This window comes from Myodes glareolus, chromosome 9, assembly GCF_982192425.1.
Source record: "Myodes glareolus chromosome 9, mMyoGla1.1, whole genome shotgun sequence".
NCBI classification, from domain to species: Eukaryota; Metazoa; Chordata; class Mammalia; order Rodentia; family Cricetidae; genus Myodes; species Myodes glareolus.
In genome coordinates, this window is record NC_142034.1 from 75,890,231 (window position 1) to 75,957,656 (window position 67,426).

At 46.9% G+C, this 67,426-nt stretch overlaps 3 protein-coding genes and 6 non-coding genes across 13 annotated transcripts; 5 read left to right on the forward strand and 4 right to left on the reverse strand.

The window, feature by feature from the left end:
- The first annotated feature begins 1,011 nt into the window (after positions 1–1,011).
- Positions 1,012–12,279, forward strand: LOC125401500 (uncharacterized). Its single transcript, XM_085694374.2, has 3 exons — positions 1,012–1,350; positions 4,193–5,425; positions 10,271–12,279. Exons 2-3 carry the CDS (start codon positions 4,214–4,216, stop codon positions 11,573–11,575), a joined length of 2,517 nt encoding a protein of 838 aa, XP_085550500.2. The 5' UTR covers positions 1,012–1,350; positions 4,193–4,213; the 3' UTR covers positions 11,576–12,279.
- Positions 12,280–17,004: 4,725 nt separating this feature from the next.
- Positions 17,005–32,307, forward strand: LOC125401611 (immunity-related GTPase family M protein 1-like). 3 transcript variants are annotated; one of them, XM_087910693.1, is made up of 3 exons: positions 17,005–17,298; positions 20,959–21,352; positions 30,406–32,307. In XM_087910693.1, exon 3 carries the CDS (start codon positions 30,427–30,429, stop codon positions 31,615–31,617), a length of 1,191 nt encoding a protein of 396 aa, XP_087766819.1. In that variant the 5' UTR covers positions 17,005–17,298; positions 20,959–21,352; positions 30,406–30,426; the 3' UTR covers positions 31,618–32,307. The 3 variants fall into 3 exon arrangements, with proteins under 3 accessions (XP_087766819.1, XP_048291874.2, XP_048291875.2); XM_048435917.3 differs by lacking the exons at positions 17,005–17,298; positions 20,959–21,352 and adding exons at positions 23,894–25,511; positions 28,596–28,821; XM_048435918.3 differs by lacking the exons at positions 17,005–17,298; positions 20,959–21,352 and adding an exon at positions 25,264–25,511.
- Positions 32,308–36,972: 4,665 nt separating this feature from the next.
- Trnal-aag (transfer RNA leucine (anticodon AAG)) lies at positions 36,973–37,054 on the forward strand. The gene has a single exon. It is a non-coding gene; the product is annotated as a tRNA-Leu (tRNA).
- Positions 37,055–37,332: 278 nt separating this feature from the next.
- Trnav-aac (transfer RNA valine (anticodon AAC)) lies at positions 37,333–37,405 on the reverse strand. The gene has a single exon. It is a non-coding gene; the product is annotated as a tRNA-Val (tRNA).
- Positions 37,406–37,684: 279 nt separating this feature from the next.
- Trnap-ugg (transfer RNA proline (anticodon UGG)) lies at positions 37,685–37,756 on the reverse strand. Its single transcript has one exon. It is a non-coding gene; the product is annotated as a tRNA-Pro (tRNA).
- Positions 37,757–40,166: 2,410 nt separating this feature from the next.
- On the reverse strand, positions 40,167–40,239 carry Trnat-ugu (transfer RNA threonine (anticodon UGU)). The gene has a single exon. It is a non-coding gene; the product is annotated as a tRNA-Thr (tRNA).
- A 2,855-nt stretch (positions 40,240–43,094) lies between these two features.
- Trim7 (tripartite motif containing 7) lies at positions 43,095–55,684 on the reverse strand. Of its 3 annotated transcripts, none has more exons than XM_048435919.3 (7): positions 54,729–55,672; positions 53,829–53,924; positions 48,892–49,122; positions 47,472–47,494; positions 46,865–46,980; positions 46,350–46,385; positions 43,095–44,629 (listed from the first exon to the last, which is right to left on the reverse strand). In XM_048435919.3, the coding sequence occupies exons 1-7, from the start codon at positions 55,245–55,247 to the stop codon at positions 44,118–44,120; spliced, it is 1,533 nt and encodes a 510-aa protein (XP_048291876.2). In that variant the 5' UTR covers positions 55,248–55,672; the 3' UTR covers positions 43,095–44,117. The 3 variants fall into 3 exon arrangements, with proteins under 3 accessions (XP_048291876.2, XP_085551007.2, XP_085551006.2); XM_085694881.2 differs by lacking the exon at positions 54,729–55,672 and adding an exon at positions 54,279–54,416; XM_085694880.2 differs by lacking the exon at positions 48,892–49,122 and having other exon boundaries at positions 54,729–55,684.
- A 2,266-nt stretch (positions 55,685–57,950) lies between these two features.
- Trnaa-ugc (transfer RNA alanine (anticodon UGC)) lies at positions 57,951–58,022 on the forward strand. The gene has a single exon. It is a non-coding gene; the product is annotated as a tRNA-Ala (tRNA).
- Positions 58,023–58,431: 409 nt separating this feature from the next.
- Trnak-cuu (transfer RNA lysine (anticodon CUU)) lies at positions 58,432–58,504 on the forward strand. Its single transcript has one exon. It is a non-coding gene; the product is annotated as a tRNA-Lys (tRNA).
- Positions 58,505–67,426: the final 8,922 nt, after the last annotated feature.

The window sequence follows — 67,426 nt, forward strand, 5'->3', positions numbered from 1 at the left end:
GGAAGTATAGGAAGGACAACCAGACAGGAAGTAGAGGAGGGGCAATGAGAACAGAAGAATTCTGGGAAGAAGGAAGCACATTCCTCCCCAGTCCTGTCCAGACACTGAAGAAGGATGTGACTTACCCTGCTGAAAAAGGTACTGAGCCATGTGGCTAACATATACTAGAATAACGGGCTAATATAAGTTATAAGAGCTAATAAGAAGCCTGAGCTAATGGGCCAGCCAGTTTATAACCTAATGTAGACCTCTGTGTGATTTTCTTTGGGGGCTTACCAGCTGTGGGAACTGGGCAGGCCATAAACCCCAACAAGCTCACTCCTCATGTTACAAACAGCAGACCTTACAGTTACCCTGTTTAATCTTGTGACCCATTGCCTTGCAGGAATAGCTGAAGCAGTAAAATATTTTACAGCAATTAGCAATTTTTTAAGAATAGCCCAACTGTATCAGGAAATGGTCCATCTCGGGCCAGCTGACAGGGCACATTCAAAGTAGAAACAACTTCCTCGTGGCTTCTACAAGCTGAATACAATGTTATTTTTACAGCCACAGTAAGTGTATCCTCTAAACACAGTGTTTGTCATCACAGGGGGAATCTCCATAAATGGCTAGGGAGACCATTCATTTCTCCCGGGAGCTCACATGCCAGGCAGCCTTGTCTGATTGGTGAAGTCTGAGACAGGGAGAGTGTCTGTCTCATAGTAAGGAGAATGGTCCTGAGTGAGAAACAATCAACAGGACAGCAGCACAGGGTGCAGGGTTACAGCAAGAGTCTGCAAAGGCTGAACCCTGGGATCCCTGGGTGTGAAAGTCAATAGATGCCATCATCTGAACAGAGGGTGTTGAGGTGGTGGAGTAAAATGGTCAGTGCCAGGGAGCACAGGATGACACTGGAGTCGGCTACCAAGGTCCCAAGCACTCAGGAAACCCTGGATTTGGGCTAGGGCCACTTCAGCAGAGCTCCGCCTCCCTCTCAGAAGGAGGATGTGAAACCTATTCCGCTGACTTGTGCAAGCCAACACCCTAGTTCAAAGAACAGAAACCAAACCCTACCCTCACTGCAGCCCCTCCCTTTAGGGGCCAAGGAGGCAGGATTGGGATCTAGGAAATGCAGAGCAGAGAGCAGAGACTGTGAGGAGCAGGATCTAGAAAGAAATCTAGGCAGATCAGCCTTTGCTTCCCAGCTGTTCTGCTCTCTGAAAACACCAGAAACCCAGCGCTCTACATTCGGTCTGGTTGCTGGACATCCCAGCTAAGAAGATTCCATAGACAGCTACCCCAGCGACCTTGTTTCCAGGGAAGAGGGGACATCACAGGAGGGTCACCCACTTCATCGCTGGGGAGCAGGTATGTGAAGGAATCTAAGTGCAGCCTGACCAGAAATCCTCCTTACTTATGACATGGCAGGCGAATTCCTGGTACCAGGGCAGAGGAGCTTGTATTCCGGTTTATTTCACTCAAGGATTTTTTACAGTTGGGCCCTTCTCTGTCTTCTGCACCACAGAGGACCCCAACCCCCAGGGAGGCAGCAACAACCTTTTCTATCTCCTGCACATTCCTGGGCCTGTTGCTCTTCTGATGAGAGCTTCAGCCTGAAGAAGGGGGCAGCTGTGTGAGCAGATTCCTCAGAGTCACTGCTGTAAGCTATTTTGGGCGGGTTTTGTTCTTGGGGCTGTTTGTTGTTTTCATTGTTTTGGTTTCTGTCTGAAACTGGATCCCTCTGTGTGCCTCTGGCTGGTCTAGGACATGAAATCAGGCTGGGCTCAAACTCAAGATCTATCTACCTCTTCCTGCTAGTGCTGAGATTAAAGGTGTGTCCCACCACACCCTGCTATACTATAACTATTTTATTTACCCCATGGGGATAAAATCCTATAATTAGAACACCCACTGGTATTTCCTGGTGAACATTGAATCTATGAAAAACCATGAACTTGATCTTGACCACCTGTAGAGTAGCAAGGTCTTTGGATTGGGTTTTGAAGAGGAAGCCTCTAAGTGGTCTTTTTCTCTGACTCGGATCAACTATTTTCTCTGCATTGAGGAAACTGAGGCAGGGAATAAACTCCTTCAGTGATTACTTTACTGAAGTTTGACCTTTTCCTACCCTTCAAAGAGTATGCCACGCTCAGTACTGATCTGAGGATCATGCAGGCATATATAGTTGGATGTAGCCGGGCGGTGGTGGCGCACGCCTTTAATCCCAGCACTCGGGAGGCAGAGGCAGGCGAATCCCTGTGAGTTCTAGGCCAGCCTGGTCTACAAGAGCTAGTTCTAGGACAGGCACCAAAAACTACAGAGAAACCCTGTCTCGAAAAGTCAAAAAAAAAAAGTATAGTTGGATGTAATAAGATAGCACATTAATTATTCTCTCAAATTTTCCATATTGTAGTCAAATATTATCAGGAAATTTTCTCTTTTTATTCAGATGTCAAATTTTTTTGTCATTTAATATATTTTTTGAGAGCATCGTGCATGAACACTGCATCTACCTCACTCCGGGTTCCCTCTCTTCTCACTCCAAATCTTCCCTCAGTTACTGATCTATTCTTTAATTGTTATCATGATATGTATGTACATATGCAATGGCAGCTACTTTGCCCACTTTCAAGAATTCTCATTGTTTCATACATATATTATCAGAATATATATATCAGGGCTAGGCTAGGTTTGTTTTTGTTTGTTTGTTTGTTTGTTTTGTCTTTCAGTCCTTTAATGGAAGTTCAGATTAGTTACATGAAACAAGAACTACATAGAGCACAGCATAGAAAATCTATTCGTGAATAGCCTTTATTTTGTATTAACTCGTTTGTTTATTTGGTAAGGTATGAGCACATTTAAAGTTAAAGTTGACCAAATGAGCCAGGCGGTGATGGTGCATGCCTTTAATCCCAGCACTCGGGAGGCAGAGGCAGGCGGATGTCTGTGAGTTCGAGGCCAGCCTGGGCTATAAGAGCTAGTTCCAGGACAGGCTCTAAAACTACAGAGAAACCTTGTCTCGGAAAAAAAAAGTTGACCAAATGGAAGATAATATAATTTTTTTAATTCAGGGAACACCAACAGAGTAGACCCGGCTGCACAACTGAGTAGTAAATTCTTTCTTATACCATGGTGCTATGAGTGTACACGCATTGGGTGCTGTGTCAAAAGGATTCCCTGCTGTGGGTGTCAGTCGGAACCTGAAAAAATGCTGCTCCCAGATCCTGGATCTCTTCCACTTTGTAGGCTGCCTCTTTCCAGGTGTCCCAAAGTGGCACCGTCTCTCACTATTGAATCGCTCAAATGAACCCTTGATTGCCATCCACTCTTTCTCCTCACTTCTGAATTTGAACTCCTTGTTCCAGCCACAGGTCGACTGGCAGTTATCCAGAGGCACCACAGGGCGCCATCTTTGTCTCCACCCACGCGCTCTCTTCACTCCCGCCCTTTCCATTCACCCAGCCCGCTCCACACAGCATTCCACACCTTGCTTAGATGTCGCTTCTTTTTGAAAATCTTCCCTGGCCACGGGGTTCTATTCTGTGGTTCCCAGCAATCCCACTGATACCTGGTTCGGATGGTAGCGTTTGTGAAACAGGCCAAATGGCAAATTCTGAGCACCAGAGCCTCTGTTTGAATGTTTTGAAGTCAGGGACAGGACATTCCCGAGAAACGGCAGCCATTTAGAAGTGAAGCTGAATTGACAACTGCTAGGGGCTCACAAAGGTGCTTGTGTTACTGTGGTTCTGGAATATAACTTGTGACCAAGAACAGTGATGGCCTCAGCATTTTCCCCGCCTTGGCATTGCTTTCTCTGTCTGGGATCTTTTGTAATTTCAAACGGAACTTTAAGAACTTTTCTGTTTCAGTGAATGATGGCACAGCAGACAGCGGTCTTGGGATCATTGCCCAGGCTGACCTCAAACTTGTGATCCATAGCACGACCTCCTTAGTGCTGGTGGTGTAGGTCTGAATTTGATCTTGACGAACTAAAAATGCTTCAAAGAGGAAAATGGTCAAGGGTAAAGGAGTCTCAGTCAAGACAAAATATACAATCAGGCTGGAAGTAAATGCAGTTGAGTCCTGAGCATTTGATTAAAAGGGGGAAAGACCCCATTTGTAATGTGGGTGGTTACAGGGACTCTGCTTTCCCATTGGCTTGCTCTTTCTGAACTAATTCTTTGACCTTCCTGGTTCTTTCCTCCCTTAGTACCATCAACTGTTACCAGTCATGGGTCAGACCTCCTCTTCTACACCCCCTCAGAAGGAGGAGCCTGATTTGACCTCCAGCTTTGACACAAATCTTCACAATTTCAAGATGGAAACCAAAATCCTGTCTCAGGAATTAATCGCTTTGATTGGATCATACCTAAAGGACGGGAACCTGCGGGGAGCAGTTTCTGCAATCAGCGATGCTCTGAGTGACATCGAGAAAGCCCCACTGAGCATTGCAGTGATGGGGGAGACTGGGGCTGGAAAATCCAGTCTCATCAATGCTCTACAGGGAGTGGGGCCTGATGAAGAGGGTGCGGCTGCTTCCACCGGAGTGACATGTACCACCACTGAGAGAACAGCATACCCATACTCCAAGGTTCCCAGTGTGACACTGTGGGACCTGCCGGGCATCGGGTCCACTGCCTTCCAACCACATGATTATCTGAAGAAAATCAAGTTTGAGGAGTATGACTTCTTCATTATTGTCTCTTCTGGACGCTTTAAACACAATGACGCAGAACTAGCCAAAGCCATCGTGCAAGTGAATAGGCGTTTCTATTTTGTTCGAACCCACACAGACAATGATCTAATGGCTCAAAAACAGTGCAATCCTCAGAGATTCAATAGAGAGAACACCTTAAAGCAGATTCGAAATTCCATCTCAAGTATACTTAAGGAAGTGACCCAGCAGGAACCTCCAGTCTTCTTAGTCTCTAACTTTGATGTGTCTGACTTTGACTTCCCAGAGCTGGAGGCCACCCTTCTGAGGGACCTCCCAGCCCAGAAACGTCACATCTTCATGCTCACTTTGTCAGCTGTTACACAGTCTGCCATAGACCAGAAGAGGGACTCACTGAAACAGAAGGTCTGGAAGGAATCCGTAATGCCAAGAGCATGGATCACCATACCATTTAAGGGCTGGACCAAAAATGACATAGAGAAGTTGGAAGAGACTTTGAACCTCTACAGATCTTCCTTTGGCCTGGATGAGGCATCCCTGGAAAACATCGCTGAGGATTCGCACATGGCCCTGGAGGAACTTAAGGAGAACATTAAGTCTCCACATTTGTTCTCAGAAGAGGAAGGTAAATCCTTAACAGATAAACTTCTGGAGCACATTAGCCATCCCTACTTTTCAAAGACTTTCCACTTGCACAATTTCTTCATTGACACTGTGACAAATGATGTTAAAATTCTCCTTAGCAAAGAAGAGCTTTTCACAGAGAGGGTAAGTTCATTTCAACTCTCAAGCCTCTCTATATTAGGAGACGTCAATGTGTCAAAACTGTCTTCCACAGTTGTTCCAGGAAGAACCTTTCTATTGCATTTTGTTGAAATGTTTCACGGTGTTGTCGAGTCCATTTTCTGCACCTGTTGAAATCTTATGATCTGTTGGAGAAGGCTGCTTGTTTGTTCCCGGCTGCTTAGACCCAAAATAGCCACACAGAAATATATTATTTGCAATGCTGTTTGACCAATAGCTTAAGTATATTGCTAGTTAGCTCTTACATCTTTGGTTCCCATTTTTATTAATCTGTGTATCACCATGTGTCTGAGGCTTACCAGCAAGGTTTCAGCGCATCTGACTCCAGTGGTGGCCACATGACTTCCTGCTGACTCCACCTACTCTCTCCCTATATCTCATTCAGCCTGGCTTTACTCTGTTAAGCCATTGGGTAAAAGCAGTTTTTTTATTAACCAATAAAAACAACACATAGACAGAAGGACTTCCCACACCAATGGTCTCTCAGATTCAGACTGTTATACGATGCACTCTTAAGGTTTTTCCCTACAAATTGTCTTATCACTGTGGTGTTTATTTGCTTTGTTTCTATGAAATATTTCCATTAGATGGAGTCCTCCTTTGCCAGTTTGCTTTTGTTTCCTATGCTATGGGGACCCTATGTCCTGATATTCTGAAGAAGTTTATCATATACATTTCCCTTTAGGAACTTCAAATTTCCCTTCTTATATCAAGCTCATTGGCCAATTGAGTTGGTTTTTGTATAGGGTGAAAGATAATGGTCAAGTTTTAGTCTTGCCTGATGTCCAGTTTGCCCAGTTCTGCTCGTCGAACACTGTGCCCTTTGTGCAGTATTAGTTTTGGAAGCCTCACTGAGATGTTGATTGACTGTAGGTGCCCCCAGGTGGCTGTACATGTATGCAGACATTTCTGGGTCCTCTCTTCTGCTCAGGTGGTTAGACCATGGACCCGTTTCCATGCCACTGTCATACTGTTTTCTGTGGTTCTGTTTTATTCCAGGTACTTTGGGGCCTCCTCGCCCTGTTCTTTTTGACCAATGCTGTTGGACTATTAGCATTTGCTCTTGTTTCCATGTACATTTGATCATTCCACAGTCTAGCTCTACTTTAAATGACACTGATATTTTAGATGAGATTTAATTGGGACTAATGATTACTATGCAAAGTATGGACAATTTGACAACATTTAGTGTTTATAAGGTATAAACATGGCAATCTGAGGATCTTTTGAAGCCTTGTTTGAGATTTCTTTCATCAGTGTTTTGTGAGCATTGTTCAATGCTTTCCACTTCCTTGGTTAATAATTGAATTTGATTGCTCCCCTGTCTTTCCTTTCCTTTTCTTTTTTCCTTTCCTTTTTATCTTTCCTCTCCTCTCTTTTCCTTTCCTTTCCCTTCCTTTCTTCTCTCCTTTTCTCTTTGCCTTCCTATCTGCTGTATGTGTATCTGCGTCTATTATAAACGAACTTTCAAGGTTTCTTTCAAAGTTTTACACTTCAGACTTTCTAAAGAAAATACTGCATTGTCGTTCCAATTTCATTCATCAGTATTTTTTGGATCTCAGTAAGATTTTTTTCTTGTTTTTTATTATAGTTTTGGTTTACATACAACATAGTGGGTTATATTATGGCATTTATATACAAGTGTACCATTGTACATTCTCATTCATTCTGATATGTTCTTATTCATTCATATGCTCTTACTCATTACCCTCCTGCCCTCCATCATGCCCTTGTGCATGTCTAGCTAGCTCCTTTTTTCCCCCAGAGTCCCTTCTTCTCCTTCTTATCATATATACTCTATTACTCACCCTATGCATTTCCTCCTTTAACATTTCTTCTCCCGCTCATGTGATTGAAATTTTTGTCATTGTTTTTGAAATATTTAAAAGAAATGCCATTTATTTTAACTTCTTCAGAATCTTTTACTCAAGAGTTATGATCCTCTCTGTGTATCACTGCCTTGGCCATTTTTAATAATTCTTGTGTTCTGTGTAACAATTCTTGCTTCTCAGTGGAAATCTCTACTACTTAAATAGGATATCTGTACTAAGCAACTTCTCCAGAAAATGTGTCTTAGGAGTTTGGTTTGTTATGCGATATTGGGTTTATTTCCAGCTGACCATCACAGTATAGGGGCTATGTCTTCATTCTGGTGGCAATTAGTGAGTTTTGTCTCAGTCCATTCCATGTCAGAATTGTAAAGAACCATTGTCTCAGCTGGTCACACAAGACTGGGGACTCTCATGCATTACAAGCAACTGTGACATAAATAGTACAATGTAAGAAATTCATTATATCGGGCTGGGGAGATGGCTCAGTGGTTAAGAGCATTGCCTGCTCTTCCAAAGGTCCTGAGTTCAATTCCCAGCAACCACATGGTGGCTCACAACCATCTGTAATGAGGTCTGGTGCCCTCTTCTGGCCTGCAGACATACACACAGACAGAATATTGTATACATAATAAATAAATATTTTTAAAAAAAGAAAGAAATTCATTATACATGAATTTATATTCATTTCTGTAGCCACAATGACCAGGAGTTCCTAAACATTGCTTCTACTTGTCAATCAGTTGTGGGCAGATTTCCAGCACTGGAGAGGCAGAGACAGGTAGACCCCTAGGACTCATACTACATACATGTGCACTTGCACACACGCATGCAGCTTCACACACAACATCTCAAGTTATTCACCTGAGAGTTTTGATATTTTCATGTATTACTTTGAATGATTGTAGCATCTGTAATGCTGTGTCGTTCCTCCTCCACTTCCCTTACTGTTATTGGTGACATGACTTCCAACAAGGTGATTGGCAGAATCACAAATAGAATTCTGTATACCTGAAGCTCCTATATTGAATTATATCATACAACAGAATATTAGAGCAACATGAAGCCAGTCTCTCATGACTGCCTGCTATTACCTTCTGTTCTAGTTACAATTCTAGTCTGTGTTTCTAACATCAAAAGAAAAGGATACAAGAGTAGATCTGCACCTTCTCCCAAAGCTCTGGTATCTTTAGGATCAGAATTGATAAACATGGATCTACACTCAAAGCTATCATGAAGTTTGGTATTATATAATTCATAAATTAAAAAGAGTTTTAATGGCCTTTTAAGATCATAATAAACTGTAAGTATGTGAAAGAAATTGGATGTGACATATAGAGTCCAAAATATGAAATCTGTGGATATTTAAGGGAAGCATGTGTCGCTTCCCAATGGAACCTGTCTGAGCTTACCCTACCTCTTCTGCTTTAAAAATTGATGCTTTTTCAGGGAAGGGTTTGAAGGGAATTCATTTCTTCAGGTTTCTTTTTTGTTGTTGTTATTGTTGTTGTTTTGTTTTTCGAGACAGGGTTTCTCTGTAGCTTTGGAGCCTGTCCTGGAACTAGCTCTTGTAGACCAGGCTGGCCTCAAACTCATAGAGATACGCCTGCCTCTGCCTCCCAAGTACTGGAATTAAAGGCGTGCACAACCACCACCCAGCTTCAGGTTTTTTAATTTTAAGAAAATGAGAACACATTCTTTTTAAATTTTTTTTAGATTTATTTATTTATTTATTATGTATACAACATCCCTTCCATGTATGCCTACACACCAGAAGAGGGCACCAGATCTCATTATACATGACTGTAAACCACCATGTGGTTGCTGGGACTTAAACTCAGGACCTCTGGAGAAGCAGTCAGTGCTCTTAACCTCTGAGCCATCTCTCTGGCCTGAGGACACATTTTTTAGTGTCTTCTTTGTGCTCTCTGTCTGTCTGTCTGTTTCTCTGTCTTTCTGTATCCAGTTTGGGATTTTTCATTTTTGTTGGTTGTTTGCCTAAGATTTAAAGACCAAACCACTAGAAAGCAGGGACACACGGGGAATTTGCTTACCAATGAGGCTGCCCCCTACTTCCCCTGTTGAAAAAAAGGGATAACATAGATTTTTAATAATGATTTTTTTAATTTATCCATTTTTAAGTTTTCAAACAAGCACATACTACATGTTAAGTATAGCCCCTATTAGTCCCTTTGTTCCTGAGATAGTTTCTCTTTCCCTTTCATATCATACATATATATATAACTATGTATCTATATAAAATCTAAGATTCATGAATAACAAAATATATTTCTCTTTCTGAGGCTGGTTTAGTGACTTAAAACAATTATCTCCAGATACATCTGCTTTCCTACAAATGTCATAGTTTTTGTCTTCTTTATGGCTAGAACAAAGTTCATTACACCTGGGTAGTGATGTGTCCACCCCTCTGTGGGACACATAATGAATCTTGTCCACTCCCCACCTCATGTCCCTTCTCCTTCATTCACACTCCTCCCAAGAGAAGCCACAAGAGCTGTGCTAAGGGAGCAGAGGGCATGAGGCCTAAGAGCAATGTTTGTGAGCATTCACAAGAGGCAGGGAGCCTTTCCAGGGGAGATGCTGCTTGAAGATTTGCTATGCTGCTGATCTCTGCCCATAGGGTCTGACATTGTACAGATGGTAACTTTAAAAAGAGTAAACAGAATCTGAAGATAATTGTTGATAAGATATAAACACAAGGGAAGGTAATTGCATGGAATAAGTGGACATTGAATCAGACAGCAAAGAAAGAGGAAAACCATAGGAGAAGTAAAGCCTGAGAAAGATGGCATTTGACATGCTGGCCAGAAATCGAGCCAGCAGCCAGGGACTGAGAGAAAAGGGTGTCTGCCTCTAAAGGGCACAGAGGATGAAGTCCTGCTTTACAGAAGCAGCAAAGTCCTAGGCCCTGCTCTGCTGGACTCATAATTTCAATGTCTCTCTTGTCTCCTCTCTTCAGCATCTTTTCCTGGAAACAGCTGCATGCAAGCCTTCCAGACCCTCTCCTTCAACGGCTCAGCTTTTGGAATCTAGCTTTGAAAATTTTTTTAAGAACTTCAAGAAGGAAAGCAAAATCCTCTCTGAGGAAACTATCTCATTGATTGAATCCCACCTGGAGGATAAGAATCTCCCAGGAGCGGTTTCTGCAATCAGCAATGCTCTCAGAAACATCGACAGAGCCCCGCTGAACATCGCAGTGACAGGAGAAGCAGGGGCAGGCAAATCCAGCTTTATCAATGCCCTGAGGGGAGTGCGGGATGAAGAGGAAGGTGCAGCTCCCACTGGGGTGACAGAGACAACCATGGAGAGAACTCCATACCCCCACCCAAAGCTTCCCCAGGTAACAATATGGGACCTGCCTGGCATTGGGTCCACGTCCTTCCCTCCCCAAGACTACCTAACGGAAATGAAGTTTGGTGAGTATGACTTCTTAGTTATCATCTCGGCTACACGCTTCAAAGACACTGATGCCCATCTGGCCAAAGCCATCGCCAAGATGAATACAAAGTTCTACTTTGTCCGAACCAAGATAGATCAAGATGTAAGGAATGAGAAGAAGGGTAAACCTAAGACTTTCAATAGAGACAGTGTCTTAAAGAAAATCCGAGGTGACTGTTCAAGGCATCTCCAGGAGACTCTCTCCAGTGAGTCCCCAGTTTTCTTGGTCTCTAACTTTGATGTGTCCGACTTTGACTTCCCAGAGCTGGAGACCACCCTACTGAGTGAGCTCCCAGCCCACAAGCGCCATATCTTCATGCTGTCCTTGAGCAGTGTTACTGAGACTGCCATTGACCGGAAGAGGGATTTCCTGAAACAGAAGATCCAGCTGGAGGCCTTGAAGGCTGGAGCTTGGGCCACCATTCCATTTGGGGGCTTGGTCAGAGATAAGATCCAGAAGGTAGAGGAGACCTTGGACCTCTACAGGTCCTACTTTGGGCTGGATGATGCCTCGCTGGAAAATATTGCCAAGGATTTTCACGTGTCTGTCAATGAAATCAAGGCACACCTTAAGTCTCCCCATTTGCTAACAAGGACCAACGACATGTCCTTAGAAAACAAACTATGGAAATACATTAAATATGTTTCCTCTGTTACTGGGGGGCCATTTGCCGCAGGCCTTTACTTTAGAAAGACTTTCTATTTGAAAAATCTCTTCATTGATACCGTGGCAAGTGATGCCAAGGCTCTTCTCAATAAGGAGGAGTTTTTATCAGAGAAGCTGACTGACCCCCCAGAATACTGGGAAGCAGCGATGGAGCTATGAGGCACTTACCTGTGGGTTGACTTTGGTCACTGACTTATGAGCTACTTTGAAGCAGCAAACATTTTCTATGAAAGACCAGAGGGTTCACCTCTTTCAGAGACTGTGGCAAGCTGAAGAGTCATCAACAGTGCAAACACACATGGGAAAAGCTGTCTCCCACTAAAATATCATGTATGAGAACACATGGGTGGATTCCAGTGGTTTGTAATACCCTTCTGAAGTTAAACTTGGATCTTTTGTCTCATGGAGAGTCCCCAGGCATTGCCACATGAATATCTTTTGGGGTTATGAAGTATAGGGGGCTGATTCCCAGAACACATCTCCACATGAGGCAGTATCTCCTGGATACAAGAGCCACTTGGTAGATGGGATTGTGACCATTGTCCATGCTTCTCCAGGATGGACATAAGAGCCTCAGCAGCCTTCTTTAAGTGCAGAGGCAAATCCCTTAACCCTTTCTTCTATCCTTAGCTCTAAGTCCAGAATGACATGTCCGAAGGTGCCAAGTTCCACTGCTTGCTAGGGCTGGAAAATGCCCCCCTCGTTCATTTACATCTTCACCAGCTACCTGGTTTTGATGATTTCCATCACAGCCTAAGCTTGATCATTTGGAAACTTGCTCTGTAGACCAGGCTGGCCTCAAACTCAGAGATCGGCCAGCTTCTGTCTTCCCAGTGCTGGGATTAAAGATGTGTGCCACCACACCAGGCTCTAAACTTTTCTCTAGTTCCTTTCCACAAGTTGAAAATTTAGCTGGGTGGGATTTGGCCCTGCGGTCACCACTCCCTTTAGTACATTTCTTAATCTGTTTATCTCCTTGGACACAGGATTTAGCTCTATTCCACTTCCTGATGCTTTTTTTTTCTCCTTAAAATTTACATTTTGTAATTTACCCTGCTCAGATTGCTCCTTTTCATTATAAATCTTCATTAGAGTTAACACTAATTCGTTAGAGTTAACCTGACAGAGTACATACCAGGCTATTTTGATATGTCTTCTGCCAATGGAATTAATCCAAAAGTCTTAACTTTAGCCTCAGGCAGACTCTTCAGACAAGGGCAGAAAACAGCTATTTTCTTCACTAAAATGTCACAAGAACTATCTACTAAGGCAACATACTAAAATTCTCCCATGTAACCTCTCGAGCAAACTCCCACAGTTCATCAAATCACATTCAACACTACTGTCTTCCATGCTAGTACTAGTATGGCCCATTAAGCAGTACTTAAAGCATCCAACTGTTTTTCTAATCATAGTCCTAACGTCCATATTCCTTCAAACAAAAGCATGGTCAAGCCTATAACAGCAATACTCCACTCCTGGTACCAACTTCTGTCTGAGTTAGGGTTTCTGATACTGTGAAGAGACACCATGACCACAGTAACTCTTGTAAAGGAAACATTTAATTGGGGTGAAAACATTTAATTCAGATAATCAGTCCATTATTAATGTAATGTTCTGTCCCTTTAAAAGACAAGCCAGGTCCACTCTTTCCCTGTCAGTTGAGGCTGATCTTCAGCTTCCAGCCTGAGTCCCTTCTCTTTTTTGTCTCTCCTGCAAAGAGGCAGCTTCTGCCTTGCTCCATTCTCCCCACTTCTCCCCTTTGCCCCCTCTGTCTCTCTCTCTCTGTTTCTCTTTGCTCTTCCCCCTTCTCCCCTTCCCCCTTACTCCTTCTCCCCTTCCCTTCTATAACACACTAAATAAATAACCAAACTCACTCTGCATGATGTGCCTATCCATATGACTCTCACCTGCCCTGTGGCTCCCCAGGATCAGCCACCTTCTGAGACTTGTGACATGATCTCATGTTGTGCCCACCCATCTGTCTCTCCTCATGGGATTTCCTGCCCCTGCGCCATCCCTGCCTGGAACTCATGGTTCACTGCAGCCACTTGGGGAACTGCACCGTCCCTGCTTGGGACTGTCTGCTCTCGCGACCTACTGCCTGCTGCCTGGTCCCACTAGGGGACTTGCAGTAAGGTCTCATGGCCCACTGCCTGCTGAAGCCACTGGGTATCTGCAGCATTTTACTTAACCCATTACAATTATCAAGGACCATAGCAGCATGCAGGCAGACATAGTGCTATAAAAGTAGCTGAGAGTCCTACATTGCGGGCAACAGGAAATGGTCTGACAGTCACACTGAGGGAATCTTCAGCAAAAGAGACCTCAAAGTCCACCTCCACAATGGTGCACTTCCTCCAGCAAGGTTATACCTCCTCCAACAAAGCCATGCCTCCTAATAGTGCCACTCCCCATGACTTAAGGGGAGTAATTCAAACTATCACAAACCCTATCTCAAAAAAAAAAAAAAAGAAACAAAATAAAACAAATAACTGCCCATTAATCAACTGTCCTTTGGGTTTCTACTCACTCAACCTGTGATGTATGCAAACTTCCTGTCTTTTTATCCTATGTGTGGTAGTGATGTGTGTGATATGCTTGGAGTGGACAAGCATGAATCCTTCCTACAGTTTCTTGGACATCAAAGTGCTGTACTAAGTGCTAAATCTTAGACCTGTACAAGGAAACCACTGGCTGAACACATGAAAAAAAGAAAAGCAATGGAGGGGGGGGGCTGGAGAGATGGTTCAGTGGTTAAGAGCATTGTCTGCTCTTCCAAAGGTCCTGAGTTCAATTCCCGGCAACCACATGGTGGCTCACAACCATCTGTAATGAGGTCTGGTGTCCTCTTCTGGCCTGCAGGCACACAGACAGAATATTGTATACATAATAAATAAATAAATAAATATTGTGTGCATGATAAATAAATAAATAAATACTTCCAGAACTGACAACAGAGAAATACCTGGACTGCTCATTTAGCAGCATGTTTTTTTTTTTGGTAGTGATATTTCACTGGGATTTTAATAAATAAAGCTTGCCTGAATATCAGAGAGGAAAACAGCCCCACTGATGAGCCTTACAGACCAGGCAATGGTGGCACACACGTTTAATCCCAGTAGCCACACTATTTTGTCATAGAAACTGGGTGGTAGTGGTGCACGCCTTTAAGCCAGCCCTAAAAAGGAAGAAGAGATGGGAGGAGACAGGTTTCAGACAGAGTCTCATTCTGAGATTCCTGGAGGCAAGATTGCCATTTCAGACTGAGAGAGAGTTAAGAGTCAGTGACTGACTGCTCTGCTTTTCTGACCTTCAGGTTGAACCCCAATATCTGTCTCTGGGTTCTATTAATCATGCCTCATGTTTTCACCTGTGTGTCTACAGTGAATGAAGGATTAGACAGAACGATCTTACTACCAAAGCAGGGCATCAGAAGCTCCAGTTCCACAAGTCTCACAGCAGGGAGGTGTGCCAAGGTCGTCTGCACATTCATCCTCATCCAGTGCAACAAACATCTTTGTTTTTTCTTTTTTCTATCACTCCAGCAATGTACAGAAAACAAACACACAGAAGCCATGGGAAATCCAAGGCCTGCTCTAGAGTCTAAAGATGGGCATGGGGTATATGTACCAATGCATGGGGAGTTTGGAGCTTGAGAGACTATGCCCTGGGGTACATTGAGCCCCCTCCATTGAGTTCTGGATTCTCTGAGAGGGAAAATCCATTTTCTTTAAGGATGGGGATGGTCCCCAGTAGGGGAAAAAAAGTGCCTCACCCTCATGGGTATATGGGCAGCACATATTGGACTCTGGATTATAGTTAAAAAGAAAAGAGTACATGAAGCTGGAAGGAAACTCAGGAAGTAGGGGTGGATCTGGGAGGAGTTAGGGAGAGAGCATGCATGAATTTGATCAAAATGCATTGCATGCATGAAATACTCGAAGATCTAATAAAAAACTGTACTTTCTAAGAAATTATGGAAACAGAGTAAATGGGGGGAAAACAGAATTGCTTTCTTTTAAGGAGGACAGACAGACATGTTTGCAGTCCATTAGTCCTTTCTTCCTCATTGGAGTCGATTCTATTGCCCTGCCTCCTCATGAAGAGGGAACTTATCTTCTTGGAGAAGATGAGTTCCTCCAAGAAGCTCAGGCCCAGGCTTTCCTCCCCTCAGCTTGGAGTGTAGCTTCAAAAGCTATGAATGGATGCAGTTTGGGTTCAGAAATGATTTATTACAGAAACCCTCACCCTGGCCTGCTGAGGTGTGTGACACAGATAATTAAACTGACAGGAGGGGCTGGAGGGATGGCTCCGTGGTGAAGAGCACTGGCTGTTCCTCCAGAGGACCCAGGTTCAATTCCCAGCATCCACATGATGTCTGGCTTGGTCTTCTGTCTTTCCTGGCTGTTGAACTCTTACTCATGCCAGGGAACGGACACTGCAATCTCCTGGATGGCTTCCAGTTATACATAGAATTAATGACTGCCAGGGAAAGAGACTGAGATTTTTGACTCAAAAATCCAAGATAGACAGTAACAAAGACAGACAGAGGAAAGGCAGACAGATGAAAGGGAGAAAAAAGGGGAGACGGAGCCAATGCTGGGTACCGAAGGAAGTCACAATAACAACTGTGATACTGCCTTGGAGGTGCCTGTGCCTACCCTCAGCCCCTTCCTGCTTGGGTGGGAGGAAGTCAGGCACAAAGAAACAGGGGTGACATTGCAACACAAGAGAGAGGAGATCCGGCCGTGTGATGGGCAGGGTTTGTGCTCAGGTCTCCAGAGCAAGGCTCTGGCCAATGCAGGGTTATGTGAGACACCCAGCTCCTATCCTGCCCAGCCTGTCTCCTTCCAGCATAAGACACAGGCTCAAAAAAAAAAAAAAAAAAAAAAAAAAGACACAGGCTCAGCTCTGCCCTCCACTCCTGCTCCTCTGTATTCAGATTTGCAGAGAGAACTTCCAGTAATTACCAAACCGCAGAGGCGATAACAGAGCTGCCCTGGCCTCCTGAAGGAAACGTGGCTCCTTGTGCCCTGCACCTGCTTTTCCTAGAATTCCCCAGCCCATCTCACTTCCATCTTGGAAATGTCAAAGTTAGTGCTACTTTGACATGGTGAACCCAGTCCCCGGCTCCATCCAGAAGTCAACCATTCACCGAACATTTCTGAGCTCTTAGGAAACTGAGCTCCTCCTCCTACCCCAGCTCAGCGCCCCTTTCCTCTCAGCCTCCTGCATACTGACTGGAGACCTCTTCTCCTCTTTCTGGATGAAATCATCTCTCCTGTAGAGATGGTGGAGGAAGCAGATGAGAAGAAAGGAAGCTTGTCAGGGAGCAGGCTGGGTGAGGTGTGCAATCATCCGAGGGGCAACTCCGGGATTAATATTGTCCCGGGAAGATGGGTTCTACACAGTCAGACCCAGAAAAAGCCTGCCCCATTGACTGAAGTGTGATCATCTCTGGGCAGAATATGCAAAGCCTGGAGTTAGGCTCCGCCCCTCTGAGAAGGTTAAGAAACTGGCTGAATATGCAGGGTCCAAAAATAGGAACCAAACCAGCCCTCACCGCAGGCCTCACCCCATAAGAGTTCAGGGACAAAGAAGTTGCAGAACAGAAAACAGGGGCTTGTGGTGAACGGGATCTGGAAGAAAATCCAGGACGATCAGAGATCAGAGCACTCTCAACTCCTCCTCCGCCTCGGGCTCTGGGTGTCAGGAGGACCTCAGAACTTCACACTTCACCACTTCCTTTGCTGAGCATCCTCAGTCTGCATAATTGTGTGAGGAGCGGACCCTGTGTGAGCTCAAGCTACTTCCTTGGGGGGGGGGGGGTGACCCTTCTGGAGGAAAGCAGCATCTGGCCACAGTCACATAAGTAGAAGGTAAGCAGAAGTTTCTGTTGTTTTCTTATCCGTTTCTGTGACAAAGACAACTTAAAAATAAGAGTTTGTTTTTGTTTGTGGTTTATAAGGAGCTACCATCTGTCTTAGTGAGTTTTCTACTGCTCTGATAAAACACCATGACCACTTGAAAAAGAAAGCGTTTGATTGGGGGCTTATATCCCCTAGAAGCCGGCAGGGAGACGTAAATGCAGATACTATAGACTTTTGAAACCTCAGAGCCACATGACTTTCCAACAAGGCTACACCTTCTAATCCTTCTCAAGCATCCCACCAACTGTATTCAAAGTCTTCCAGCCTAGGAGCCTGTGGGAGCCATTCTCATCCAAACCAGCACACAGCCCAGGGTGGCACCAAGGTGGGAAAGCAGGAGTGTGCGACAGTTGGTCACATCACGTCTGCAGTCAGGAAACAGAGAGCAACAAATGCCGATGGTGGTGATTCATTCTGTCCCTGGCCTCAGTCCAGGAAATGGTGCCACCCACAGTCAGAGTGGGTCTTGCTACTGCCACTAAACCTCCCTAGAAATCGAACCACAGATACAACCAGAAGTTTGCTCTCTACGTAATTTTAAAGTCAATGAAATGACAGCAAAGATTCACCATTACATTGATCCAACCAGATTCTCTGAATGTGGCCGGATTCTCTGAATGTGGCTGGCCCGGAGTCTTTCTGAGAAGCCATTGACAATGACACTGGGACTAGTTTCCTCTGCATATACTGGATTTTTGGGATCCAGTCTGTTTGGATACTCACCTTCCTGGACCTGGAGGGAGGGGGGAGGAACTTGAACTTCCCACAGGGCAGGAAACCCTGACTGCCCTTAGGGACAAAGAGGGAGGAGGAGAGGTGGGGGGGAGTGGGAGGGTGTTGGGAAGAGGGGTGTAAATGGAAACTTTTATAATTTAATAAAATTACTTAAAAAAAAAAAGATTCACCATTACAACCCTGTTCGTGGGGTGACATGAAATTCAACCAGGACAGGAGAGTTGGAGGTCTGGTTTATTCCACTCAGGAGGTCACAACAGGGCCCCTCTGGTGCTCTTCTTTTTAAAGATTTATGTAGCCGTTATGTGTGTATGAGTGCTTTGCCTGCATGTGTGTATGTGCGCCATGTGCAAGCCTTGTGCCCACAGAGGGATGGGAATCAAAGTAGGCTGTGAGGCGCCATGTGGGTGCTGGGAATTGAACCTGGGTGCTGGGCAAGAGAAACCAGTGCCTTAGCCTCTTTGCCAGCTCTCCGTCTTGTGATGGTCTTCTGTACCAACTAGTGTATTCTTTTACCTGCTTAAGCTCATCCAACACAGCAGTGAGGAGGTAAATATCCCTTCTATCTGCCTATGCTCACTTCCTGGGTCTTCTAATAGGGTTCAAGTTTGGGGGGAACAGAGTATAATATGTTCCACAGGTCTAAGGGAATCTCAACTGTAACTTCCTCATTTTCTTCAGAGGGTTAAACCCCACTGTCAGAACCACCCATAGACAATACCTTGGTTACCCTGTAACCATAAAAACTCATGAGCCGGGAGTTGAACTCAAAACCTCTCGAAGAACAGTCAGTGCTCTTAACTTCTGAGCACCACCTCACCAGCCCCCATATAGTGATTTCTTGATGTATATTCCATTTCTGTATAAGAGTTGCTAGTTTAAAAAAAAATCCTATGAAATAGATATCAGGATTTGTACTATTTGATCACACTTTGATCACACTCAGCAACAGGTATGACAGCCATCCAGAACCTTGTGTTGGACCTATTAAGGGCACTTGGGCACCCCTGCAGAGAGGCCCAGGTGACAAAGAAATAAGGTTCTTGGTCTCAAAGCCAACTAGGATTTGGCCTGCTATAAACTACCAAGTAGGCTTGGAAGCAGGGGGCCTGGCCTCCCATGGCCTCTACCTGGATGGGGAGCCTGGCTGCAGCCTCTTCAAATGGCCTGAGCCAGACCTGCCCAGCTAAGCTTCTCTCTGATTACTAACCCTCAGAAAATACGCAATATATCAAAGGTCCGTTATTTGAGGCTGCGGTTTGGTGGGTAATTTGATATGAAACAGATATTACAACACAGTCACCAGGAGAACCGTCCACTATTCTGTTAACTCTGAACCTCCCTTCAAACTGTTTTCCTTCCGGTGAAGACCAATTATTCTTTTAGAATATCCTTTAATAAAGACACATTCATTGTAGACCCTGGAAAAAAAAGAAAAGAACTCATGAGCCCCTCACCCACATGAGCCCCTCACCAACATGAGTCCCTCACCTCACCTCTCATGGAAGACAAATCTCAACCTAGGGTTGAAAGATGGCGCTGTCTGTGCACCCTTCCAGTTTGACTCAGCTCAAGTATTTTATCTGCATTGAGAAGCCAACTCCACAGTCAGGCACAGACTCGTCCCTCTGTACATTACGTGAATGCAGTGGGAACTTTTCAAATTCCCTTTTTTCCAGTTTCCCATGCATGCCCTGTGCGCCACGGACATTGTCAATCATGAGGAAGTAGATCAAGTCCTTCTGGAATAAATCAACAGATTGGTGTTAGCTCACTCTTCCCCCTACTGGACAAATGCGGAATAAAACCAGAAATTTGGCCTGGTGGTTGTGGCACAAGCCTTGAATCCCAGCGCATGGGAGGCAGAGGCAGGCGGACCTCTGTGAATTCTGGGACAGCCTGGTCTACAAAGCAAGTTCCAGGACAATCAGGTTACACAGAGAAACCCTATCTCAAAAACAAAAACAAAACGAAGCAAAAATAGATGCTCAAGAGCAGCATATATATTGGTCCCTCCTCCAAGGTGATACAAGCAGCAAACACTTGCTGCAGAGAGGACACTTTCTACAGTAGAGCTGCCTACACCCGGCACAGGGGCTTCCAAGGATGCAGGCCCTAGTGAGTGGGCTTCCCAGTAAGGCCTCTGCCCTCAGTCGCCCAGGTTTCTGCAAACCACCCCCAAAATATTTGCTGGTTGGCTAAGACGGGCTTGGAGGAAATGGCTTTGCTCTATCTGGGGGGAAAAGATGATCGTTCACATCTCTCCAGAAAAGTCATATGACTGAGTCTGTGGCCTCCTGACCATCACCCCTTATCATCATCCTTAGCTCTCAGGTCAGTAATCCATGCTGCCAGAGGGAACGAAAACGGGACCGCAGTGACACCTAGAGGCTGCTTAGGGAAAGACGACTTTTCTTGTGTGCTTCTCCTTTTTTAATTTAACATTTTTTGAGACTTCCATAAATGAATATTCTGCTTACATCACTTTCATAACTCCCTTTCCCCCAACTCCTCCACTTCTTCTAAAATTCATGGCCTCTTTTTCTTTATTTATTGCTACACACATACATGCATACACCACACCCAAACACACACACACACACACACACACACACACACACATACACACACACGCCCAAACACAAACACACAAACAAAAATGCCGAGTCCATTTAGTGTTGCCTGTACGTATAAGTGTTCAGAGCTGATCATTTGAGGCTGGATGATCCGTCAGGAGTCTCGTCCTCAGAGAAGACTGGTTAGCCCTAAGAGAGAAATGTTTTATGTGAAATATGTGAGCCAGGGCAAAATGAGTTCATTATGAGGAAACCAAAATATTACACGGGGAAATAATCCCACTTCCTGTCCCTTCAGAGAATGCAAAGGCAATTACTTTGGAAATTCAAAATGATCTGCGAAGACAGACGACGTGACGTGAATGATAAAAGCTGAGAGGGCAAAGCAAATAAACGAGGATTTGAAAAGAAGACTAGAGAAAAACTGCTTCATCTCACCTGAATCACACCAGGAAGTGCTGAGAGAAACCGCCTCCTCCAAAGTGTGGTCAGGGCGCTCAGACACTTCACAGCTTCTTCAGCACACCCTTCCTGAGCCCTCTGAGTCCAGTATCCAGTAAGAGGCCACAACCAGGAGAGGCAGCTGCAGACGGGGTAACCTCCTTTCTGACCCCCAACTATAAACACCTTGCTTTCCATGTGGGAGTCAAAGTGCAGTTCTGTATGCTGAAGAACGGAGGGGCGACTTCACGGTAACTGGAGCGCTAATCAGGACAGCGTGTGATGGATGGATTACCTCCCTGGGCACCTTGTGGGAGGGAGGGGGAGGAAGAATAGCAAGGGTCCTCAGCTCAGTGAGAGCGGGAGACCAGGAAAGCCCTTGCTCTCAGAGCCCCCTCCATGCTGCAGTAGACAAGCCTTCGGTGAGGGAGTTGGACCGCCAGGCTGTGGTGGTGCAAATCTTTAATCCTAGCACTCGGGAGGCAGATGTAGGTGGATCTCTGAGTTGGAAGCCAGCCTGGTCTATAAAGTAAGTTCCAGGACAGCTGGAGCTACACAGAGAAACCCTGTCTCTAAAAACCAAACTAATAATGATAAAATAATAGCAGTAATAATAATAACAAGGCCCATGAGAAACTAAATTTGCTGATCTTGGAGCTAAGGCACCTATACTACCCCTGATAGGAATACTAGGGCCCTTTCTTTAGTCACAATGCAAATCGGAGGAGAACTAATTAGCCTGTAACAATAGTGGGTACAAGGCTCTGTGGTTGCAAGTTGTTTGGGCATGAGTGTGTGTGTGTGTGTGTGTGTGTGTGTGTGTGTGTGTGTGTGTGTGTGTGTGTTCGTGTGCATATGGACTTGTGCATGTCTGTCTGTACATGGGCATGCCTCCGTGTGTGATACGTGTGAGATTGTGATTGACAGGTCACCCAGCTATGTACAAAACCCTGCTCATCCAGGGTGAGTCAGCATGAATCTTTCTGTGAGGTGTAACCTGGTGTGGGAATGAAGGAACAGTACCAGGATGTCACTGTTGAACGGAAGGGGAAAAGCACCAGAGGGAGGCAGTCCCCACAGCCACTTGAGTGTCAGATAAACAGAGAAACATTTGTGCTGTGTATTTTATAGCCCTTGACCTTCCCTTTCTGTCTATAGTGGATTAATGATTAATCAGAGTGAAAGCCTATTGAAGCTGGATCTTGAATAACTCAGATGTTAAGGGTCTGTGTTGGTCATGGTAGCTCATGCCTTTAGTTCCAGCACTCAGGAGGCAGATACAGGTGGAGCTTCGTGGGTTCAAGGCCAGCCTGGCCTACACTGAGAGTTCCAGGCCAAGGAGGACCACAGTGAGATTCTATCTCAAAACATTTGTCAAAAAGGGCACTTTTCTATTCTCGCAAAAGACCCCAGGTTTAGTTTCCAGCACCCATATGGTGGTTCACAACTATCCTTAATTCCAGTTCCAGGGAATCGGGCACTCTCTTCTGGCCTCTGCAGGCACCAGGCTCACACAGTGTGCATGCACATACCATCAAAACATTCATATGCATAAAACAAATTCATCGTTAAAAAGAAATCTTGCTGGGAGATGGTGGTACATGCTTTGAATCCCAGCACTTGAAGAGGCAGAGGTAGGCAGATCACTGAGTTTGAGGCCAACCTGATCTACAGAGTAAGTTCCAGGACATTCAGAGTTACACAGAGAAATGCTGCCTCAGCCCCTCCCAGACAGACAGACAGACAGACAGACAGACACACACACACACACACACACACACACACACACCACTTAGAATCCAAACCAGACCTTCTCAGGTCAGACCTATCTGTCTCACTCCACCCTCATACTGTGTACAGGGAAGCCCAGTCCACCAGACTCCAAGGTATCAGGGACTATCGGCAGCATATCCCATATGAGGGGTACCCAGTAGCTAAATGAGGTCCTTCCTCCACTTCCTACACATATTCAAAGTCACTCATTCCTTCCCCAAAACATAAGGCACCCCTTACACTGAACTTTCCAGGAATCGGAGAGCCCGACAAGGGCATGCACTATGGACTGCTCAAACATCGTGTGGCATGGAGCCTCCTTCTTCTCCTGAACCTCTTCAAAGGAGCCCTCTGCTCTGCCTTGTGGGTCTGAGCTCTCCTATAGCCTCCACTACGCTGTCTCTCCACCATTCTAAGAATTCTCCTAATAAATCTTTCACTCAGAAGGACACACACACACAAAGTAAAGAAGATGGTGACAGACTTGGAGCTTGAGGTCATTGAACTTCCACATTCCTTGCACAGCAAGGTGACCGAAATAGACACCTTCCTTTTTTTGTTTGTTTGTTTATGTGATTTTTTTCTAAATTCTTTGGAAAGTCTCTCTATGAAGCTGAGGCTGCCCTGGAACTCGCTACTATAACACAAGTTCGTCTGCAACTCAAACTCTCCTTATCTCCTTACCTCTGTCTCTCAACTGATTAGATTCTGCATGTGTCCCCACGGCCCAGTTCACACACAGCTTCTAACCAGGTGCCCACCTGACGTTAACCCTCAGCCTTGCCTTGTCAGGGAGGTCTAACTCCAGACCGGCCCACCCAAAGGTCCTCGGCAAATGGCATTTTCAAGGACAGGCCGCCTGTGCTCTGATTACCCTGTGTCCACACACTGCATCCAGCCATTACAGCATCCTACTTTGAGGAACCTTTCCTTGATGCCCAATCGCAACGAACCCTGCTGTGCCTAGCCTCAGTTCCCCCCCCCAAGAGCAAGAGCATGAGAGGATTGACTCTGGGGTCCAGGGAAACACTGCCTGGGCTGGAGCTCTGGCTCATTTATAGAGAAGGTTCCAGACGCTCCCTTCCTGATCTTCCTGTGCCACCCTGAGACCTGCTCCTATTTGTTCTTGTGAACTCACATAAAGAAAGCAGGACAGACCGACAGCCCCCACCAGTCTCTAAAGACAGAGGTGGAAATCAGCCAGAGACTTGCGTGGTTTCTCCCCGGGCTCTGCCTAGAGGCGTAGGACTTAGAGAGAAGCAAACAGGAGGGACAGCTTCTGGCTTTCACTCGAAACCTCCAGTTCATTAAACAGCAGCAGGAATGTGAACGGCACCCACACTTATAACTCTTCTGAGCAACTCAGTCTTTTCCGGGAAGGAGAAAGTGAAAGCTACAATTGCCAATAGAGGATCGCATGACTGGTCACCTGAAGGGGTGACAGAGAGGGCTCTTTGTGACTGCGGGGTTACATTGCGCAAACCTCTGGGCAACAGGGAGCCTGCAAGTAGGCAGAAGTTGTGTTCAGGGCGCTGGAAAGGGCCTGTGTGAGCCTTCTCATTCCTCCCCACCCAGCCTGTCTCCCTCCACAGTGAGTATGAAGCAGGCTCAGTTCTGTTTGCATACACACCCCTGCTCCTCTTTACTCAGCTGTGTGGTGAGAACTCGCCAGTGGGTACAGAAAAGCGGCAAAGGAGATGACAGAGCTGCCCTGACCCTCTGAAAGCAGCATGGCTCCTCTCGCCTCCTCCCTTTGTCACTGGGCCTGTTACCCGTTGCCAGAAAACACGTCTGGTTTTCTTCAAGACAATAGCACATGAGGGTCATGTTTCTAGGCTGGGGTCAAAGTCTCCAATGTCTGCTTTTGCTCAGGTGTGCAATTCTAATAAACTAACTCTTGGGTTGTAGGAAAATGAAATCTGGGCCCTTCCAGCTCAGACCCTCTTCTCACTCAAACACTGCAAGGACCAGAACCTGATTCCCCACTCCCTGGGGATAATTGAGTGAGCCAGCAAACAGTGAAAACAATCACACAGAACAAGGTTGCTGCCCGTGTCTCCAAGCACCTGAGGGGTCAGTGTTTCTGAGTCTGAAGGTTAACATTGCCCAGTTAGTGTCTATGTAAAGAAGTAGCAGGTCCAGGCACAGGATACTCTGACCCTGGGCTGACTGTTAAGGTCCCTAAGCAGATTTGGCAAGCCATCCCCCTGTCCCATCCCCATTCCCATTCCCACATTTGTTGAACTCAGATAAGCACAGCCCCCTCTCTGAAAACTACTATGTAGCCTGCCCAGCCTTCTCCTTTAAACCAGCTGTTTCCAGGAATCTGAAACTGAAACCTACTCTCACCGGAATCCCCTCCCTGTCCTGTCTTGGCATCAACACTCAGATCTAGCGAGTGCAGGACAAAAAGGAGGTCTGCAAAGGCGATCCGCGCAGTCAGCCAGCTCCTGCTCTTCCTAGCTGGTCTCTCGGAAGGACTCCAGACCTCTGCATCTCGAATATCCCGGGTCTGGATTTCAGGTCCCGATCTCTCCATAGAGAACCTCTGCAGGAGGACAAACGTTTTCTAAGAAGGAGTAGCACTCCAGGGAGGCTCGAACATCTGGATCCCACATACTCCCTCCTCTGGAGCCTGTAAGTAAAAGCCTCTAAGTATAGCTTGGTCGCCCCAATCTCCTGCAACTTCCATCCTTATGCTATGACAAAGAGAACTGTGACTGTGTTGTTGACTCCCATGGGAGGCTTTACCCTCTCACAGGAGTAGATGGGAGTTTGAGAGGGGAGGGGGCAGTGGGAAGAGGGGAGGGAGGGGTTACTGTGGTGGTAGGAAAAATAAAAAACAAAAATTTTGCATTTAAATAAAAAATAAAAAAGAAAGCACTTGGAAAGAGAGAGACAGAGAGAGAGAGAGAGAAGCAAAGCTTTGACACCAGGTCACAGGACCTTGAGGTCTGGCCTATTTCCTCTCTGCACAGCAGGGCCTCTCTCTGACTGTCTTCAGCATATCTTTGCTGATCAAACCAGCATGGAGGCAAAGGTCTATCTAGCTCACCTGCATATTCTTGGCCTGTGGGTCTTCTAATGGTGACTAAATTTGAAGAAGGAGGGCTGAGTGTGCCAACCCATATTCTCTTAGAGTCTAAGATGGTACTCTTCGCCTCTCCACAAGAATAAATTCCCACGATCAGAATGGACCACAGGCAATGTCTAAGATACCTGAAAAATATGAAAAGAAGGATTTGCTCCTTTTCTGGACCTTAGGGTGGGTTTTGAAGATAAGGTAGCTTAGCGACCTCTTTGCCTGACTCCATCCAAATGTTTATACGCATTGTAGTGGCTCTGTTTAAGGCACCAATTCGTCCACCTATAAATTAACTGACTTTTCAAACACCATCTTCCCAGAGCGTACCGGGCTCAGTACTGTCCCCATTCACCTTGAGGAAGCTTATCACACTCTCAGAGATAAAGAAACTTCTTGACTTTTCTCTCAGTCTTCCCTAATGGTGATTGAATAAGGAATAGATGAGGATTTCAGCACACACAGGACTATCAGTTCACCAAAATCCTTGATTTAACTTTGTTACTAGTGTGTTCTGGTCTCCACATCTCCATGAGTCTCTCTGATGGAGATTTATAACAGCTATGATACACAAACTACACAGAGTCCTACACAGAAAAAAAAAATCCACTTGTAGATGGGCTTCATTTTGCATCAGGTAAGCCACAAAATTTATGGAGTGCACTATAATAAGCATGTTTTCAAGTTAATTAATTGGAGTAGAAAATAGTAAAACTCAGTTCAATGAACTAAGGCGGAAGGAAGCAGTGCCGGGGTGAACCGTGTGGTACCTACCACCTTTAAGAGCATGCGTCTGTGTACAAGTGTGTGAGCATGCAGCCGTGTACAAGTGTGTGAGCATGCAGCCGTGTACAAGTGTGTGAGCATGCAGCTGTGTACAAGCGTGTGAGCATGCATCTGTGTACAAGCGTGTGAGCATGCAGCTGTGTACAAGCGTGTGAGCATGCATCTGTGTACAAGCGTGTGAGCATGCAGCTGTGTACAAGTGTGTGAGCATGCACCTGTGTACAAGTGTGAGCATGCAGCTGTGTACAAGTGTGTGAGCATGCAGCTGTGTACAAGTGTGTGAGCATGCTCTTAGTTCTGTGTCTGCGGGAGACCCCAAAGGCACTGCTCACAGGGTCTGCCTCTCCTTCCCAGGCCCAGCTCCCCTCTCTGGTTGGAGCTAGTTGTTGAGCTCCCTCCGGAAGTCACAGGGATCTACACTCTTCTGTGGGCATCTTCAACCTTGCACAGAGGAGGTGAACTAGGGGTATAAGCTAGGAAAGAGCCTCCAAAAAAAGGAAGCGGGAGGACACATGAATCCCAAAAAGAATTCAATGGGCTCTTTGCCAATACTGGGTCAGTGTTCTGACCTATGGTACCCCACAGCTACCCGCGACAGCACTCTCCCAAGTGGTTCCCCAAAGAAACTTGTAGCTTTACACAGTTACCCATGCCTTTCCAAGTCTGCTTACAATACATGGACTGAGGCAGGTTCCAACCCTCTTGAGAGTTACCGGATCCTGTGTGCAGCCGTGACCTGCGCCATCTCCCACAGGGTCCGGTACAGGGTGTGCAGGTGTGGGAAGCCCCCATCTCCAGCCAGTCACGTAAACAGCCCTGAGAAGAGCGTGGTCTGCGCTCATCTTCTGCCCTGGAGAGTAAAACTCACAGCAAAGCAAAGCAGACGCAGAACCTGACCTTGGCCAGCAACAGCCAAGGAGGGAAGAGTTGCCTTGAGGACAGGACGTTACTAAACGTCGCCCAGCTGTCCTCTGTTCCCCCGTCTTCACACACCACTGCAGAATGTTCTCTGCTCCTGGATTTTGTCAGGCTTCATTCCCCTAGCTTCTAGCCAACGTTGCCTCAGAGTATACCAGCCCATCATGGTGCCTCTATACCCAGCTCTGGACACCTTGACACTCTGAAGCAGGAGGCAGTACCCTGGCTGAGCCACATCACCTCAGGTCTGGCACCGGCACTGCTGCAGGAGCACTCTGCTGGAGAAGGAGTCCGCTGCAGCAAGACTCTGGGTAGTCTCCGTTGTCACTGGTTTGAAGGGCTTGCAGCCTCTGTGCAGGGATATGTGCCAGCGACCTTTCCCATATCCTCCCTCCCACTGCACTCTGGGCACCTCTAGCATCATTTGATGAAGCCTCTTGGTCTCTCGCTGAGTGTAAGCCCCCCAAGCAAGCTCTGAGTCGTTGGAGACATTGGGGGAGTTTCCTTTACCACTGCAATTCAGTTTTAGGGTAAACCTCAAAGAGGACAGACACATTGGTTTCCGAAATTATAAAATGTGTGCCCATATAAGGTGTAAATGACAATTGGTGGCAGTGAGTAGACCAGGGTTCCCAAGGGAAACCCCTCAGCATGCATCAAATCCTCTTAGGTAGGATTGTCCTCACTATGCCAGGAGTCACTTGCCAGGGTCAACCTGTGAATTCCTTACACACTGTGTGTAATTCAAGACTGATTCTTAGACTTGGTGATATTCTCCTGTAATCTCAACACTAGAGAGACTGAGACAGGAGGATCATAAATTTGAGGTCAGCCTGTCTACAAAACAAGACCCTGTCTCAAAAAAAGACAATTTCTTCATAATTCTCTGATTCTTCACCCACAATCAACAATAATGAATACCACTTATCTAACAGGGCTTAAGGACTATTAAGTGAGATAAGGCATTCGAAGGACCCAACACAGACTCACAGACAAAGGACCTACTTGCTGTGTGGTTAAAGTCGAAGAGTGGAGGAAGAACCCGAGGACCGGCTTCCTCGGAGACCCTAATAAAACCAGAGAGCCTCACCAAGAGACCGAGAGGTGTGCAGAGAGCATCACCCGGAGCTTGTCATGAACCCATCACACAAACCCTGGGAGGTGGGTCGCATTCTTTTCTGGTGCTCGGGGCAGAAACTGGTGTTCCAGGAGTGTGTCCATGTTACAAGGAGTTGAGCACCTCAAACACAGAAGGGTCACTTGGCCCGAGTCCTTCTGTAGAGGAAGAATCTAAGTTCCAAGGCTATGGGGAACAGAGCTGGATTATATTCAGATGCTATCCTAGGAGAGGTATAAGTGAAGGTTGTGCCCAAGCCCAAGGAGATTATGGAAGGTGAGAAACTGCACTGTGCGACATATCATAGTCATGAGTGTGCCCTACTGATACATAGCAGGGTCTTAGAGGGAAACCTCCCCCCTCAGTAAGAGCAAACAGGTCTCCAGACGTCCCATTGGGTGCTCCTAATGCAGCAGAAAGGCTCTGTTTCTAAAAAAGAAGGCCTTGGATTTTAGAATTGTTTTAACTTATTACAGTGTGTGTGTGTGTGTGTGTGTGTGTGTGTGTGTGTACATATGCTCAGGCATGCATGTGGGAGTGGTTGGAGGACAACTTCAGGGAGTCAGTTCTCTTTCCATCATGAGGGTTCCTGGGTTTGTTCTCAGATCATCAGATTAAGCACCAAGTACCCTTAGCTACTGAGCCATCTCACTAGCCCTGAGTGGTGGAATTTTTTTATTTATAATCATGCACAAGAGGAAAGTTGAATTTTTTTTCTCCTTCGGTTTTTCGAGACAGGGTTTCTCTGTGAAAGAGTCCTGGCTGTTCTGGAACTTGTCCTGTAGACCAGGCTGGCCTTGAACTCACAAAGATCCAGCTGCCTCCCTAGTGCTGAGATTAAAAGCGTGTGCCAACACCTGGAAAAGGTTGAATTTTAAGAGAGGATAGCATAGTCTATCAGTAAGGAGCAGTTTGTGTGCTGTAAGCTTGTGTAGAATCCACTTGGTGAACCAACTGGTTCTTTTCTCAGTCCTGGGTCAGTCCCACTAATGCTTTAATTTCATTGCAAGACATCAGCCAACAAGAAAAATCTGCTTTCAACATTCACTTGAGTACCTACAATAATAACAACACTACCCACAGTCCTGCACAGAAATGTACACACGTAAATACTGCTCAAAATGTCAGTGGCCGGCTATTAGAAATTGTTTTGATTCATCGGTTAAAGTCGATGGGACATGAGCATTTACAAGAAAAATTTGATCCCCCAATAAAAATATCATTTGAAAAAGGAAAAGGCAGAGGGTGCTTTTTAGAAAGGAATAATGAAACTATACGGAGGGCTTGTGGGTCCTCGCCAGCACGCAGCTCAGTGAGGAGAGCCGGGCCAAGCACTTTCTGTTGCCTATTCAGCCTCATTTATTTAGACTGACCTGTGTTCCCGCTGGCTGATCTGACTAACCTCTCCAGTCCTGCCCTTGACGCAGCAGCTACCCACCCATCCTCCTGCGCGCCATCGGGAGATTGCACCTCTACGAATGTGCAATTGTCTCCCGAACTGTTCTGCTTGTAAATGAAATGTCTTTGCTACTTCTCTGGTGGTGGCTCTGAAACCCCGAGGCTGTGATGTGAAGTCCGCTGATTCCGACACCCCAATATCTAACTCCACAACTCTTCTGCTTCTCCAGGTTGAGCCACTACTCCCCAACATGGCAGAGACTCCTTATGCTCCGCTGAAGTCGTCCTTCCCGTTTGCCACGTCGTATCAGACAGGGGACAGCACTTTACATGAACTCAATAGGACCGTTGAAAGGGCCTTGAAAGAAGGGAAATTGCTGGACGTGGTACATGGGATCAAGCAGACCGTGGAAACATTGTCCCAAACGCCAGTGAACATCACCGTGACTGGGAACTCGGGCAATGGCATGTCTTCTTTCATCAATGCACTCCGAATCATTGGCCATGAGGAAGATGACTCAGCTCCCAGTGGGGTGGTGAGGACCACCCAGACACGGGCTAAGTACTCCTCATCCCACTTCCCCAATGCGATACTGTGGGACCTGCCTGGCCTGGGGGCCACAGCCCAAACCATAGATAGCTATAGGGAAGAGATGGAATTCAGCATGTATGATTTATTCATCATCATCGCCTCTGAGCAGTTCAGTTCGAACCACGTAAATCTTGCCAAAGTCATCCAGGGGATGGGAAAGAGGTTCTATATTGTCTGGACCAAGCTGGACAGGGACCTCAGGCCACATGCCCATTCAGAGACCCCACTCGTGCAGACTATCCGGGAGAATATTCAGAAGGAACTCCAGAAGGAGAGAGTGAATGAACCACCCATATTCCTGGTATCCAGTCTAGACCCTTTACTATATGACTTCCCAAGGCTTAGAGACACACTGCATAAAGACCTCTCCAACATCAGATGCTGTGGGCCCTTAAGCACTCTGTCGAGCGCCTTTGAGAAGACCATTGATGATAGAGCGGCCTCCCTGAGGAAGAGAATAGATGAGGGATGTTCGGAGCGCCCTCTTAGCATCAGGGATAATGAAGATGTGAGAGAGTGTCTGAGAACATACCGACTCAAATTTGGTGTCGACGATGAATCGCTTCAGCAGGTAGCCCAGAGTATGGGGACAGTAGTCCAAGTGTACAAGGCCGACATGAAGTCCCAAACCCTGCACACCCTCCGCAGAGGGGACTGGAGACTGAGACTGATGACCTGTGGGTTTGTGAATGGATTCTTCCGCATTCTTAAAAATCTCCCGGGTTTTCGTCGCTGTGTCCCCTGTTTCGGACGCATGAGACACAAACGTGTACTTCTGTCAGTTGCCCAGGACACCAAGACCATCCTGAAGAAAATCATGAAAGACTCCATCAGCCCTTCTCAAATCTAACGTAGGGAGTGGTCTGACACCCTTCTCCCACGGAACCAGACTGCCTTGGGTAGCACCTAGGACCCACTAGAAATCAAGAGATAGAATGTTGCAAGGAATCGCTTATCCGTCCCAGCCACCCAGAACCGAAATAATCACACAGAAACTGTATTAATTAAATTACTGCTTGGCCCACTAGCTCTAGCTTCTTATTGGCTAACTCTTACATCTTAATTTAACCCATTTCTGTTAATCTGCATATCGCCATGTGGCAGTGGCTTACCAGCAAAGATTCAAGACGTCTACCTCCAGCTGTGGATCCACGGCGTCTCCCTGACTTCGCCTTTCTTCCTCCCAGCATTCAGTTCCATCTTCCCCACCTACCTAAGTTCTGTCCTATCAACAAGCCAAGGCAGTTTCTTTATTCATTAATGTTAATAACAGCACACAGAGGAGACTCCCACATCAATAGAACAACATTTTCTATAAGAGTTTTAGATCCTTTGAGAGGAGTTCAAAAATCACTCATCTCCTTTGTCTCAATTCTAATGCATTGTTCCACTGAGGAACAGGAACAAATTGTTTAAAAAAAAAATTATCGACCATGGTTCTTAGGTTTGGAATTTAGAAAATTTGTTTTCACTCGTCCAGTGTGATGTGTGTCTGAATCAACTTTCCTCTAAAACAGTAAAATCAGTTGCTTTTCATGAATGCCTTTTTATTCTCATTCTCCTTCCTTTCCTTAGATACCCCTGTTGCTAAGCACTCATCTGGCACAGAGGAACACCTAATTCAAATCTAGAAGCAGGTGGAGAATGTGGTAACAATTGTTTTCTGGATTCTGTTTGGTGCTGGGGACAGCATTCCAGACAGCATTCTTAATGCAAGGTGCTTACCTTTCACACATTCTCTGCCAGTTTCCTAAAAGCAATTCTTTCTGGGTGGTGGTGATGGTGCACACGTTTAATCCCAGCACTCAGATAACACAGGACAGAGAGGCAGGCGGGTCCCTGTGAGTTCAAGGCCAGCCTGGTCTACAGAGTGAATTCCAGGACAGCCAGGACTATTACACAGAGAAACCCTGTCTCAAAAGAACAAAAAATAAATATCTTAAGAGGGAACCTCTGGTTTACATGAATCAGTGTCATGGCAAGAGAGTAACAGCATCAGTGGACTTCACACTGGACCATTTGAGGAGAATTTGCTAAGGATATCTCTTTCAAATGTGTGATGAGGGTTCAAGGAGATTGCCAGGAGATGGTGTTGACCCTTGAGCCTATGCGGTGAAGACTGATCTTCTCAAGGACAATCTGTTAGTCTATTTCCTGGTATTAGAACAAAATACCTGAGATTGGGTGATACAAAAGGAAATGAGGTTTATAACTCATTATTTTAGGAGCTAGGTAGACGGATCCATGGATAGGAAACTTGCTGAACAGACCTGAGGTCTCTTCCCAGCACCCACAGCAGGTGGTTCACAACTCCGTGTAATTCCAGGGGCTCCGACACTACCTGCTGACTTCTGTGGGCATTCACACACAGGTGGTGTGCGCTCTTGCAGACACACACACACAAATGAAAATAAATCTTGAAGCCGGGTGTGGTGGCACACAACCTTAATCCCAGCACTCAGAAGGCAGAGGCAGGCAGAGCTCAGTGAGTTCAAGGCCAGCCTGGTCTACCAAGTCAGTTCCAGGACAGCCAGGACTGTCACACAGAGCAACCCTTGTCTGGAAAAGCTTAAATAAACATGTAAATAAAACCTTGAAATGTTCCCACAGTTTCAGAGGTGAAAAGCCAATTAGAGTGGCCTGTAGGGTTTGCCTCTGGTGAGGGCCAACTCCTGGATAGGATAAGAATGCAGGGCAGCTGCAGGGTCACATGCAAAAAGGCTCCTGTAGAAAACAGCAATAAACACCCAGGCTTTGCCTTCTGTTAGAGGCCAGGGCTGACATCAGGGTTGGAGAGAAAAGAGGGGTGGTCAGACGGCAGTGGGATGCTGAGGAAGTCCTCAGTCTTGTTTCTTAGCCAGATATGGAGTCATCGAAAGGTTCTAATTCAAAACCAGGGAAACGCCAGGTTCTGTCTGCTATAGAAACATAGTTCTCTTTGTTTGCCTTAGTCCAGTCCAGTATTTTAAAACAAAATTGCCCCAGGAAGACCTACTCTGTAAAATCTGTAGGAAGCATAAGCGAGCAATCAGATTTGTACTTAACTTTCAAGAAAAAATAAATAAATTGTTAATTACTCTTTCTTTCTTTCTTTCTTTCTTTCTTTCTTTCTTTCTTTCTTTGCTTGTTTTGTTTTTCAAGACAGGGTCTCATCATGTAGACTTGGCTGTCCTGGAACCTGATGTGTAGACCAGGCTGGTCTCAAACTCATGCCTCATCCTCCCTAGTACGGAGATTTAAAGCATGTGCCACTGTGCCTGGCCCTTTAGTTACTCTTCTATGGCTAGGACAAAACCTCATGAGCAAAGCACCTGAGAGAAGAAAGCGTTGACTTGGACTTAGGGTTTCAGAGGCTTGCAGTCCATAATGGCAGAGCAAAGGCAGGGTGAGAGAAACAGAAAGGCACTCATACGTCTTGATCCTCAAGCAGGAGGCAGAGAGCTAACTGGGAAGGTCTGTCCCCGTGACACATCACCCCCAACAAGGCCACGCCTCCTAATTCTTCCCAAACAGTTCCACCAAGTGGGGATCAAGTATCCAAACATATGAGAATGTGAGAGCCATGCTCATTCAACACCACAGCTGTGCATAAAGAGATGTAGAGATATAAATGGACTGTGCTGTGTAAGGCACTTTCCATTCCTGATCTGCACAGATAAGTTTTTAAAAACTCTTACACTGAACATGGTGGCATATGCCTTTAATCCTAGCACTCAGGAGGTAGAGACAGGAAGATCTCATGTCTGAGGCCAGCCTGGTCTGCATAGTGAGTTCCAGGACAGGTAGGGCTGTGTAGAGAGACCTAGTCTCAGATAGACAGATAGATAGGTAGATAGATAGATAGATAGATAGATAGATAGATAGATAGATAGATAGATAGATAGATAGATGATAGACATTTTAAAAGTAAAATTACAAACTGGGTGGTGGTGGTGCACACTTTTAATCCCAACACTAGGGAAGCAGAGGCAGGTGGATCTCTGAGTTCGAGGCCAGCCTGGTCTACAGAGTGAGTTCTAGAACAACCAGGGCTATGGAGAGAAACCTTGTCTCAAAAACAAGAGACTCTGTTCCAACTATGGGTGAAGACGTTGCAATAACCAACTATTGACAGAAGATGGCGCCAACAGCCTAAGCCTAAACACTAGGATGTTTGTGGCCATTTGAATTCAAATACCTCTGAAGACATTTGATTTATAGGTGTTGTTGTGTTTTTTGTTTTATTTTTTTTTTCCGAGACCTTATCTTGCTGTTTAGCCAATGTTGATCTCAAACTCCCAGGCTCAGGCAATTCTCTTGCCTCAGCCTCCTGAATAGTTTGGACTACCATGAATGCCACAGTGCCTGTTACAAACTAGAATGTTACAGAACTGGCAGAATTTGGTAAAAAGCTACAAGCAGGAACCAAATATATTAATGTGATTGAAGAGCTTTAGGGTTTTGGCACGACCGTTGCATGAACATAACAAAGAATACATTCGTGTGAAATGTGATTGTCTGTGTTTTATAGAAAGGAGCATTGGGCTAGGAGGTTACCCACAAGCCATCTACAAAAACAGAGATAGAAGCAATTAAACCTTCTCATACATCTGTCTCAGCACAGTCTAAGGCAGCGGTTCTCGACCTGTGGGTCATGACCCCAAAAGACCATGAGGAAATAGAGATATTAACGTTACAATTCATAGTTGCAAATGTACAGTTATGAAGCAGCAACGAAATGATTTTTTGGTTGGGAGTCACCACAGCATGAGGAACTGTATTTTAAAGGGTCTCAAGCACTGGGAAAGTTGAGAACCATTGCTCTCAGGCAAGAGAAGAGGCAAAATGTGTGTCCGTGCTTCAAAGGAGTTCACAGGTTCCCAGAGCCTCCGGAGAGTGAGACCAATAGCTCACTTAGGATTCCTGGCCGCCACCCCCTGGTTCTCTAGCACCCGCCTGAGTGGCTCTTCTGTTTTATTTCGCAGGGAGTTCTGCACTTTGACCGTGCGCCCCTTTGAGATTGGCTAGCGGGCTTATAATGCCTTTCTTCCGGAAGGCCAGAGTGTCTGCGGGACTCCTCGGAAGAGTCTGGTGACAATTCTGGAGGGAGTTGACAGTGTCAATGAAGTCGTCTATGTAGGGTCACCCAGGAGGCGCGTGTGACAGACAGGAGTACGCCGACACTATTTCCTGAGTAAGAGAAAAAGTGAGGGAAGCTGGTTGGGACGTAGCGACAGCATGATTTCACGCGCGGAACGCTGAAGGTTGGACCTCAGGAGAACCCAGTGGAAGGGAAAAGGGAATCTAGCACAGCCGTGAGCCACAGATATCTGAGCGGGCTGTTTCTGGGCCTTTCATTCCGTCTGCAACTGTCCATCTGTGGAGAAATGAATCAGGAAAATGTGACTTTCTTTGTGGGGGTGGCAGTGGGGTGGGATTGGAGGGGGAATTCATTTTCTAAAACTCACTCGGCCATTCAAATGGGGTTTAGAAAAATTCATTAAAATAAAAATCTAAACTTAAAAAGCGAAATTCAAACCTAAGTCTACAAGAAAATCCCAAGTAAAGAGACAGACATCCCAGGGCAGGGGAAATCAACCACAGCAAAACGAAGGCTCCGTCTATTCCAGGTCGTGGGTTTCCAGAATTCTTCTGTAAATTTTCCTAAATCTTGCTATTTTAAAAAAAAAAAAAAAACAACTGATTTTCGTTATTCTGGGGAGGGGGATGAACAGTGTGCAAGCAATCGAGTTTTGAGAAAAGTCTTTCAAAACCGGTGCCTCCCACTGGGAAACCTGTTTAAAGAGTAGAACCCTAATTAAGACAGATGGCCCTAATTTGTGGCCGCCATGATCCCATGCATCAGAAAGAAAAAGAAGCTATGAATTTTTTAAATGAGAATGTAGGATTTCCCCCCCCCAAAAAAAAATCAAAGCAATCTACAGATGTGGTCTTTCGAGTACAAACAGTGCCTTGGCTCCCTCTATACTCGAGGCCATTTGCCAAATGTCAACGAGGTGACAGATTCTTGAGTGCCTTCAGAAAGTCAGATCTTGAAGTCTGCGCACGTTGAATTCTGTCCGGGTGCAGGTGAAGCAGATTTCCAGGATGGGTGGCCGGACCAACCCGCAGACTGCACAATTTTGCAGCGCGTAGACTCTCTGCAGCAGAGACCCCCGGGGTGAATAAGGACCGAATAGAAACAGTTTGAGAGACTGTGTGTCAAGGTAGCGTGGCCGAGCGGTCTAAGGCGCTGGATTAAGGCTCCAGTCTCTTCGGGGGCGTGGGTTCGAATCCCACCGCTGCCATGATGTTTTGATACTTTTTTTTTTTTTAAGACAAAGAGCGCCATTTAGTATCGGTTTATTCAAAATCTGGAATTCTGATTGACAGCAGGTGGCGCAGTAGACCAACCCATTTGGAAAGGCCGCTACCGTTGAGAACAACAAAATAGGTGTTAGGATTCCGAATGTGTCATTAAACCGTTGAAGGTAATTCTCAAAAAACACAAATTTACGATTTTGTTTTTTTTTCATTTCCTTCCCCCAGGTTTTTAAGAAGTAGAGAAAAATAGGCGCTTTAGCCTTGTTTCCGCCCGGTTTCAAACCGGGGACCTTTCGCGTGTTAGGCGAACGTGATAACCACTACACTACGGAAACGCACAGCTTACCAGCGCTCTGTAAGTTTGTTATTGCCAGTAATAAGTACTTCAGCGTTGCACGAAGTAGTTTGATGTTTATGACTGGAAATTTTACGTATGCAGAGACGTATCTACCCGAAGCTCTGCACTCAGACTCTTAACCCAAATCGTGAATTCCTGGGCATCTCGTGTATTTTTTCATCTAAGGTTTCAGATTCCCAGAATCCCCGGAAATCTTGGCGGTGAGCCCCTAAACACAACTCAAAACCAAAACTATTAAGAAAAGCAAAAACTATATGGGCTCGTCCGGGATTTGAACCCGGGACCTCTCGCACCCAAAGCGAGAATCATACCCCTAGACCAACGAGCCAGCTGAAGTAGTACGCTTGACCAATACATATTCGTACTGTATGTGAACTATTTATCAACGTAATGAAAGTTTTTGGCAATTTGATAAAATCTTCAAGATTTAATACTTCCCTAAACATATTTATTGCAGTTTAACCTTTCGTCCAGCTCCAAACTCAGCCACAGCTAACTGCTGCGTCAATCTTCAGACTCTTGGCCCTTTTGAGAACTGGATCCAGAGTTGGGAGGCAGGAGCATTCTTTGACTGCAGAGGTTTGGGCGCCCTCTCTCAAATGTGCTTAACTGAGGCGTTGCTGCGGCCAGGCACGAAAGTTCTGGAGAATGCGGAGCCTGGAGGACGTCAGAGCTGGCTGGAGTTGGAGAGAGGCAACCAGCCCGTTGTGGGTGCTGCCATCCCTGAACTGCTGGTCCTGGGTTCTATAAGAAAGCAGGACTCTGGGTGCAGGGTTATTTGCGGGAATATAGGTGATTCAAAACCATCTCTGAAAAGCCCACCCCAGCAAGGACAGTTGACTCGCGAAGGTTGCATCCAGGAGCTCCCCGCTGGACTCGCAGGCTGCCCCACCGGAGTCCCTTTCTTCTAGCCAGCAATTGATTACAGCCTCTCTAGCCTCAGGAAGAGAGGTTGTGTGCTTCTGGGAACTCTCTGAGTTTTCAGGGCCTGTCACTCATTTCCGAGTCTTAACTAATTTCGTTAGCTCACTAATTTTACCAGCCTCCTTTCTCCCACCGACAGCGAATCTCTCTATTCAGAGGAAACAGTAGACAACCCAGGAGATTTAGGGATCTGGAGACAGTGTTGCTTTCCCGGCTGGTACCCATTCTCCAGCCGAAGGGAACCTCGCTCGGAAAGGCCCCGAGGGGGTTGTAACAGGTGGTCAGGACTCAAAAACAGAATTTTCCCCCAGCACACGAGAGCGGAAAAAACCTCTAGCGAACACCAGGGTGGCGGCTGGAGGGGGAGGCGATGAGGGCGGAGAGTGGTGGGGGGGTGAGTGGGAATCGGTGTCCCACGCCCTTGATACCGACAGGAAACTCACCCCAAGGCCCACTCGGTGGGGCAGCCTGCGAGTCCAGCAGGGAGCTCCTGGATGCAACCTTCGCGAGTCAACTGTCCTTGTTGAGGCGGGCTTTTCAGAGATGGTTTTGAATCACCTATATTCCTGCAAATAACCCTGCACCCAGAGTCCTCGAAGGAATAAGCTCATACATAGGTTCGCTGTCTTGGGGTTTCTATGAAACACCATAACCAAAAAGGAACTCGGAGAGGAAAGGGTTTGTTCGGCTTAGGCTTCCACAGCACTGCTCATCGCTGAAGGAAGACCGGAGCTCAAAAAGGACCGGACCCTGGTGGCAGGAGCTGGGGCTCAGGCAGTGGAGGGGAGCCGCTTGGCGGCTTGTTCCCCATGGCTTTGCTCAGCCTGTTTTCTTACAGAACCCAGGACCAGCAGTCCAGGGATGGCAGCACCCACAACGGGCTAGGCCCTCCCTGATAACTAATTTTCCTAATAACTAATTAGGAAAATGCCTTTCAGCCGGATATTATGAAGGCATTTTCTCAATTACGGTTCCCTCTTTTCAGATAACTTTTGTTTATGCGTCAATTTGACATAAGTCTAGCTAGCAAGTTCGCCAAACTAGACATAAGTAGAATCTTTTGTTTGTTCTTTCCTAATTCCCTATCTAAAGTGAACACACATTTATTCGTGTCTCGGCAGGGAAATTCTTACAGCAGCTTGGCCCTGGCCCTTGCTTGGCAAACACTCTAGATTTACTGAGGATTTACGCTCATTCTATGCACTGTACAAGCCAACGAGCATAATTGGTTCTATTTTTTTTTTCTTAAAATATTGAGTGAAAATGACAAAAGTTAGTCGTTGGGCCCACAGGTGAGGAAAGTGAGCGGTCATTTGCATTTGCCTTTCTGTGATTCCACACGGGGGCGACAGGGACCTGCAGCCCCGAGACACCCCGCCCTGGCGGTCAACCAGAGGCGCCGACCTAGGGTCCGGCTGCGGGGGATCCGGACGCTGGCGCCCGGAGGCGAAGAGGCGCTATGGAGCCGCGCTCTCCATCCGGAAAGGGGAAGTGGGATCGAGCCATTAAAACGGATGGGGTGACAGGAGGTTGGGGGTGGCCTCACCGAGAGCATGCCGAGGGGGAACAGCGGAGAAAGAGCGCTGGACGCGGGGACTTCGTGGGGAAATTCCCTGTGGGTCTGATTTCAAGAGAGGATGCAGGAATTTAGCTGTGGGCTGTGACTACGTGAGAAGAAAAGCAACAAAAGTATCACCGCCAGAACCTAGCTCACGAAGAAAAGCAACAAAAGTATCACGGCCAGAACCTAGCTCCCCACCGGTGATTTCAGTTTTGTTCAGGTTCTGGGAAGCAGCTAAAAATGAAAGTGTCGTAGGCCCCAGCGAGATTTGAACTCGCGACCCCTGGTTTACAAGACCAGTGCTCTAACCCCTGAGCTATGGAGCCAACCACGAGGGCGGTTTCTGCGCACAAGCAGTTAACACTGTCACCATCATCGCTCTGCCGCAGAATGCAATGCCAAGTTAGATAGTGATGAAAGTAGAACTTTGTCTTTCAATCGAGTTGCAGCAACAGACCCGACTGCACCGCCCACAAGGCCAGATAAGGGAGGAACACAAACACGAAGTGCCTGCGGGCGGGAAAGGAGTGTCCCTCCTGCGACAGCCGCTGTGAGAAGGGCATTGGGCCGCCAGAGAAGCGGGAAGGGGACTTGTGACCAAGGATTCAAGTGGACGGTGCTGGTGAAACTGTCCACAAAGTCAGAGATGTTAGGGTGGTACCTGAGACGGGCTGGGTAGTGACCATTCCGGGGTGCTGAGTGGAGAACACGGGGGCGGGGAGACTCACACGCAAATTGGAAAAGGACAACTAACCCTTAAGGGTACATCTTAAAGCCATCAATGAACGAGTTTGTCAGGGTCCCTAAGGGCTCCCTGAGCGGAGGACAGAGAAGATGAGGGTCTAGGGGAGGACAGGAGTCATAATCTGAGAGAATATTAAAAGCAGTGACTGTAGTCCACAGTCCCTAGTGGCTAGCCTGCCGTAGCCTGCCGTGGCTCAAAAGCCACTAGCTGTACAAGCCCGAGGCAGCCCCTGGGCACCCTTCATCTGAGTGCATCTGTGAAGATGTGGAATCCTGGGTTTCTCGGGTCTAGGACTAACGGTGGAGAACGAAGGATGTCTTAGGGCCAGTTTTTCTCAGAGACCCAATAATCTTAGAAGTCCGATGACGCCCAAGAGATGAGAGGGAGAGGCACCCAAAGTCTCGTGTGAGCGGGCAGCCAAGTCACCAATTTTCCCTGTAGCCAAATAATTGTCGCAGTAACCGTTGTTCCATTACAGCCATTATACAGAAATCTGTAATTATGCTCTAAGTACCATTCACTGACAGACACAATCACATATGCATACAGACAGTAGCTACCCACAATCCCTAATCCTGGCCTCACATGTCCACAGGATACCTACCTATACCCAACATCCCACTTCCTGGGACATGTAATACTTTGTCCTTCTAAACAGTTATTAAATGATGCAAAGAAAATTGCAGTCATCGAAGAACCATATAAACTGAGTATGATTGGCAGATGCCTTTAATCCCAGATCTGTGAGTCCAAGGCCAGTCTAGTCCACATAAAGAGAGTTCCAGGCTAGCCAAAGATACAGAGTGAGACCTCATCTTTAAAGGAGTCATGAAACCTGGTATTTGGAGTTATCTAAATCTGTCCCCAGGACATAGTCACTTGTACTTGAGTCGTGTTGTGGCATTCCGATCCACTGGTAAAGACTGAAGACAGGCTCCATTTAGATTAAATGAATTTGTCCTTACTGCTAGCAGAAGGACAGCAGCCTTCGAGCCAAACAGTACGATGTGCTGTAGAGACCTAAGGGGGGAGGGGCTTATAAAGGGGATACCCAAAGTGTCCATGACAACGTTCATGGACTCCGCAGCTGGATGCGAAATCGCTTCTCTCCCCTCTGCTGTTTCTCTTTCCCATTGTGTAGTCACAGGAAGGCCGCTCCACTCCAGTCCCACAGCTAAGATAAGCGAGTTCATAAAAGCAGAGAGCGGGGACGTCACTATCCTAAAATTATCTCACCTGCAGGTCACTGGGGTCTCACAGGCATTCCAGGGTAAATGTCAGCAGCCCTTAAGGGGTGCCTGGGACCTTATTAAGTTTCTTTACCCAGCACTAAAGATAACTCCCCTAAACATTTGGGGAGTGATGTATAAATTATTACACAGATTTGATCAACCTGGAGGAAGTGTGCTAGTTGACTGGGATAGGGCAGGCAATAACATAACACAGTGCTGTGGAAAGACCTGGATAAATCCAGATCCCCCTAGCAGGAAAAAATAGAGCCAAAAATCTAAGCAGGGAGGGAAGAATCAAAAATCTAGGATTAGCCGGTTCAGTGTTTCAGGAACTAGCTGAAGATAAAGTTAGATTGTAATCTTGAGAATAATCTTGAGAAACAGGGAGTTTCCCCCTTGTGATTATCATTGGTATTTTTGGGGTACTGTGTTTCAAGAACTAGCTGATTATAATCTTGAATAACCTTGAGGAACAGGGAGTTGCCCCCTTGTGATCATCACTGGACCTCCCTACCCCTTTCAGATTACTGGGCTGTGGTTTCTTCCCTTAAAAACCCCTTCTCCCAGCTACTCGGGGGTCGAACTCCTCCCCTGCATGGGTTATGAGTCTCAGCCCCAGTGCACTGGTTCCCATCGATTAAACCTCATGTGATTGCAGCAAGGATGGTCTCTCGTGAGTTACTGGGGGGGTCGTGTTATCCTGAGACTTGAGTGAGAGTCTCCCCATATTGGGGGTCTTTCACTATCAGGTTAGGGCTGGCTGTCATGTCCCCAAACCAGAATAGATTGTCTTTTATTCCCTTTGAAGTGAAATTGTGTGTTTGTGTGTGTGTGTGTGTGTGTGTGTGTGAATGTATATGGACATGTGTGCACTGATTCTGGGGTGTGCATACAAAGACTAAAAGAGGACATCACAGTATCCCTTGAAGCTAGAGACCTAAATATTTACAGAGCTCGCTGCCTGCTATATGGGTGCTGGGATCCCAACTCTGTTCCTCATGATTTCACAGTAAGTGGGAAGCCATGTTTGCAACAGCTAACCCCTATACAGCTGTTCATGAATGCCCCCTCCAAAACCCTCATCCCAAATCTGAGATACAAGCGCACGAGCTCACACACCTCAAACACATGACACTAGCTGAAATCGTTGCTCAGGCATATCCGTCTGCAGTCAAAACAGAATAAGACCAACCACTCCAAGAAATGTGTTCAAAAATCTGTATTTCCATCCACTCTGCAGCTTCCCAAGGGAGTGTGAAGCAGGGAACACTGCTGCCTTTCCAGCAAGAAAGATAAGATAAGGAGGCTTGCCCGGGTGCTTAACCCTCTTCCTGGCAAAGAGGCACAGCAGTCCTCTCCCGAGAGGGTTCGGCAGGACTGTGTTGATGCCATGTGCATCTCTACACCGTGCTAGCTGCCACCTGAAAACTCCTAAATATCAACCTGTGTTTCACAATTGCAGAACCTTTTGCTCTCTTTACCCAAAGGAGATATACACCGATGGAAACCGTGAAGCTTAAGGCACCTGTGACCACACGTCGCCAGTCACTGTGTTCAAGGACATCAAGCTAAGGAGTGCTGGAAAACAGCAATGCAGCAATGCACGTACATACGTGTACGCCGTCGTTCAGGCCTCACACATAGGTCAAGAGTTTCCTTCCAGATCTAGTCAGACTGGCTTCTGAGCCGGGAGCTACAACGTTCCTCCCTAAATAAACAGCCCAGCCTGGCCAGCTGGATCAGGAGGACTCAATGACCTCTCCAGGCAGAGCCTGCAGCTGCCACGAATGTAAACTAATAACCCGATGGGTCCGGGGCCAAAGCACACCCTTTTGCAAGGGTACCAGTCTTTGACACTGTTCTGTGCGCACAGGGACCCTTCTAAATCAAGGTAGTAAGCTCATGGGGTTTGAAGCACCCTTGTTAAGAGCTGGGCATTTGTCCGAGTGGGCCACCACCTCTCCACAGTTCAGATACAAAGAGCAGGAACATTACAGGAAGGGAGCAGGCGCCAAGGGTCCGAGGCATCTCTTCCCTTTGCGGTTACCCCACAGCGCGTCTCTCCTCGGTCCGGTCAGCTTTTAGCGACTCTGTTGTGCTCTATGACAGTCCTCTAGCCTGGGTCAGGGGTGTGGAGGAAAGGTCCAAGATGGAGCACCTCTGTCTTACAGAGGAGAGTTCCCTCCGCGGCTGCCCTGGCTCCTCCAAGGAAGCCCAAGACAGCTCTTCAAGGCCAGATTCGCAAGTAGGTGCCAGTGGAGCAAACGGAGAAAAGGGGGAACACTCGCTCCTGGAAGTTGACTCGGAAGGTGTAGAGGTGGCGCATGTCCTCCACTGCATAGAAGGACACCGCCCCCACCTCCAGGTCCAGAGCCACCCTCACCCGCGACAGATGTCCACAGTTGAGGGGCGTCCTCTCAGGGCTGGTCACAGCCCAGTATTGCCCATTGTTGAGTTGCATTGCCCAGACGCCCTCCTCGGGGGTAAAGGGCGTGAGGCCCTTGCGACGCACGCTCTCGCGGGCCACACCGAAGGCCCAGCCATCCTTGGAGCCCACTTCCACCTCCCAGTGATGTCGCCCTGAGGAGAAACCACAGGACGCCAAAACGCGGGTGTTGGTATCAAAGCGGCGGGGATGATTAGGCAAGTCCTGGGCACGCTGTCCCAGGCGCACGCTCTTTAGATCCAGGGACAAGATGAGGCGGGCGTTGGCTGTGTCAGGGTCCAAAGTGAGTTCCACTGAGGATAGAGAAAGGGAAAGAGGTCTCCAACAGCGTGACTTTCACAGTACAGACACACTCAGAGCACATTACCTTCTTATCTCCTGGTCTTCCCTCCTCCCTCCACCTTAGCTATTTAACTTTCCTCTTTCTTCTTTATCTCTTTCTTCAATTTAACAAACACGTATTAAAATTTTTAACAAACTCATAAAATCTAAGAAATACGGTGGGCCTGATTTGGATCTCAATTTGAGCGGACAACAAATCTGATGTCAAAGATAGTTGTGGAGCTGGGGTGGTAGAGAAGACCTGAGCTCAGGAGGTAGAGGCAGAAGAGCCTTGTCTCAAAACAAAGACAACTGCAGAAATCTGACAATTAGACACAAGAAAGAAGTATCACGTTCTCTAGGTGTGATGATTCTGTTTTTTAGGAGAGCCAGGGCTATACAGTGTGTTCCTGTCTTAAGAAGTCTGTGTCTTTAGAGGTAACATATTCTGAGACATTTGTGGAAATACCATCCTTGCTCTGTTGTAAAACTGAACATATAGCCAGGGTGAAGAAAATGTTCACCAATTGGCAGTTGAAGACAGATGGGCTCATATATTTGAATGCTTAGTCACTAGAAAGTAGAACTGTTTGGGAAGGATCAGCAGGTGTGGCCTTGTTGGAGGAAGTATGTCACTAAGGTTAGGCTTTGAGGTTTCAAAACCCCACGCCAGGCCCAGAGTCTTTCTCTCTCCCTTTCTGCCTGCTGCCTACCGAACAGGATGCAAAGCTCTCAGCTACTGCTACTGAACTGTGCCTGTCCATTTTCAGTCATGATGATCATAAACTAACCCTCTATAAAGGCAAGCCCCAATTAAATGTTTTCCTTTATAGGAGTTACATTGGTCCTAGTGTCTCCTCACAGAAATAAAACAGTGACCAGGACACTCTGGAATACTAGAGAGATCAAGGCAGGTGAACAACCTTGCCTGATTGTTGCTCCCTTCCCAGTTGTGTGAGAAAGGCAGTGTGTGATCTGCAGAAGGTAAGAGATCTAACTTGAGAGCAAATTGTAATTTCATTGACAGTAGCCGGGAATGCCTCCCGGGAAGGGTACGTTAGAGCAAAGATCTGAAGTGAGTGAGGAAATCAGCCATATGACAGGGAAGCTTAACTCTGACTGAAGGATGGCCATTGCCATGCAAAGGTCCTGAAGTTCCTGTGTGGTTGGCGCACTCCACAAGTAGCAAGGAGTGTGTGTGGTTGCACGATAAGCCAAGGCCGTGATGTGCAATGAAGTTAAATACCTTGAAGGCCACTGAGGCTGAGGGTATAGAGAGAGGGAGAGGGGCCATTACAGGATCCTACCCAGGTACTCTGCACATGCATCCCTCCCTTCAGTGTTGGATCAACGCCCCCTCCCAGATCTCTGCAGTCTCCCTTTGTTTCCACTGTCCCCCCCAGTCCCACACACAATCTCCAAGAGATTGAGAAGATTTCTCTATCCCAAGCAACCTGAGGCCAAATCATTCCTCACCCTGACCACTCATGGCTTGTGGAGCAATGGGCCCCATTGGCACCTGAGGGTTCAAAGAGGTCAAACAAGGATTAGGATGGGGGCAGAGTGATAGTCACTGTCATGGATGGGAAGACAGAGACAACCACTTGCAAAGCCCGGAGAGACAGCCTCTGGCAGGGAGCAGGTTCCCCACCTGGCCAGCCTTATACTCACAGTCGCAAGGGTCCTTCTTACCTTTCTCCTCTTTCTCCAGCTCTCCCTGAAGATCCTCTACAGAGAAACAAAGCAGAGCGAATGGGCACAGCATGGGAGTCTGCCTGGCCAGGAAGACTCCTCTCCCACACACCGAGAGCCCACCTAACTTCAGATACTCAAGACACCAAGAGTTGGATGTAGCGAACCAAGATGGGAACACAGGGAGGAGGGACCCCCCCCCCAAGTGTCCTAGCTCCACCACTTCCCCTTCTCCCTCTAGAACCGGTCTGACCTGGCATCTCCCCCTTTAGCCTTCTTCCTGCCCCCATTACCCTTCTAATCTGTCCCCATCGGGAGCAGAAGGCCTTGGGGTGAAACACAGATGGCTTTGTCATCGGTGCCTTCCCATCCCACAGTCTGGCTTCGGTGCGTCCCACCTCCTGTCTCCTTCTTCGCAGTTCAAGAAAGACATATCTGTAGGTCCCATGTACCTACCAGGAGCACACCCCCTCTACCCAACACTGTATGGCCCAGCCCACACCCAGGTCCCATACCTTTGAACTTCTTCAGCAATCCTTTCAAGACGAAACTCTTGAGGGAGACGTTCCACACCTTATTTTTCATCTCAGATGACACTGTGGTTGGCTTGGAGCCAGGCACGCTGCTGCACCTGCAGGACAAGGCCCCCGAGGAAGTCCCAAGAACACCAGCCCACTCTGCTGCCCTCTGGCAATTAGGCTGGCGATATAGTTTAGACACGTGTAATCCTCGAGGCTTGATTACCAACTTGTGCACTCTTGGGAGATAACACAACCCTTATAAAGGAGGTGGACTGGTGGGACTTACATGCCTGGAGAATTGCCTTCGAAGAGAAGAGCATCAAACTGACTGTCTTATTCTCTCTTTTCCTCCCTCCCTCCCTCTCCCCATCCCTTCTCTCCATCCTCCCTGCTGCTTCCTGTAGGAGGAGAAGGGAAAGCCAACCTCATGCAGGAATTCCCACAGCCAGGTAGGTGGGCCTTTGCCTCAAAAGGTACCCAGGTAAGGAAGGAGGTAGGAGCCAGGGGTCAGGAGGTGGGAGATATGTTGGGATGAAAAGAGAAAGCTTGGTGGGAGGGCAGAGGAGCTTGGGAAGACCTAGGGGTGGTTAGGTTCACTCACTTGCTTAGTGTGGTTTTGAATTCCTGGAAGGAAAGGGGGAAGGAAACCAAATCAGTGATCGTATAGCCCCCATTACCCCTTTGAGAAGCCATGCCCCCTGAACACAGGCAGCACTACTTGCCAGCTTTGGTGGCTACTGTGTTAAGTCAGCTCAGAGTACCCTTCAGCGTTGGCCACAGATAGGCAAAGCCTTTCTCGTGAAATCCTCCCTGGGCTACCAGACAAGAGTCAGTGTTTACCACTAACCACCCCCGACAAGCCACGGTGTCTTATTTCTTTTGTGTGTGTCGTCATCACCCCCCCCCCCACAGGGTTTCACTGTCTAGCCCTGGCTGTTTTGGAACTCACTGTGTAGACCAGGCTGGCCTCAAATTCACAGCGATCTACCTACCTCTGCCTTCTGAGGGCTGGGGTTAAAGGTGTGTGCTACTATGCCTGGCCTGGTGACTAATTTTTAATTATTTATTTTTTCTTTTTCCGAGACAGGGTTTCTCTGTAGCTTTGGAGCCTGTCCTGGAACTAGCTCTTGTAGACCAGGCTGGCCTCGAACTCATAAAGACCTGCCTGCCTCTACCTCCCAAGTGCTGGGATTAAAGGCATGCACCACCATCGCCCGGCTAATTAATTATTTATTTTTTTTTAAAAAAATGTTTATGTAGCCAGCCAGGCAGTGGTGGCGCACGGAGAGAGAGGCAAAAAGATCTCTCTGAGTTCGAGGCTAACCTGGTCTGCAGAGTACCAGGACAGGCTCCAAAACTACACAGAGAAACCCTGTCCCGGAAAACAAAAACAGAAAACAAATGTTTATGTATGGATGTTTTGCCTGCGTGTATGTCTGTGCACCACCTGTGCCCAGCAGCCAGAAGAGGGTGCCAGATCCCCTAAAACTAGAGTTACAGGTGATGAGTCACCATTTGGGAACTAGGAAGTGCTGTTAACTGCTGAGTCACCTATCCAGCTCCAACTTGTTTTGTTTGTTTTGTTTTTGTTCTTTGAGACAGGGTTTCTCTGTGTAACAGTCCTGGCTCACTTTGTGAACTAGGCTGGCCTTGAACTCAGGCAAACCTCTGCCTCCCAAATGCTGAGATTAAAAGATTAAAGGCATGCACTACCACCACTGCCTGGTTAGCCCCAACTCTTTTTTAATAAAATAGAATAGCATAGAGCACATTAGAGCGAATTACAGATAGCAAAGATAAGAATTGTGTTCTGAGACTGGACTCAAGTGTGAATATACAAATTAATGTAAAATAAATTGTAAATTATAATGATAACTATGAATGTTTTATCACATTCCTTTTAACCTTCCAACCAGTGTTCTTTTCTCCAATCTCCTTCCTCCTGGGGTCCGACTGTTCTCCAGCAGCCTCTCCTAAGGCCTAGGGCAAAGGCCTCAAGGCCGTGACTGAGCCAGCCTCACCTGGAGGAAGTCTAGATCCGGTTTCTGAGCTGTCTCCTGGATCTGGCTGCTGAGTTTGGACAGTTGAGTGATCTCACCGTCGAGGTGGGCCAGGTTCTCATTCTGCTTCTGGGTCACTTCCCGGGACAGCACCTCCAGTCGGCCTAGAAGCCGACCCTCCTGCTCCACCAGAAAGGCCCGCAGTGCCTGGAATTCTGCCCCCACCTTCTCTTTCTCTGCTTCCATCTGCTTCTGTCTCGGGAAGAGAAGTTGGCACACACGATTTAGAGGTGGAGGAACCTGCAGAAGCTTTTTGTTTGTTCGGTGTGGTTTATTTTTTTTATTTGTTTGTTTGTTTTTGTTTTTGCTTTTGTTTATCGAGACAGGGTTTGTCTGTAGCTTTGGAGACTGTCCTGGAATTAGCTCTTGTAGATCAGGCTGGCCTCGAACTCAGCTTGCCTCTACCTCCCGAGTGCTGGAATTAAAGGTGAGCACCACCACCACCTAATTTAAGATAGGAGCTTTAAGGAGGCATCCTCGAGGGCAGGGTTGCTTCTCCTCACTGGGGAAACAGAGGCACACCCACCCACTCATGCATACTGTACACACCCTTAATGAAAATAACCCAACTGTGTGCAAGCCAGAGCCTGAACTCTTGCTCCCCTCTCCCCTGTCACAAACGTCCTCTGTTATCTCTTAAGGCGCGCGGGATTTACACCCCTTAGGGCAACTTCAAACTCCCCACAGCTACCTCAAGCTGCAGCTTCCATCATGAGAATTAAATCAAAAGTTGCTTCTTCTTCCTCTGTGTGTTTATTTAATTCCCTTTTACCTTATATGTTAGAGACAGGGTCTCACTGTGTAATCCTGGTAGACCAGGCTGGCCTTGAACTCACAGAGATCTGCTGGCCTCAGCCTTCAGAGGGCTAGTATTAAAGGCATGCCTTAAGACCACCCCACCCAGCTATCCAACCCTGTTTTTTTAAAGCACTATTTTGGTTTCAATTCTGATGGAAATGCAAGGTGAAAATGTAGAACTCTGGAGGTACAGGGGAGAAGAAACTAAAGTGTGTTAACAGAGGTTACAGCACACACACTTGGCACTGAGTGCATGCTCCGTGCAAACTTAATATTCTAGTCTTTCCCTTGTCGGATTCAGGATCTTTCATGTTTGTAGATGAACTCCTTGAATTTTTTTTTTTTTTACACACACTTATTTGTGTAGCAAAATTCCAATAGAGTAAACAAGGACCGGCCTGGCTATCAACAAGGAAGTATCCTGTCCCCCACAGGGCAAGTTCAATTAGGCAAGGTCCTCTCCCAGGCCATTACAGAGGAAAGAAAAGATGAGCAGAAGAGGAGACTGTGAGAGGGTGCGGTCAGGAGCGCTGGGCTCAGATGGTGGCTCCCGAGGCTTCCCACAGCACACCTGCCTCACTTCCATCATCAGACATTGAACAGTAGCATCAGCAAGGAGCACTTTATCTCATTCACCCTGACCCAGTGAGGTCAGCACACTTCTTATTCCATTTTAGGAGGGGAAGACCCGTCCTCGAACTTGTTAGTCAAGATTCTAAAGCGGCGGGGTCTGACTCTAAGGTCTGTACTTCTGTTAACTATATGACATTGACTCCCAGGGAAGAACCCAAGTAAAGGTGTTTATCAAAACAACTCTCTGCATCTGCGTCGGTGGTTAAATTTCTGTACCTGTAGCACTCGGGAGGATGAGTCTCCGCAAGTATAAGGCCAGCCTGGGCTACGTAGCGAGTTCCAGGCCAACCTGGGCTACACGAGACACCACCTTTAAAGACTGGAGTGGGGTAAGGTAAGGAGGAAGGGAAGAACCTAAGAACATAGTCCCCCCCCCCGTCTTGTCACGTGATGCCCTTCGTTTTGTTATGGTTCCGCAAGAAGGTTCTCAAGCCGTGCAGAGGAGCTACTGGCACCATCCTTCTGATGACTTCCCAGCCTCCAGACCTGTACACTAAATTTTCACGGTTGTTGTTATATAGCCCTGGCTGTTCTGGAATTCATTATGAAGACCAGGCTGGCCTCAGACTCACAGATCACCTTCTGTCTCTGCCCCCCAAGTGCTGGAGTCAAAGGTGTGAGCTATCTTAACCCAGCAACACTCTGTTAGTTGCGACTACAGCTGCATCCTGCCTCTGCCACCAAAGCAGTTGCCAGGTGTCTTTCACCATCAGCTGTGCGACAAGTGCACCCCTTAAAAGTGTCTGCTGGGGCACAGCTCGCTCTCCCGTCTTTCTTGCCTCTTGCTCCTCTCCTTCCTCTTCTTGCCCCCACATGGCCTTTCACAGTTATCCTCTCCCCCTCCCCTCCTCTCTACCCCCTCCCTCCGATAATCCTCTTGCACTAACACTGCTGCTCCAAACATGTTTGCTTAGTGGCATACTTTGGCAGGGCTCGCCGAAAGGTACCCACTTCACCTTTCTTTTTATTTACCATGACACACTCTATCCTTAAAAAGCATGCAGCTAATGATACTGTGCAACACCAGCAGAAAGCAGAATAACGGACCAAGAAGACTGCAAACAGAGGTGTCCCGGTCTTGCTGTTGTTGACATTGGGGGCCTGATAATTCCTGGCTGTGGGGGCTTCCCTGTGTATTATGGACTATTTAACACCTAAAGAGCCCTGCCGGTAAGTGCCAATGACACTCCCAGTGCTGACAACCAAAATGCCTGCAATCATCACTGGATGACCCTTGGGGTAATGGCATTTTTTCAGATGAGAGTAAGTTCCTCTTCCTACCCCCCCCCCACCTTCCAGCCCACATGATATGTACAATTATGAAATTCCCGTTTAGTGGAAGAGCAGAGGCAGGTTCGCCCGCTGCTGGTGTGTGGTAAGAAGAATGAGGGACACCTGGCTCCCTGGTAGAGCACTTGCTTGGCCATGAAAGGCCCTGGTTTGGATAGGTTGGGTTTGGGAAAGGGCAGAGGTGGAAGGTGCTGAACAATGCCCTGGGGAGGTGGGTCAGAGACTGGGAAGAGAATGTACTCTTAGTCAAAGATGGAAAACAAAGGTTGAAGAGCCAGCTCTTTCTCCTATCTCCTGCAGCTGTGGAATAAAGGTCTGAATGGATGAACTTTGCTTTGGGAATGGAAGGGAATGAGCAAATGGGAAACAAAGGCGTAAATCAGTTAAGGGTGTCGGTACTCAGTTAAGGGTGTTGGTACTCAGTTAAGGGTGTTAGTATTCGGGCATCTGTGCTGGCCTAACCTTGGGGTTCTGACAGGATATGTCCTCAGCTGTAGCCACTAAGAGCACCTTCTATGCACATTCACTGCATCCTCTTTTAAAAGGGCCCTGCCCACCTCCCATCTCTCTCTCTGTCTCCATCTGTCTGTCTGTCTGTCTCCTGCCCCCTTTTCTTTTTTATTCTGCCACTCCTGTCCCCAGAGGCGGACTTGCCCTCCCCTCCCCTCCTTTTACGTAACTTCCCCTTAACAAAACCACCCTCACATGAACTCTGTCTCATGATGTCTTTCTCTCACACGCTGCTTTTTCTAAATTACAGCAGTCAGGAGAGGGCCAAGCATGGTGGTACACAACTTCAGTCCTAGCACTAGGGAGGGAGAAGTGAGTGGGTCTCTGTAGGTTAGAGGCCAACCTACATAGCAAGTTCCAAGACAGCCAGGGCTATATAGAGAGACCTTGTCTCAAACAAAATAAAACAACAATAGCAACAGAGAGGAGGCTGGGTATCTGAGATCCTAAGTCTTTCCCTTCCTAACCTAAAGAATAGGGAGTTTGGGCTAGTGAGACATCTCAGCAGGTAAGAGACACTTGGCTCATAAACCTGGCAATCTGTCCAATCCCGAGATTACATCAAGGTGGAGGGCAGGAACTGACCCAAAGTTGCCCTCTTACCTTCACATGCAGACACTGGCGCATAAATATCTATAAGTTTCTAAAAAATAAGAGGATCCTCCCAGCTTCTCCCTCTATTCCTGGCTTCATGAACAAATGATTTTGCCCTAAAAGACCCTAGTGGTTCCTTTCATTCTTTCAGCACTGTTTATTGAGCTAGGGGCTGATTTTTGAGGTAGAAAATGACAGTGTTGGTATACATCTTTGATCCCAGCACTCAAGAGGGAGAGACAGGAGGATCTCTGTGAGTTCGAGGCCAGCCTGGTCTACAAGAGCTTGTTCCAGGACAGACTACAAAGCTACAGAAAAATCCTATCTCAAAAATCCCCCCCAGAAAAGGAAGAAAGAAGGAAAGAAAGAAAGAAAGAAAGAAAGAAAGAAAGAAAGAAAAAAATGACAGTGACTCATATTTGTCCATAGTAACCAAAACAAGGCCTATTTTACTTTCTTTTCGAATTGGAGGTGCAGGTGCTGGACTCTAGAAAATTCCTAGCACCGGAGATTCCAAGCCTCTTGTCCTCTGCCGTAGCCAGGAGCAACTCTGATTCCTTCTCACCATCTTCTCCCTTAACTCTAGTTCTTAAAGCAAAGCTTTGAAAGTGAACATTTTCTGCCAAGTGTTGGAGGCGCATACCTTTAATCCCAGCACTCGGTAGGCAGAGGCAGGTGGCTCTCTATGAGTTCGAGGCCATCCTGGTCTACAGAGTTAGTTCTTTCCTTTGCAGAATATGCCTCAGGCTAATAACATGTGTCTCCTTATTGTATTCCTGTTTTCACTTATTATGACATGTTTCTGTGAAGAAATATTAATGCATTCAGTTACAAGATGCTACTAAAATCCTAATTGGCCTGTTATGAATGACTGTGCATCCTAAAAATTATTGTAACGGTCCCTTTCATAAGCTCTGGTTTGTATTGTAAATTATATGGTCAACCTTCATGATGTATATACCATATTATCTTTCCGAAATCCACTCTACTGTTTTAACAACACACACAGAGACACACAGACACACACACACACAGACACACACACACACTATACCTCCCACACTTGGACTCACCAGAAGCTCCTTGCTCTCCCTCTCCTCGGTGGACCGGAACACTTCATACTCTTCCAGTTCTTTCTTCAAGGCCCTCAGCCTGGAGTCCAGCAGCTCCTGTGGTACAAAGAAAGATACTGTGGGAAGAGAATTCTGGAAACCCTCTCATATGCCATCCTAGAGCCATCTGGGAGAAAGCCAAGGTTCCGCTCGCTCTTGGGAGCAGGAGACCGGATAGATACCATCTCTGGCTGTGGGGCGAATAGAATGTGTGCAAACTAAGTCTATCGGTGCAGAGCAGACACAGAGGCTCTCCAAAGCCCCTGGAGCTCGCTTCCCCAAGGTCATCAGCCACATGGTCTATGCTGGGTCAAGACTCCCATACTGGTTCAGCCCATCTTGTCTCCAGCAACAGAAAGCATACGTGGGCTGGAGAGGGACAGAGCAGCAAAGGCTAGGGGGTGCACACACCTCTTGTGCAGTTATCCAGCAAGGGACAGACAAAGGGGAGGTGCCCAGAGGCTTCCCACAGCACAGACTTCTTGAGACAAGCCACATAAACCTGGAAGCCCCGTTGTGGTCCTCCAAGAACCGGGTACTTTGAGTAGCGCCACGCCCCTAGGAAAGGAGTAAGTGAAGGCGGAGGATATGTGGGCATGGAAACAGAGACTTTGCTCCTGGGCAGAGTTACAACAACGGTTGGTAACAGACAAGAACATCTTCAAGTCCCAGGGGTTGTCCCCAGGCAGCAGCGGGCTCTGAGGGACCAGAGGAGATGAGGGGTGTCCTGGAAAACCACAATTTAGGATGAGAGAAAGGAGACACTACAGGAGTTTCGCTGTAGGCCATCCTGCCTGTTGTCTGCCAGGAGAGCCGGGAGGGCTGGAGTAGAGCCAGGGGTCCAGAAGATCCTGCACCCACCTTGGCCTCCTGCACCGCCTCCTCCAGTGGCAGCACGGCGTGCGCACGATGCTCGCGGGCGCGGTCGCACACCACGCAAATGGCACGTCCGTCGTCTTGGCAGTAGAGCTTAAGCAACTCTCCGTGTTGCGAGCACCGGGCAGCCGCTGTCCGGGCCGCCACCGCAGGGGTCCCGCACTCCCCGGTGACTGTCGGGGGTAGGCTGAAGCGCCGAAGTAGCGAGGCCACCGCGGCCAGCTGTCGGTTGGGCCGCAGCTGGCTGGGGCGCGCGGGCTCGCGGCACTGAGGGCAGGGCAGCGGGCAGGGCAGCGTGCGGGTCACGGTGCCGGTCCCCGCTCCAGGACGCTCCCAGCAGCGCATGATGCAGGCGCGGCAGAAGCTGTGACCGCACTCCACCGACACCGGTTCCCGGAAAAACTCTAGGCAGATAGAGCATGTCGCCTCTCCTTGGAGCTCTGCCGCCAGCGCCAGCGCTTCGGCCCCTGCATTCGGCCCGGTCCTCGGCCCCACTGTCGCCATCCGTGTCCTTGGTACATCCAAGTCCTGTGGCGCTGGGGAGGCCCCTGGGCTCGACAGTAACTCCAAGCTGGGCCGGGCTCCCGTGTACCCACTGGGTGAGAAAGGGCGGGGCCGACACCGGGCAAGCTGAGACTTGAGCTGAGGGTGCACCCAGCTGGGAGTGGAGGCAGGTGGTGCCCTTTCTCTGGGCTCCCAGAGCCACCACCCCAACCGGCGATCTCCCTTCTATTGACCCCCCCCCCCTTCCTCAGCCCCTCTAGACCGCCCAGTATGGCCCAGGCAGCAGTAGGACACTCCGGGACAGGTGAGCGCACAAGCCCAGCAGGACTCCACTCCCATTTGTCGACCTGGGTTGACCTGGCAGGAGAGGGGCAAAGGCCTGGCTCTCCGGGGCAAGGTATCTTGTTCCCCGCATACCGACTCGCCCTGGCACTGCGCTGAGCTAAACTTAGGGTCTGGAATTTGGCTGTACTTCCTCGCCCCAGGGACGGCCTTTTGTCCACTTTTGTTAACTAAATCTCTTACAATTCTCCCCCTTTAATTCTGAACAAGTAATACGATCACTTTTTCTCATTTCATTCAATATTATTCCACCACTACCTCCCAAAAACACAAAACCAACCAACCAAACAAACAAACAAAAAACCCCTCTCTGTCGCTCCAGCTGGGTTCTGTGGACCTTTCTGGAACTGCTTCCCTGTCTCGTTTCGCTTGGGAGGCCACGAGGGTCAGACTACTTCCTCTACCCCTGTCAAACCTTTCTAGTCAACGTCGCCCACCACTCATGCAATTCTGATCCGAAGGTGCAGCCCTCACTCACCTCTCCTGCTCTCTAAAGTGTCCTTCCTGAGAGCATTTTCTCCTTGCCAGTCAGGACCCTACATTCCTGCTTGTCTCCAGTCTATGGTCTCCTACTTTCTTCTTAGTTTCTACGGCTTCTCACTCCACTCCCTGTCCTGGCTCAGTCCCTGAACCTCAGTCTGAACACTCCTGTGAGCTTTTAGAACAGGGCCCCAGACCTTCGCACAACTGACTCCATGGTGGAAGTGCCATTCAGACTGTAACACTCACTCGGCATGAAGACCGTAGACGGCAGCGCCTGCCAAAACTAAAACAAAGGCTTCATCCGTCAAAATCCATATAGTTCTGGGAAACTCCCAAAATGTACTGACCTTGCTTTTTAGCTTCTGTAGTTCTGTTTCTGGCTATCTGACATAAGTATATGTCAGCCCAGAAATGGTTTTGTGCTTAGAGTCACGCTGAGAAACGCTCCCTACTACACCGGGATCCTAACTGTCCAGTATAGTTGCCGGCTAGGAAAGACTTTCTGCTTAAGCCCATGTCCGAGCTTCCAGTTTTTTGACCTTAGAGAACCGTTTTAGAGCTGATGCCTCCACAGTCTACACCCTCTGAATAGCTACTAACTCTCAATAAAATCTGAAAGTCTCACAATAACCTGAAGACCTCACCTTCTCTTTGTGCCCAGCTACACTTCCCTGTCCTCATCATCTCCTATGACTTTTGGTGTTGACCACAATGTAGCCCTGTGGGCCTTCTTGATATTACTACATGTCGGAAAGACTCCTGTAATGGCTCCTGCTTGATTCTCCCCCTCCGTCATGAAACGTTTTAATTTTTCTGCAAATTCAACTACAATCATTTTTAAGATAAGGAACTTTAAGTCAGTTGAAGAAACGAGTGAGTCCCGGGACTAAGGAATGCCACGACCTTCGGGCACAGAACTGCAGGTGGTGAGCAGGACCGGCACCAAGTCAGAGTAAATACTTCAGGGATCTTCAGTGATGTGTTTTTGCTGGACCTGGTGGCGCAGACCTGTAATCATAGCATTGAAGGGCAGAGGATCCGGAATTCAAGGTCATCTCTGGCTATATGGCCAGTTGAAGGTCAGCTTGAGTTATCTGAGACCCAGATTTTTAAAAAGGTTATTTTTGTGGACTATAGCTCTCAATACTTTTGCTGTTTTGTTTTGTTTTTTTTTTCATCCATACACAGCATGCAATGGAATGTGGCGAAGACCTCTTCAGTGGACGGAGGGCAGGGCAACTGATTCATGGGGATGCCATGCTGAAGTGGTTTTATTAGTTATGATTGACTTACAAATGCTATGCAGACACACAACTGCACCAGCGTCGAATCCCAGCGGCCCAGCTCCTGGGCTCGCACGGCTGATCTGTCTCCTCGCAGAAACCTGTAGAGTGTACTGCCCACCTCCTCCGGGTCTCCTTTCAAATGTTACCTTATCCACGAAGCCTGCCGGCCATCACACACAGGTTTAAATTGTGAAATTAAAGGGAAAAAAAAATCAAGCATTTGAAAACTTGCCCATTTCCTATGGGCTTTCCGCATCTAGAGCAATTAACTTCATTATTTTGTTTAAACATTTTATGTTTTACTATTATCTTGCGTTTACACAAACTAAACGTATCTTCTTTTTCGGGTCGTGGTTCTTTTTTGTCATAACGCCTGATGAGTGGGGTTTTTATTCCCCTTTTCTACCCTCTACCCAGTTTCTGGTCTCGGATCTGTCCGCGCTTGGGCATCTTTCCGGGAGGAAAAGCTTCTTTAGTGAGGGTCGGAGGAAGACTCCGGAACTCACGCGGCGACGCGGCCTCTCTAGTATTTGCGGTCCGCAGACAGTTATGCAATCACTAGGGAAGTTCTAAGAAGCCCTCGAGAGCGAATGGGGATGTAGCTCAGTGGTAGAGCGCATGCTTTGCATGTATGAGGCCCCGGGTTCGATCCCCGGCATCTCCAGATGGTGGCAACATTTTGCATACTAGGTTTTTGTTTTTCTCATGCTAAATTTACAAATTGAACGAGCAAGCCGACAGCTGCGAAAAACTCCAGATGGTGGAGACACGCGTTAGAAAAGGTCGTTGGCAGTAGCGGGCTTCGCTTCGCTCACTTTTCTCAACTCGGAACTACTCCCGATAACATTCGAGAGTAAATTATTCCCTCCCCCATCCCCCACCCCCCCAAAAAAATCCCTGATCTTGTTAGAAAAACGTAAGCAGAAAATGGAACTAAATAGGGAGGATGGTCAGGAACTCACGGCTCAAAATGTCCAAACTTTGGTGGTTCTATCAAATTCTCCCTTCAGCCCCAAACTTCCGACTGTTCTCCGAACATAGGCCTGAAGAAACGAAAAGCCGTTCAGCGGAGCGCCCGGCTAGCTCAGTCGGTAGAGCATGAGACTCTTAATCTCAGGGTCGTGGGTTCGAGCCCCACGTTGGGCGCATGACCGAATCTTTTAGACTTGATGACGGATGTTTGAAATGAAATTTCAGCAGTCTTCATTCCAGCCCTCCGCGAAATACAAACGGCACTCGGCACTCTGGAAACTTGTGGTCGAAACGTTTGTGGGCCGGCAATCTACCACCCCTCTTGCAAAGGTCATGAGCCCCGTGAACTCAGTTTTATTTTGGCAAAATATATTCGAAATCCTTCATCTTAATACATATTTTCTTTTTAAAAATCAAACTCTGGGCCTTGCATGCGCAGAGCTCTACCATTGAGTTACACCTCCGATTCTTATTTGAAGCATGTCAACTGTACAGTTCCGTGTTCACATTGCTGTGCCGCTTTTTTCATTTTCAGGTGAGAGGACCTTTTTTTATTCTCTCTTTTTTTCTCTCTCTCTTCTTCCTTCGTTAGCTCGTTCTTTCTTTTCTTTTCTTTTCTTTCTTTCTTTTTTCTTTTTTTTTTTTTTGTTGTTGTTGTTGTTTGGCTTTTTTTTTTGGTTTTTCGAGACAGGGTTTCTCTAGGTAGCACTGACTGTCCTGGAACTCGCTCTGTTGACCATAGCGGCCTGTGAACCAGTCAGCGTGCTCCACCATGCCTGGCCTCGTGGACCTTTTCCATCTGTCCTGACAAAACTGTTTTAATCAAACACTAACTCCCCACTACTCCACCCCTGCGAACGCCGTTCCACTGTCTTTGTGAATTCCATTATCTTTACTAGCGCTTTTGAATTTAGGATTCTACTGAGTCCCATCTTCCAAGAGCACTCCAGAGTGCTGAGGTTACTGGCAGGCACTACTAAGCCAAACACATTCATGCCTTTTAACTGTCTTATCTCACAGAACAGAACATCTTCTCGGTTCATTGATGTTGTGGTGTGCATTAAATTTTCTTTCCAGTAAGGTCAAATAACATTCGATTACAGGTATATACCACAGTTTCTTTATTCATCCATCTATTTACCTTTGGATATTTGGATTCCTTCCACCTTTTGTCTTGGGAGGGACTGGGAAGGATCATCAACCTAGAAATGGGAAATTTTCTATAAAATTACAATTACATATAAACCCCAACTCAGCCAATCTCAGTTCTGAGAATTAATGCCACTAATACATAGATGCAAAGGTACAAAAACAATACTCACTCCAAGCCTAGTAACTGGAACATTGATTATAAGGAGAAGACTGGTGGTGAAGAAAACACATGGCTTGATTGCTGAACCTGACTCCGCTGCAGCAGGGGCTCACACAGCTGCTGCAGGGACCATCCACTTGGGTGTTCTTTTTTTATTCACAAGCTTTACTGGAGGGGCAGAAAAGACGGATCACTCTGGTTAGAAACACTTGCTGTGCTTATAGAAAACTGAGTTTGGGCTGACATAGTGACTGCACGCCTTTAATCCCAACACTTAGGAGTCAGACGTAGGTGGGTCTCTGAGTTTAAGGCCAGCCTGATCCCCACACGGAGACTTTGTTTTGAAAAAAAGAAAAACGAAAACTAAACCAAGCCAAATGATCAAAAAAGCCTGAGTTTGGTTCTCAGCACCACATACTAACAGCTCACATCTTTTTTTTTTTTTTTTTAAAGATTTATTTATTTATTATGTATACAACATTCTGCCTCCATATATTCCCGCACGACAGAGGAGGGCGCCAGATCTCATTACAGATGGTTGTGAGCCACCATGTGGTTGCTGGGAATTGAACTCAGGACCTCTGGAAGAGCAGCCAGGGCTTTTAATTGCTGAGCCATCTCTCCAGCCCCAACAGCTCACATCTTTAACTGGAATACAAGGAGATTCAACACCCCCTTTGGCACCCAAGGGCACTGACATACATGTGGTGCACATACATACATGCTGGCAAACACTCATACGCATATAATAAAAACAGCCTTATTGGATATGGAAAATGATCACCACATTTAGTTTATTTGTGGGTGTGTCATCTAACTATTCTAAAAATAATCCCATAGTTTCTTCGACTGTCACTGATTCCCCTTTGCCTAACCTGAGATCATTCTCCCAGGGTCTGCCTTGGGTCAAGAGAGGGACAAGAGTCCTCAAGTGTCCACTTCACGATTTCATTGCTGCGTCACATCTGTGCAAGGGTCCAAGTCTCACAGACACAAGACCATGCCAGTCACGTGCCCTTGTTCTGAGGAAGAAAATGTCAGCCAGAACAGCCTAATTCTCCAGGAATGCCTGGAACAGGAAGAGTGGCCAGGAAGACGACCCAAACTAACCCACCCCTCCACTGTTTGTCAGATAAGACAAGTTGGACTAAAATCTCTGGGTGTTCTGGGAGACTCCCCAGTTTCCCACTGTTACTGGAGATCGGATCTGAAGGGTGGAGTCTGTAAATGGGAAAGGAGCACCCACTTTCTGTGTGAAAATTTGGTGACCTTCAATTTGTTATGGTTGAAAACATTAAAATCTAGTTTGCCTTAAGGCTTCAAAACCTACTTACAAATATTGTTGATTTTCTCTAAAGTTATTGTAGCAATTTTTCAAACAGGGACAATCCCTTTGGCTAGTACTTTCATTAATGTAATCCCATAGATAAAGATAAATATGCATTCACGCATTCTTTAGGGCTGATGCTATGTGTTCACTAGCCTGGGAGTCCCCCCCACCCAGCAGATTCCATGGCTCCCACTCACCTTTCTACCTAAGCATAAAGCACAAACCAGTGACGTAGATGACGTTGTCAGAATTCAGACCCAGAGAAGTATAGTTATGACCTGTCCTCTCCCAGAAGATTGGCACCACCGATCTTCTCTCTGCCTTTGCAACCATCCATGTGCTGCTTCTTCAGAGCTTCGAACCCTCTCTCTTTCTTCCCATGCAGGCCCCCTCCCCCAGATTTTTCGATGATGGCTGGCTCTTTCCTTTCCTGACTCAGCTACCTGTCACTTCTTTTAATCTGTCTTTCCCTGAGCACTCTCTGACACTTTTTTCACTCTGAGCCTGTGAAATCACTATGGTCATCATTCCCTGACATTACTTCTCCATCTCTTCCAGTTATCTAAATAGCCTATCAGAAAGTGAACTTCAGGAAGATGGGGACTCTGTCTATCTGGTACAGCAGTGTTTCCATCACTGCAATAAAAAGGGAAGAATTAAATGGTGGGATACCACAGGTTTATAAATCAATGTTGAGCACCTAGAACAATGCTAGAACCATGATAAGGGATTAATACCTGAAATTTGAAGCTGTCCATATTAATCTCTAAATTCAAAAGGGCACCAAGGAGCTGGGCGGATCTCTGTGAGTTCAAGGCCAGCCTGGTCTACAGAGCGAGTTCCAGGACAGATTCCAAACTTACACAGAGAAATCCTGTCTTGAAAAACAAAAAACAAAACAAAACAAAAAGGGATACAAAGGAATCGATGGACCAGTCAGCAGGAGATGGTCAATAAGTGACTATGGAAGGGTAGCCCATGAGAGTGAGGAGGAGGTGGAGGGAGGGGGAGATAAAGGAGAATTCCTGAAAGAATAAAACTTGTTAAAGCTGAGTGATGCATGTTCTAGGTATCAATCTTTGTTGTTATTTGTTATACCCAGATCATGGAGTTTCCTCAAAACCAACAAGGAGACCAAGCCCTGTAAAAACAAAGAGCCTTTATTCTTACACAGGTCTGCAAACTCGGACCCTCCGTGTGTCCATCCTATTGAAGATGGGAGAGCCCTGAGTTCAGTTAGGGTTGGGTTTTTATAGTAGTAAAGTGGAGTGTTGGGGGGGGATTTCTAAGGTTCAGGACCCCTGATTGGCTGACATTTGCCTAGGGGTGTCCTGGTGAAAGGGGGTGGGTGTGTGCTGGGCTAAGACACATCAGATGATCCTATGATTGGAATGTTAGGTATTTCCCCTTGTATGGGCTGTTCCTGGGTGGTGCCTTAATGGTCTTCCTTGAGCCCGACATGACTGAGCCTTACAATATCATTGTCATGCCCACCTTGACCAGCAAGGAAGACTCAACACTTGACTCTTCTTTCTGCGGTTTATTCAGGAACCTTGAACAATCTTCTGACTCTGGGGAAAGCCAGCCCACAGCTTAAATAGCCTCTGGGTAGCCAACCCCAGCATGCCAAGTGGGAAATGCAGATAGGTCCAGAAACGCAGAAGCAAGCCAGATCCTTAGCCTTAACCATATATGGGAGGTGGAAGGTGGAAACCAGCGCCATCTTTAAGGCACGGCACTATGCAGCTCTCTACATATCATTTTTCTCCTTCTTCTCCTCTTGTTTTTTTTTCTTCTTTTTCTTTTTGAGACAGGGTCTTCCTGTATTGTTCTGGGACTCACTACATAGTGCAGACTAGCCTCAAATTCCCTAGATCCTCCTGTCCCTGTCTCTCAAGTGCTGGAATTAAAAAGGGGGCAACCATACTTGCCTTCATTCTAAATATTTGAATTGAGAAATTTAACAATAAGCAAAAGAGAAAATGATGACCTTTTTAAGTGTTGATTAGAAATCTATGTAGAGAGCCAGGAGGTGGTGGGTGGCACACGCCTTTAATCCCAGCACTCAGGAGGCCTACAAGAGCTAGTTCCAGGACAGGCACCAAAGCTACAGAAAAACCCTGTCTCGAAAAAACATAAATAAATAAATAAATAAATAAATAAATAAATCTATGTAGAGCCTGGCATTGATGGTGCATGCCTTTAATCTGCCTTTAATCCCAGCACTCAGGAGGCAGAGGCAGGAGGATCTCTAAGTTTGAGGCCAGCCTGGTCTACAGAATGAGTTCCAGGACAGCCAGAATCTTGTCTCAAAAAAAAAAAAAAAAAAAAAGAAGAAGAAGAAGAGGAATATAAATAGACAAAAAACTTTGTAATAAACAACGTTGGGGTTTATTTGAAAAACAAAGCAAAATAAAAGCCCATAACTGTAATGGATTAATTAAAATGCTGCGGATCCCCAAGTGGCTGTAGTGGCAGAAACACTGCAGGTCAAGAGGCGGCAGTGGGTAGCGGGTCCCGAGAGCAGCCAGTTCCAGGCAAGGATGACCACAGGTCTCCGAAGGCAGCTGGTCCTGGGCAGGGAGACACATGGGAGCAGGCCAGAGAGAGAGAGATATGGATAGGCACGCTGTGCAGAGTGAGGTTCAATATTTATTTAGTAGGTTATGGAAGGGAAGGGGAGAAGAGAGAAGAGCAGAGAGAGGGGGAGAGAGAGAGAGAAAGAGAGAGAGAGAGAGAAGGGAGAAACAAAAGCTCCCTCAGCAGACTGAAAAGGAAAAGACTCAGGCTGTAAGCAGTAAGGAAGATCTCAGCAGACGACCTGGGGTGGGGTGGGATGTGAGTGGGGTGTGGGTGGCTTGTCTCTTAAAGAGACAGAACAGATCATTACATTCCCATCTCTTTTTTATAATAAAAAGGTGGGAGGTTGGGCACCACAGGTTGAGAGAATTGGGGCAGCAGATTCTCAAGACTGCTTCCTGCTTATTTATGGGTGTCATCTTTCGGGGAGAACCTGAGAAAGCTGGATGTTGGTCACATCCTGGCAAAGCTGGTCAGCTTGTTCCTGTCCGGTGTTTGTGGTATGGAAGTGTCTGGTGTCTCTTACACCTGTTTAGGGTATTGGCAGAACAGAGGACAAAGTTAAGTTTAGGGGAAAAAAAATTAGGACCAGGGAATTGAGAGGGTGTATCTGACCTGTTTAAGGTGGATCCTTCAATTCGGCTCCCTGGACTCACAAGAAATTTTTTTTTTCCCCATAAACTCCAGGGAGTCAGTTGGACCTATCTAAACGGACCAGACTCACCCAGAATAAGTATCATTTAAATCATTTATTTCTTCCCTTATCATTCCTGGCCTCAGGAACCCCTGGGAAATTCCCTCTTCCACTCCCCCTAAAAGACCCCCCCTCTATCTTAAGAGATTAATACTCTCCTCTCTTAATCACCGGGATCTAAAATTTTTTCCAGACATAGTTTTCTACCTTTCCAGCATCTTGAGAGGTCCAAGCCCAAACAAACACAACAGTGATCAGCCACCCCAGGACATGGTCAAACATCTCAATTCCCCAACACCCACAAAATCAGCAACTATGCCTACAAAGTCAGCGTGAAGCAGTCATGAGAGACCTTACTATGCCCCATTCCCACCCATTAAGACCCCCCAAACTCCCACATTTTTATAATAAACAAAAGGGTGGAATGTAATTATTCAGCCACAAATAAGGCTGTGCTTCCGGGTTCTAGAGCCATGCATGCGCAGATGGGCCCTCAGGCAAATTGCCTGAATGTTAACCAGCCCCATGTGACCCACGTGCACGCATGCATGGTTCTATCCACGTATGACTCAGCTAAACCCTTGTGTGCATGTGTGAGCCCGTCACCTGCATGTGCTCATGTGCTAGGCAGCTTCCCCCCTCTCTCTGCACACCGATTCCTCAGGCCTGTATGCACCCCCTCTAATAAACTCCTAAGCAGGTTTGTTGCGTGTTCCTTGTTTCCGTCTCGCTCGCGCCAGGTAATTTCTATAACGAAACAAGATGATCACATGAGACTTTGAGTTCAAGATCAGCCAAATGAAATCTAGTCTTAAACATAGACAGATAGGGGGCTGGAGAGATGGCTCAGTGGTTAAGATCACTGGCTGAGTATCTCAGTTTGGTTCTTATTCTTTACAGGAAATACTTACCTTCTTGACTCCTTAATGCCATTGCATGCGTGTGCTACATATGTATATATATAGACGTATGTTCAAACATATATAAGTCATTCAAAACCAAAAAGCTTCATAAAGGTAGGTGTGTGTGTATGTGTGTGCGTGTGTGTGTGTGTGTGTGTGTGTGTGTAGATGGATAGAACTGAACCTGTAAATGTGTAGCAAGATTTGTTTGTAGTATTTTCTAGCCTTTGGGGCTCAAACCCAGAGTCTGCATGCACTGTTCTGTTTCATCAGCTCCACAAGCTGTCATTAAGTAGAATTTCCTTTGTGAATTTTTTTACCCCCTGGAGACAGAGTTTCTCTGGGTAACAGCCCTGGCTGTCCTGGAACTAGCTTAGTGGATTAGGTAGGGTGCATCACTATGTCCCCTTTGTCGGAGTGCACGGTGTAGCACTGGTGTCTTGAAGAAAGAGACTCTAAGATGAAAATTTAAGGCCTGTGTGACAGCAGGACATCCAGCCTCTCTGGTGGACTGAATCCAGAACAGTTACACAAAGTATTTCCTCACACCGAGGTCACTAGCCTAATTTGCACGCTTTACTAAAGGCAATCATCGCTGCTGCCCATGACTCAAGCCCTTTACTATGTATCATTTGCAACAAACAATAATAGAGGAGCCTTAGGTGTGCCTGATGGCTGTGATGCCCCTTCAGCAAAACAATTCTACAGGTTATGGAAAACAATCCTTGTTTTCCACAAGGATTCTTTAAGGTCAAAGGCCTTCTATAAAACAGTGTTCACTCTAATGTCTACCCTGGATACAGTGACTCTGCTAAATTCCTACAATACCTGTTTATCATTTTTTGGTTTTTTTCTTTTTACACTTAATGAAAACAAACAAAAACTCAACTTCCTTAAACGTTCTTCTGCAACAGAGGAGAGAGAAAATTCCAGAAAAGCCAAAGCAAATGTGACTGCCAGGCAGCAAGGTTGCTTTCAGATTGCCAGGGGTACAGCATAAGGAGAGTGCCGGTGAAAAACTGCTACAATTTAAACACCAAAAAAGATTTTGTTTGTTTGTTTTGCAGGGCGGTGGTAGGCACGCCTTTAATCCCAGCCTACCTGGGAGGCTGGAGATAGGGGAATCTTTGTGAGTTTGAGGCCAGCCTGGGGAAGAGTTTGTTTGTTTGTTTGTTTGTTTGTATGTTTTAAGACCAGGGTGGCTCTGAATCAGTAGTAACCCTCCTGCCTCTGCCTCCCTCCTGCTGCGACTGTAGGCAGGCTACACCACACCCAGCTAAAGATCCTCTGAGAGGGGTGTTGTAGTTCTGTTGGAAGCCCGCTCCTCTTTTGTGAGTCCTCACACACTTTTCATCGGTAAATCTGTGTTGGCTCTGCTAAAAAAGAGAGTCTAAGAAGGTCGTAAAGCTCTGACAAGTTAGCATAATTGAAAAAAATATCTGACTCAAAATTGACAGATATCTATCTGTAAGTGCTGTTAGGCATCCCAGCAGATTGGTTGGTAATTGCTATGTTGCTATCAATTTATTTTCTGTCTCCACGTGAAAGGCCATTGAAAACTGCCTTATAGTAGCTGTGGGATCAATCAAATCCACCTGGATGGGACTGATAGAGGTGAGTGATGCTGGTTCAAATAGGGGCAGCAGGAGGAGATGGGGGCTGAAGGTATCCAGGCAATCCAGAGCCTGGGGTAGGGGCATGGAGAGACACACCTCCAGTAAGTCTAACATTCGAGAACCCTACTATGCGAAAACGTAAATAAATAAAAAGCAGAGGAACTCCGAGATAATTCTCACGAGTCTAGGGTTTCACTCATCATCTCTACGAGTTTTTAAATCTGCTGTGGATCCTGGACTTACTGATCTGCAGATTTTGGGACTGAGCGGTTACTATGCAATGACCACATGTTGGTATAGTTTGGATGAAGTTGGACTAAGGCAGATGGTCTGCGCAGTTTTGCCAGCACTGGGCTGATTTGAACCAAACTGTGCCTGTACTTCGGATGTGTGGATCTTTCAAGAGGACGCTGTTGATTACTTCGGTTTTGTGCGACTTTCAAGTCTGGCAGAACTGCTGGGAGACAAATTGCCTAGCAGCAGACGATTAAACATCTTCTGCTTGGGGTGTGAAGACGTTGCGGGAGCGGGCTGAGCCATGCAATTCACCCAACTGAGTCGAGACGTCTGGATAGGGGACCAGCAGTCACGCTGACTGCCCTGTTGCTTTTCTTGTGGCTGTTGAGCCCCCCTCTGGTCCCTAACTGTCCATCTATCCTCAG

Excerpts from the sequence above, each read along its gene's own strand:
- LOC125401500 (XM_085694374.2), top strand. The coding sequence starts at position 4,214 with ATGGGTCAGACCTCCTCTTCTACACCCCCTCAGAAGGAGGAGCCTGAT. Across the intron at positions 5,426-10,270 it reads AAGAGCTTTTCACAGAGAGG|CATCTTTTCCTGGAAACAGC; the intron begins GTAAGTTCATTT and ends TCCTCTCTTCAG.
- LOC125401611 (XM_048435917.3), top strand. The coding sequence starts at position 28,795 with ATGAACCCATCACACAAACCCTGGGAG. Across the intron at positions 28,822-30,405 it reads CATCACACAAACCCTGGGAG|GTTGAGCCACTACTCCCCAA; the intron begins GTGGGTCGCATT and ends CTGCTTCTCCAG.
- Trim7 (XM_048435919.3), bottom strand. The coding sequence starts at position 55,247 with ATGGCGACAGTGGGGCCGAGGACCGGGCCGAATGCAGGGGCCGAAGCG. Across the intron at positions 53,925-54,728 it reads AGGCGGTGCAGGAGGCCAAG|GAGCTGCTGGACTCCAGGCT; the intron begins GTGGGTGCAGGA and ends TTTGTACCACAG. Across the intron at positions 44,630-46,349 it reads GCTGGAGAAAGAGGAGAAAG|TGGAACTCACTTTGGACCCT; the intron begins GTAAGAAGGACC and ends CTCTATCCTCAG.